This window comes from Ornithorhynchus anatinus, chromosome X1 (genome assembly GCF_004115215.2).
Source record: "Ornithorhynchus anatinus isolate Pmale09 chromosome X1, mOrnAna1.pri.v4, whole genome shotgun sequence".
NCBI classification, from domain to species: Eukaryota; Metazoa; Chordata; class Mammalia; order Monotremata; family Ornithorhynchidae; genus Ornithorhynchus; species Ornithorhynchus anatinus.
In genome coordinates, this window is record NC_041749.1 from 33,771,487 (window position 1) to 33,842,060 (window position 70,574).

At 52.7% G+C, this 70,574-nt stretch overlaps 1 protein-coding gene across 9 annotated transcripts; it reads right to left on the reverse strand.

Annotated features, from left to right (window-relative positions):
• Positions 1-272: 272 nt before the first annotated feature.
• On the reverse strand, positions 273-42,707 carry TCOF1 (treacle ribosome biogenesis factor 1). Of its 9 annotated transcripts, XR_003754441.2 has the most exons (32): positions 42,553-42,704; positions 36,777-36,832; positions 33,141-33,280; positions 32,553-32,629; positions 31,692-31,917; positions 31,191-31,261; positions 30,490-30,729; positions 30,095-30,316; positions 29,679-29,906; positions 28,873-29,052; positions 27,428-27,646; positions 26,985-27,215; positions 26,564-26,773; positions 26,124-26,354; positions 25,695-25,913; positions 25,253-25,483; positions 24,824-25,042; positions 24,381-24,608; positions 23,967-24,185; positions 23,521-23,751; positions 23,116-23,211; positions 18,542-18,737; positions 16,702-16,823; positions 15,820-15,987; positions 14,134-14,350; positions 12,926-13,005; positions 6,770-7,025; positions 3,567-4,205; positions 3,049-3,137; positions 1,486-1,533; positions 1,262-1,369; positions 273-793 (listed from the first exon to the last, which is right to left on the reverse strand). XR_003754441.2 is itself a non-coding variant. In XM_029050342.2 (31 exons), exons 1-30 carry the CDS (start codon positions 42,658-42,660, stop codon positions 1,507-1,509), a joined length of 5,673 nt encoding a protein of 1,890 aa, XP_028906175.1. In that variant the 5' UTR covers positions 42,661-42,704; the 3' UTR covers positions 273-793; positions 1,486-1,506. The 9 variants fall into 9 exon arrangements, 8 of the variants coding, with proteins under 8 accessions (XP_028906175.1, XP_028906177.1, XP_028906174.1 ...); XM_029050342.2 differs by lacking the exon at positions 1,262-1,369 and having other exon boundaries at positions 31,191-31,258; XM_029050344.2 differs by lacking the exon at positions 1,262-1,369 and having other exon boundaries at positions 26,232-26,354.
• Positions 42,708-70,574: the final 27,867 nt, after the last annotated feature.

Consider the following 70,574-nt stretch of genomic DNA (forward strand, 5'->3'; position numbering starts at 1 on the left):
TCTTGACTCCAGCGCTTAGCACACTGCACACAATAGGAACCGAAGAGATACCAGGTACCGCCATTACTGAAATCTCCAACCAGAAACCTATTAGTCTGTTCCGATTGGTACATTCCAAGCGCTTAGTACAGTGCTCTGCACATAGTAAGCGCTCAGTAAATACTATTGAATGTTCCAATCCCAAACCAGGTTTCACCTATGTTCAGAAAAACTCCCGCTTAAAAGGCAGAAAGTAAACCCTATTTTCAGGGTCAATGACATCACAGCCATACTCCATCTTCACTCCAAAATTTATTTTCCGGGCTCCTTAAGAAAAAAAAAAAATATAATATATCTCTCTATATATATCTACATATAAGAATGACCGACGACGACAAAGCCATAAACGTACAGCAACTGCTCAGGTCAGAATGAAGTTCAGAGTGCAAAATCTTTTACAAACACCATGGGAACTCCGGGGAGTGGAGCTGTGATAAAAAGTTAAAACATGGGAAGGACGAAAGGCCTCTGGAGGTATCGGCGTCGTGGGTAGAAGGGGGAAGAGAGTTTCATCTTAAAAAAAAAAAAAATATGCACATATATTATATCCCTATCTCCAAGAAGAGAGCACTGAGCTCTGCCAGGAGAGGCAGTTGGGTACCGGGGGTGTCAGGGGGTGCCGGCAACCAGGCGCAATTCTGCTCCTCAGACAGACCAGGTGTTCACGAGGGGCTCCCGGGGAATGAGGCAGTTAAAACAGTTCCGATCCAGTGGCCACCACGGGCCTGGCGAAGCAGAAGTTCCAGACTCAGTTCTAAAAGCCAGAGAAAAGACAGACACACTTTTAAGATCTCGCATTTTCTTTCTCCACCACCCCGGCTCCCTCCAAGAGAAAGCTTCGGGGAAAAGGAAAACACTAGGGAAACCAAGAATTAAACAGTTCAGAAGATCTACTGAGCAAGGAAGAAGAAGACTCGGCCCCTCGTACAAACAGTCCACAAGACTCCTCCTCCCTTCCGTCGTCTTCCTCCTCCGCCCTCTCCGGGCTCCCCTCCTCCCAAACGGTAATTTCCTCAGCATTTTGCAGTCTGGGCCCTCTTCCCCCTCCAAACTCGGGAAGCATGCAGCGTTCCCGCTGCTGGCCCCGGTCACGCACAGACCCTGCCTCTGCCCCACTCGGCTACGTCTGCGGGCGCTCTAAGGGCCCCCAGCAAGTGACCGGGGTGCTAGCGTTCCAGCCCAGCCTCCGTGACCCCGGCCCTCGGGGGAAGCAACTGCTCACCCCAGAGTCAAATGCACACACTCCGCATGCCCCAGAGTGGGTTTGGTAGCAGGAGGAGAGGGAAGGGGTCAGGTGGTCCTGTGCTCATGTGTGTAGGCGGGAATAATTCTGCATGAACACGCAGAGAGAGACAGAGACAGAGAGAGAAAGAGAAAGAGAGAGCGTGTGCATGCATGCACATCTGAAGCACCGGTATGGCCAGTACAACGAACCGAGAGCTATACCTGTTGCTCGGGGCCCCTTGTTCACTTAGACTGGTCGACTTTCTTTTCCTGCAACCAAGAAAGAAATGTCAAGCTCCTGGAGCACAATGCCAAACACAACCCTTGTGGATTTGTCCGCTGGGGTGCTTACCTTTGGTAGTTTTTTGGGGTTTTTTAGGCATATTTATTTTTTAAATGCTATCTGTTAAGTGGTCATTATGTGCCAGACACTGCATTAACTGCTGGGACATAGATACAAGCTTATCAGGTTGCACACAGTCCGTGTCCCACGTGGGGCTCACACTCAACTCCCATTTTATAGATGAGGCAACTGAGGCAGAGAGTAGTGAAGTGACTTACCCAAGGTCACACAGCAGACAAGTGGCCAAGCATTTAGTACAGTACTCTGCACACAGTAAGGGCTCCATAAATATGATTGAAGTGGTGGCTCCAGGATTAGCACCCAGGTCCTCACTCCCAGGCCCGTGCTCTAACCACTAGGCCACGTTGCTTCTGCCTGTCCTCTATATTTGTGACGCCGTCCTTGGGAAAGCATGAGTTACTAGGGGGCGAGATCTGAGCCCGGGCATATGCCGGGCAGTCGGCGGTTAGGCTTTGATGGCGCTGGCTCGGCAGCTGGAGGCAGAGAGGCTGGTTTGCTCCCTGGCAGAACTCAGTTCCCCTAAAGGGAGGAGACATTCAGCCCCCACCTCAGGGCTTCTCACTTGGCTGCAGGACTGGTGCAGACATTCCATTCTGAGGCTCTCCTCTCTGAGCCAAAAGGATAATAATAATAATGATGGCATTTGTTAAGCGCTTACTATGTGCAAAGCACTGTTCTCAGCGCTGAGGGGGTTACAAGACGATCAGGTTGTCCCTCGTGAGGCTCACAGTCTTAATCCCCATTTCACAGATAAGGGAACTGAGGCTCAGAGAAGTTAAATGACTTGCCCAAAGTCACACAGCTGACAAGTGGTGGAGCTGGGATTAGAACCCACGACCTCTGGCTCCCAAGCCCGGGCTTCTTCCACTGAGCCACGCTGCTTCCCCAACCCCCCAACTAAGGGAGCAGGGTGGCCTACAGGAGAAAAGAGCACAGAACTGGGGTCTATCTCAAGCTCCTGATCCATTGTGTGACCTTGGGCAAGTCCCTTAACCTCTAAATGCCTTAGTTTCCTCCTCTGGAAAATAATAATAATGATTACGATGATATTTGTTAAGTGTTTACTATGTGCCAAGCACTGAAAATAGGAATAAGATCCTGCTCTCCTAACCATTTAGCTTGCGAGCGCCATGTGGGCCAGGGACTGGGACTAATCTAATGATCTTCTATCTAGCCCAGTGCTTAGCACAGTACCTGGAACCTAGTAAATGCTTAACAACTGCGTCACAACAACGTTCACCCCCTCCCACAACAGCTTCTTCTTGGTTTCCGGCCCAGCGGCGCCGTCAGTTGAGGCGGGGTGGGATCCCCTCTCTAACTAAGTTGGACCCCTGCCTGCTCCTTCCCCACTGGGACTCTGAGTATTAACTTTGCAGGTCTCACCCTCCTCTCGATCCTTAGTCCCCAGGACCACGTCCTACCTTTTTCTTTTTTTTCTTCAGCACCGAGGAATCCGAGTCTTTGGACAACGACTTTTTCCGTTTCTTCTTGTCCTTGGGGGTCTTGTCTTCTGGAGGGGGCAGAAATGGGGGGGGGGGGGAGAAATCTCAGCCCTGGAGTTGTCCACTCTGCCCTCGCTGCTTGGAGCTGAAGGGGCCCGGGGCAGGCCTAAATTCCCACCACTGCCGCTCTCCTTCCTCCGCACCCCTGAGCTCCGACAGGATTGGGACGGGAAGCACGGAGAAGGGGTGTAACGCTAGCTGGTGGGTGGCGAGGGACGAGTCATTGAAAACCAGCTAAGTGTTAACCGAATGACCATAACCCAGAGCCAGGAGCTGGAATGGCAGGCAGCGACTTCTTCAGCGAGCCTCGGTTCCACCCGATGGGGGCTAAACTACTGGGCGGGACGGGGGGAGGGGGCTCTGCCCCATCCTCAACACGCTTAGGGTCCAGCACCCCTGTCATATAGCCCGGATCCTGGAAACAGCAGGCAACTTACTCTTATCAGATTTCTTCTTCTCCTTTTTTTCTTTCTTGGTCTTTGTGTCTCCGGCATCCTCGCTCCTCACCTTTGTGGGGTCCAGGTCGTCGCCCGACTTCTCTTTGGATTTCTTGGTGCCCGATGCCCCTCTGACCCTCTTTTCCTGGGCATCCCCCGTCCCCTTTTCTTTTTTCCCTTTCTTAGTCCTGCCGCCTTTGCCTGCCTTGGCCTCTCCCTCCTGAGAGTCCTCCGTTGCCAGCTTCTGTTTCTTGTTCCCGGTTGCCTTGGTGTCCCCGTCCTCCCCTGCCAGTTTCCGTTTCTGGGAGGATTTCTGCTTCTTGCCCTCCTTGACCTTGGGTGACTTGGCAGCCTTGATGATCTTAGTGGCTTTCTTCTTCTCCTGCTGCAGCAGATCCGTCAGCACCTTCACCACCGAGGCCTGGGCCCTGGACGTGGCCAAGGCCTCTTCCTCGCTGTCCAGTTCCCCGTCCCCGGAGCTCTCGGCCCCGGCCCTCGCCAGGGACAGCAGAGCGTAGGCAGCGTTAGTCCCCGGGGTGCTCTTGTGGTTGGAGGTGGGGACGGGTGGGGCCGAGTTGGGGACTGTGACCGGGTGCCTGGGGGCGACGGGCGTCTCCTTTTCACAAGAGGTCTCCCTTCCTGGGAAGAAGGATAACGCTAGGTCACAGGCTGGAGAGACAACACACAACCCCCTCAAAGGGTCTAGTTGAGAGGCAGCCCCCGATGGCCTCTGTGGCCTAGGAATGAGGCGGGGTGATGGAGCACCGTTATCTACTCAACTGCCACTGGGGATGAGCATCCTCCTCTTTAGATTGGGACCCGCTGTGGGACGGGGGTGGTGTCCAACCTGATTACCTGGGATCGGCCCCGGGGTTTGGCACGGCGCAGGGCCCAGAGGTAGCGCTTGATAAATAACTGCAATAAATAATTACCAGTTTAGGTCTGCTTTACTCCCTGGTCTATCTAGTAGCGGAGAAAGGAATTCTTATAGAAACCCAATGGCCGTGTGCCTGCACGCGCGGTCGCACACTTTGAGGGACTGTAACGTGTGGAAGAGTCACTTGGAGGACCGCAGGCCCGTGGCTCGAACCACAGCCCGGAAACTGGCTGGGTGTGATCTGGACCGGGGCAAATTTTCAAAGTCCTCTCCAAATCCATGACATCTCCCCTAGGAGACCTGTCCTGATTTAATTTTGAATCTCTCCACTCTCTCTCCCAACTGCCCATACGGCACTCGTTTAACTCACGGCCTCTTGTAGCCCTCATGCTCATAGCTTACAAAAACCCTATTACGAAGCCCGGACATATACGCACATCCCCTTATCTTCCCTCCCTCTTACCGGTACTTTACTTTAGTGTCAAATTCCCCCACCAGATTGAAAACTTCTTGAGAGCAGGAGCGTGTTCACAAGTACTACTGTACTCTCCCGAGCGGTCAATAGAGTGTTCCACGTCCAGGAAGAGCTCAATAAATACCGTTGCCTGATGTGACGGGTGCCTCCCTCCCCTTTCCCCCCGCCCTTTGGGGGAGGCAGTGGGGAGGGCTGCAGAGGCACAGCTGTGCACAAATGGTGCCCTCCTACAGTCCGCTGGGCCGACCGCACATTCTGGGCCGCTTCATCGCAGCTCCCAGGGTCCCCGTGCCCACGGGGCCGTGAAATCCCAATTTAAGTGGCTGCGGAGCACTCTCCGAGCCACTCGTTCCACCAGATGGCCGAGCGAATCCTCCGGGAACCTGCTGCCTTCCCCTCTCAACTCTCTAGGCCCCTGCTCCAGCACACCCTGAGGATGCCCTGCGGATTTAAGCCGCTGAGAAGTGCTCCCCAGGCCGCTCGTTCCACCGGACGGTGGAGCAAATCCTACGGTAATGTGCTGACCTCTCATCGCACCTTCTAAGATGCCCCGGAGGGACAGAAAGAAAAAGCAACCGCAGCTTGGCACCGTCTCCTCAAAAAGCTGGTAAGATAGTGGCGATGTCTACCTATAGACTCTCTCGTGAGGAGCTGGAAATTCTGCTCCTCTAGCCACTGTGTCCTATAGACCTTAGTTTTTATTTTGGGCATCTATCCGTGTCTTTAGATTGCCTTGGTGTTTCGTTTGAGCTCTTCCTCTCTGCATCTTTCGCCAGTTCCCTCTCTTTCTGTATAATATTGGAAGGACGGGGAGGGGAAGAGGAGCTCAGGGACCCTGAGCGATCTGCCTGTCAAGGGAGTGGCGCGATGCTCCGAGATCCCGGGAGGAAGGCTTGGGTAAAGGTGGGAACCTACCCTCCCTCCGATCCCCTGCCCAGACACCTAAGTATAAAAAGAGCAGGGCTCACTGACATCTTTTCCGGCTCCCCTTGCCCGCTGGGGGCAGGGCGAAGATCAAAAGACCCATCACCTTTTTCTGCTGGGGCGTCCACATACAAATTAAAGACTGTCCCAGCTCCTACCAAACCATCGATCAGGGCAGAAAAATCCAACTCAAACTCTTCCAGCCTCAGACCTCGGAAGCGGGTCCAGAAAGGGAGGAACTTGGGCGGCCCTGGGACGGGCGCAGCTTGGGCGGCATGGTGGGCAGAGCAGTAGCCAGGCTGCTGCAGCACTAGGCCTGCAGGTAACAGCCAGAGCTTCAGCCGGGCTGCCCACCAGCTAACTCCCCTCGTCGCCCTTTAGCTCTGGGCACCGGTCCCATCCTTGGGGGCCTGAGAGAAGCTTCTAACTCTGGACCCCGCAGGGGAAACATTGGCCTGATGCCAGTTCCCCTGAGGCTGCTGCCCACTGGGAGGCCTAGAAAGCGATCCGCAGTAAACTGCGTGGTGTTTGGGCTGACTCGGGGCTCTGAGGGCCACGCCACCCTCCCCCACCACCCGGGTCTCGGCACTGCGGGCACACGCCTGAGTATCCAAGTGTTTTTCTTCTCTTCTGAGGCTCGGCGGCAGAGGGTGCTGCCGTCCTGGACCAAACGGAGAGCCGCCTCCCCGCCTCGGCCCCTGCCCTAGCCCTGGCTCTGGTCCGGTCCATCTTCCCAGAGGAAGTCCTGACGAGGGGAGGTCGGCCACAGTCGGCCTCGCGCAGTGCTGCCAGGACTCCAGTCCCGTTGTTTCCAGGGGGCCACAGTCCCAAGGCCCAGATTCGGTGAAGCCAGGGCAGAAATGCCCGCGGCGATTCCCCCGAGCTCCAAACACAAGTCTCCTCCTCCAGCCCGGGCTCCAAACTCACCTGTTCCTACGGGCGGCTTGACCGCCGTCGGCTTGCCGTCGTCCTCGGAGCTGCCTCCGTCGCTGCTGTCGTCGGTGGCGGAGCTGGCAGGGACTATCACTCCCAGAGGGTCGTTGGCGGCGGTGGTCTTCCCGACTTCGGGCTTGGGAGGGCCCCGGGGAAGCGTCTCTGGGGGCTGGGCCTTGGCAGGCACGGTCGGAGTGGACTTGGGAGTCGACCCTGGGAGTCGGGGAGCCGGAGAGCCTGACAGCAGGGACTGAGAGAGCCAGAGGCATCAGAGAAGAGCCACACACTGCATCACCCCTGCCACCCACCGGCCAAGCTCCCGTTTACGGTCTCGGTTGGGGGGGGACGCTGAGGGAGAAGAGGAAATCAATTCTCACGTGCCGGGTCAAAGGGACAGAGTCTCACCGACTCTAATCTGACCCCAACCTCCTCCCCGCAAATCCGTAATGTTCGACCACGGAGACCTCCGATCATTTGACCCTATCCAACTTTCTCGTTGTACATTTGGCTTCCACACCCAAACTAACTTCCCTTGACCAAAATGACGCCCTCTACACCACACTCCGTACTGAACTCAACTCGCTCGCTCCCCTATCCCTCTGTTGATCTCGTACCACTAACCCACAGCCTTAGATCAGCTCCACGGTCCGCCTCCTTCGTTCTTGTGCACGAGTTGCAGAGCACTACCGGCGGAAATCTAGTTACCAGGCCTACTTTGTCCACCTCAAATTTATCCTTGCGTGCTTTAACTCTGTCCCCCTCGCCCCCGACCGGCAAAAGTACTTCTACATCCTTAGTGGCACCCATGCTCATCGCCAGTTACTCCAGTCATTTAACTCCCTCTTCAAACCCCGTCTCCCCGGTCCCCCATCTCTCGTCCCTAATGACAGGGCCACCTACCTTATTGAGAAAATCAACACTAAACGGTGCCATCTCCCTAAAATCTCCTCTGCCCATCCCATCAACTCTCCCATCTTTCCCAGCAATATGTCTAGAGATTTCCTGTCTTGTCTCAAAACCCACCCCTTCACCTGTGAATCCGGCCCTAATCCCTCTCAATTTATCAAAACATTTGCCCCGTCTTCCCTCCCTAATAGCCATTTTCAACTGTTCACTCTCCACTGGCTTCTTCAGTGCTTTCAAACACATCCATGCCTCCCCTAGCCTAAAAAACCCCTCCCTACACTTATCACCCCGTCTCCCTCCTATCATTCATCTTCAAATTCCTTAAGTGAGCTGCCTCTACCTGCGTTCTCAAGTTCTTCTCCAGTTCTCTCCTTGACCCCCTTCACTCCACAGAAACTGCCCTCTCAAAGGTCACCAATGAGCTCCTTCTTCCCAAATCCAATGGCCTCCGCTCCATCCTAATCCTCCTTGACCACTCGGCTGCCTTTGACGCTATCGACCACCCCCTTCTTCTCCTGGAAACATTATATCCAATCTAGGCTTCAGTGACACTCTCCTCTCCTGGTTCTCCTCCTTTCTCTCGGCTTCTCATTCTTGCAGGTTCCTCCTCTGTCTCCGCTCTGACAACTATGGGCAGCCCTCAAGGTTCAGTTCTGGGTCCCCTTCTATTCTCCATCTCCACCCACTCCCTTGGAGAGCTCATTCGCTCCCATGGCTTCGACTACCACCTTTATGCGGACGATACCCGAATCTATATCTCCAGCCCTGATTTCTCTCCCTCGCTGCAGTCTCGCATTTCCTCCTGCCTTCGGGACACTTCTACTTGGATGTCCTCTTGTCACCTCAAACATGTCCAAAACGGAACTTCTTATCTTTCCACCCAAACTCTGTCCTCCCCTTGACTTTCCCATCCCTGTAGACGACACCATCATCCTTCCTCTCTCAAGTCCATAACCTTGGCATTATCCTTTAACTCCTGTCATCCAAGCCACGTATTCGATCTACCGCTAAACCCCGTTGGTCCCACCTTCACAATACAGCTAAAATCCGCCCTTCCCTCTCTATATAAACGGCTGCCATGTTAACACGATCACTCGTCTTATCTCACCTGGATTACTGCAGCAGCCTCCTTGCTGATCTCCCAGCCTTCTCTCTCTCCCCACTCCGGTCTATACTTTACAGAAACGTTCTACAGAACATTTGGTACAAATGTTCAGGTCACGTCACCCCACTTTTCAAAAAACTCGAGTGGTTACCCATCCACCTCCACGACAAAAACGCCACACCCCTGGCTTTAAAGCACTCCATCACCTTGTCCCCTCCTACTTCACCTTGCTAATCTCCTACTACACCCCAGCCTGCACACTTCACTCCTCTAATGCTAACCTTCTCACTGCTCCTCAGTCACATCTAACTCGCCATCCACCTCTCGCCTACGTCCTGCATCCGGCCTGGACTACCCTCCCTCCGCATATCCAACGGACAATTACTCTCCTCACTTTCAAAGCTTTACTGAAGGCACATCGCCTCCATGAGACCTTCTCTATGCTGTCTTCTTCTCCCACTCCCCTTCTGCATCGCCCTGACTTGCTCCTTTTATTCACCATCCCTCCCTCCCACCCCGATAGCACTTACGTTCGTATCTGTAATTAATTTATGTTAGTGTCTGTCTCCCCTTCTAGTCTGAAAGCTCATTGTGGGCAGGGAATGTGTCTGTTCAGTTGTATTGTATTCTCCCAAGTGCTTAGTATAGTACTCTGCATACAGGAGCACTCAATAAATACAACTGACTGTAAGCTTGTGGTGGGCGGGGAATGTGTCTGCTTATTGTTATACTGTACTCTCCCGAGCACTTAGGACAGTGCTCTGCACATGGAAAGCGTTCAAAAAATACAACTGACTAGGCCTTGAGAGCCCCCATATCCACCCTGGACCCACCCCACGATGCTCTCTGGACTGGGGATGAGCCAGGGCGGGCCTAGAACCTACCCTCCGCCTCCCCACCCACCCGCCAGCTAATGGGCATTACTGGTGAGGGCACAGTTGGCCCGGGGACGTGCAGTTGTTGTGTGCTCACAGGGCCCACCGGCTCAGGGATGGAGCAGGACCTGTGGAAACTGTAAAGGGCTGGGAACTGGACCAATCCTCCCAGGTTCTGCTGCGAGTCCAGGATCCAGCCTGTTTCTACTGGGGATGGATGGAGGGGAGGTCAAAACCAGACTGGTGATGGAAAACTGCTTTGGAAAACACCTGGTTTTATGACTGCAGGGTACCATCACCTCTGCTATAATTGGGAGATTATGTCCTCGGAGAATCTCATGTGACGGACACAAGTCAGGCCACGGTAGGCTACGGTTTGCAAAGGCCGCCGTGACTAATTTTTAGATGCAAACTCCTAGATTATGGCCCCGCACTCTGTGTTTTTATAATGACTTTCAGTAAGTGAATAATAAATAGTTCAAAGGAAAAATTATGATCCAAATAAGGTGTAACTACACCCACAAGAGAACGAAAATGGGTACGATCCAGGTGGGGAGGATGAGAGAAAACGCATTTGATTTACTACACACACAGATCATGACAGAACTATTTTAAATCTTTGGGGAGCTATTTTAAGCTTTTTAAGAACATTTTTAGCCAGAACCAGAAACGACCATTTGATCCTTAACAGAAACTAAAGAAAAACTATGTAAAAATTTTCCCATGGGCTGTTACTTCCCTCTCCAGTTGTAAGTAGGAAACAGGTGATGGTGGGGACGGAGAGGGGAAACACACGAAAGAGGCTAAATCCGCTTTACCCCTTTTTCAGGAAAACGAGTCAAGTCCCGGGATCATGCCAGCTCAGTAGGGCCCGCTCGGGCTTTAGCTTCTTCGCCAGCTCTGGCCTGACCTCAGAGTTCCCCCAAGTTTCTAACGATGGATGGCAGTAGCTGTTGCCCCACGCTGCTCGAGCCGTGTGTCAGTGCCAGGCCTTCCACACAGTAAATCCGATTCCTATTATATCTGACCGGGCCCGTCCGTTGATGTCAACCGCATTCTTTACGATACAGGCTCTCCGCAACTGTTTCACGCTTGGCTTATCCTCACCATCGGTGGCCTCAATCATTTCGGCCAATGTTCACTGTAAATAACGGGCCTTAAAGACAGCAAGAACACCCAGGACCAACGACTGCGATGTCGCGGAGGGATTCGGGGGCCGGAACAGAACGTTAGTATTATTTTCGTATAATCGCTCAATGCCAAGAGGGACGTGTGGGTGCGTGGTTTCACGCCAAGAAAATCTCGAAGGCCTGATTATTTCTGCTGCATCAGGCAGTCGGCTCCTCCTGCAACGGGCCCCGGACAGTATTCCGCAAAGACATGGACAGTCATCCGCCCGTCCGTTGCCGGAGAGAAATTCACAGCAAGTCTCAGCCTTATCGAGGCTTTCAGGGCTCAAGGGTCTGCTAAATAATAGAACAAGGATGAACCAAATCTTCACAGTTGGTATGGGCTTCTTCAATTGCTCAAAATCCGGCAGCTGACGTTTTTCATCTGGCTCCCGAATGACAGATCGGGGAGACTTTCCTTCTCTTCAATTTCCCCGGGCCTGGCCCTTGAGCTCCTGCCCGCCCACCTGCTCTTGTGCTGCAGAAGCCAAACTCCGTTTCGTTTCGTCTGGGTTCATTTATTCGCACGCCTAGTATATGAGCAGAGGGCAACGTGGATTCAGAAACCCAGGGGCACACCACATTTCACGGCTTGTTAAGGGTCATTTTATACCTCTTCAACATAGCCTTAGCTGCAAACTAAGTGGGGACTGCAACCAAAGACTACGTCTACCAACTCTGCTCTGCTGTTCTTTTCCAAATGCTTAGTACTGTGTTCTGCAGATAGTGAGCACTCGATAAATACCATTGACTGTTATCTTGTTATCATTTGCATTCCCACTGCTAAAATAATGATATTTGTTAAGCACTTACTATGTGCCATGCACTGTTCTAAGTGCTGGGATAGATACAAGGTAACCAAGTTGTCCCATGTGGGGCTCACAGTCTTCATCCCCATTTTACAGATGAGGTCACTGAGGCACAGAGAAGATAAGTGACTTGCCCCCAAGTCACACAGCTGACAAGTGGTGGAGCTGGGATTCGAACCCATGACCTCTGACTCCCAAGCCCGGGCTCTTTCCACTAAGCCAGGCTGCTAGCAGGGTGCTTTATAACTATGCCACTCAGGGTCACTTCACCATATTAAATGGTGCCGAATTGAGGCCCACGGGGGCCAGGGACTGCATCTGAACTGTATTGTATTTACCCCAGTGCTCAACTCAGTGCTTGGCTCCTAGTTAGCAGTGCACAAAGACCACAATTATTAAATTGTTAAAGTTGCATCAACACACAGAGACCTCAAGTTTTGAGAAGTAGTGTGGTCTAGTGGAAAGAGCACAGGCCTTGGAGTCAGAGGACCTGGGTTCTAATCTTGGCTCTGCTCCATGACTGTTATGTGACCTTGGACAAGTCACTTAACTTCTCTGCGCCTCACTTATACCATCTGTAAACCGGGGATCAAACCCTACTCCCTCCTATTTAAGACCGGGACCCCACGTTGGGCAGGGACTGTGTCCGACTATCTCAGCCTACGGAACAGTGCTTGGCACGTAGTAAGTGCTTAAAAAGTACCATTATCATCATCATTATTGTCCTCCCACGATACAAGAAAGCCTAAGCAGAGGCCGGGAAGAGAACCGGCAGTCCTCCTCGACCAACGCCACGAGTACCCGCACAATCTCTTTATCCTCTACTCAACTTTTACATCCGTCAAGTGTCAGATCATGTTAGATCTGGCACCGACTGGCACGGTGGGAAGCACATCCCCCACTCTGTCAACAGTGTCCCACCCGAATTGTGTTAAAAGAAACAAAAATAGTTTTAGCCGAACTATGACTTTGGCTTCTTCTAAGTGCTTCAGGCTGGCTCCGCTATCCCCCAGTGGGCCCCGGGAAGTCACACGAGCCTCGGTCCTAGTGACGAGAGGGGCGGAGATGCCAAGGTGTGGCAAGGGGCAACGGGGCAGGGTGAAAGCTGTGGGTGTGGAGGGGGGAGACGCCTCTTCACCCCTCAGGTGCAACACCTGCAGAACTAAGGTCTGTAAAGAGACAATCACGCCATGAGGCAAAGCGGCCTACCCCACTGCCACCCAATCAATCAGGACCATCCTCGACCACCTCTCTCCCCTCCGTCCCCACCCCGGGACCCCTTTTACCTGCGAAGGCTCCACTTCCTCCTCGCTGGACACCTCAGAGCTCTCTGGCACCATCCCGGCCTCCTCCTTTGGCGCTGCACCTGTCAGTGGGGAGTAGAGCAGCGGCCCGTGAAACCACCGGACCCGAGGGACTCTCGACGCAGCACACGAGCTCCGGGGACCCGGGCCCGCGGAACTTAAGCCGTTCCCGCCACGTCGAACCCGCCCACGGCCCCGCTGCCTCCGTCTCCCTCCGGAGCCAAAGCCCAAGGCACCCACCGCTGATTGGCCACTACGCGGCTCTCCTTCCCTCTCTGGGCTGTGTGGACAGAGCGTACGTCTGGGTGTCAGCTCCAGGCCTGCCCCTGGCTTGCCGTTGAGGCCCATCACCACCTTTCTGGGCCCCGGTTTCCCCGTTTGTAAAACGGGGACTGTGATAATCTGCCTCCCCCACCTCAGGGATATTATGAGGACAAAAATGAGGTAATGAACAAGCTCAAAGAGCCATTCAACTCCAGACGTTATCAATATTATTATTATTAGAGCCCCGCATAGGCCAGGATTCCCAAATCCAGCATTAGGTAGGTCAGTCGTAGACAAGTGCAGGAACTCACCCATGGTTCAGAGCGGTACAGAGTCCCACACGGATGGGATTTTCTATGCGGGAAAGTTTCCGTAGGGGTGGGACTGAGCTGGCTACTGGATGAGGTGTTCCACACATGAGCTGGTGGGCCACTCCCAAGCCTAGGCCTGCTCTACTCTGGCCCCTCCAGCCTCAAGACACACGCTTTCCAGCCATCAAGGCGGCTCGACAGGCACCCACAATTTGCTTCTCTTTCCTCTAGATAATTACTGTTCTAAGCGCTGGATTCGAGATACAGGTTAAGCAGGTCGGACAAAGTCCGAGGCCAAATGGGGATCCCACTCTAAGTAGGAAAGAGAACGGGTTTCCATTCTCCATTCTCTGGAGAAAAGTGAGGTGCCTGGTCCAAGGTCACACAGCAGGCAAGTGGCAGAGCTGGGATAAGAAGCCAGGTCCTCTTGCCTCCCAGACCCGTGTCCTCTCCACTTGGCCACACTGCTCCCAGGAATGTGTGCATCACAGAGTGGTTGTTGAGCCAACGGCAAACCCCTTCCTACTCCCCACCAGCTACCCAAGTAGTCGCCGCAAGATCCGCTGCCCCTCAGAAGGACCCGGGCCCCTTGCGATGCCCTTGCCGTGCACTTACCCTTCTTGGGAGCTGACTTGGCCTTGGTCACGCCCTCCCCATTCTCCTTCTGTCTTTTCCCCGGCAAATTATTGCTGTTGATGTGGGCTGCTCTCCGGGTGGCCCCAGCAGCCTTAGTTGGGGAGGCCTGGGGCTGGCCTGCTTTGCCTTTGGCTTTCTTGCCATTGCTTCCTTTGAGGATGCTACTCGGGGTTGAGCCAGGGAATCCCCCAGCATCCTGGGAAAGAGAGAAGGATACAGACAGAGAGAATGAGACCATTAGAAGAAAGTTGGAGAGATGCTAACGGAGCTAACCCCCTGAGCCACGAAGCCACTTCTGTACCCGGGAGCGATCGGGATCGGGGTCCTGTCTTGATTTCTCTGGGAACCAGCCACACAAGACTTCTAGAGCTTCTCCCCAAGCAGAGTGATCCTCAAACACTGTCTCCCGCAAAAGGAAAAGGGACTACTTAGAGAGACGCAGATGGATTGGAAACTAGAATCCTGCTCCCTTGAGGGAGCGGGAGACCTGGCTCATAAATGTGGAAGTGGCCGGCTTTATCCGGAAAGGCTGGCAGCTTGTATCCAGGGAAGTCGAGAGAGGACAGCGGCGCCATGAGGAAAGATCCAACAGCTGTGTGGGTTTGCTCAACAGTGAACCAGGGGAAGTGTAACGAACGGCAGTGTAATGTGGGGGAGGAGGCAGAGGGTGGGCCGAGGGGCCAAACCGCACGACCCGCTGCTGAGAAAGGCGTCTGGAGCCCCGGGACCGAAAACACAAGCCGGATGGCTTGGCAGGAAGCAGAGATGCCCAAGTCTATTTGGAACCGTGAAGATTTGTAAAGAAGATGGCCGGAAGGCTGCACAGAGGACTGGACATCATAGGACACACTGGAAGTGGGGAGGGAAGGAAGGTCTAAGTGGGTGAGGGAGGAGGGGGGCACTGGAGGATGATCTAGGACTTGGAGGTGAGCAGGTGAGTCTCTGAGGAGCAGCGTACAGCTATTTGAGCTGGAGATGCACCTCACTGAAGACGGAAACTGCGGGGGCCGAGGAGTGGGTGTTTGCGGGTGCGCATCGGGGAGACTGTCTCAACGATGGCCACGAAGGAGAATGATTTTAAGCACATCACTGCCCCGAGGAAGCACCTGTGTCCTTGCCACAGGGTTTCAGCATAAGAAGTGAGCGTGGGGCTGGAAGGATCAGAGGCTCCCTGCTGATGCTGGCTAGGTGTGTGTGTGGAGGGGGGAGTGGGGGGGGGGGGGGACATATCCACACGCCCTCCCCGTCCTCTTAAACCGGCAGAGCAGAACAGCTCGGGACCTTTTCGAGGGTCCCGTCCCTCCCTTCCCGACTTCCTCTGCTCTCTTCCAGCTGGGAAGATGGACGCAACGGTCCCGGGGATACAGGCCCGGGGTCAGAACTGCTTTTGGAAAAGGCGGCTACACTTCGCATCCAGTCACCAAGCCCTTGGGAGCTGATTTTGGTGGGGCTGGAGGGGCACAGGATAACCTAGTGGTCTTCTTCCTGCCACCCTGCCGACGAGGGGCCCGCGAATCTCTGCACCTGTAAAAAATAGCTGGGGAACTCACGTGGGCAAGCCCTGTGCTAAGGGCTGGGATAGAGACCAGTGAATAAAATAGGACCCCGTCCCACCGCCAGGGCCGACAAGCTAAGAGGGCCGGAGGACACCGAGACCCCCTGTACCTGCGCTGCCTTCGTCAGAGCGGGAATCTTCAAGGCCGCCGGAAGTTGGGCGAGGGCCGACCCCGAGGTCTTTCTCCCCTTCACGGATGGCTGTGGCGTCCTGGCTTTCTGACCTGAGGTCTTCACGGTTGCCACGGCCAACGGGGCCAGAGCCGGGCTGGGCTTCACCTGAAGAGAGCAGGAGGGGACGAGTGAGCCGGGAGAGGGGGCTGCTTGGGCGGGGCCCGGCGACGGCCCCCCCCGGATCCCAGTCGGAGCCAAACCGAGCTCCGAGCCCCCACGGCCAAGCAGCCATCGGCCCTGAGCTCAGGCTACTGAGCGGTACCACGGCTAACCGGCCCTTCCCACGTTTCCGGCTAAAGAACGCCGACACGGCTCTGGGTCTCCCGAGACCCTGCCTGGATCACGGTCGACAAACCCCCCGAAACCCTCTTCTTCAGCAGGTACGTGCGGAATTATCGGCCACAGGGCCCCGCCGTCCTCTTGGGCTTGGGCAAAGGACGGAGGAGAGGAAGGGGGACAAAGACCCACGGAGACAAGATGCTGAGCGCAAACATGCTCTGTGCTGCGGGGGAGAGAGTGGTCCGTCCCCTTCTCCCCCACCAGCTCCCGGCCTTCCATGGTTACAGGCCCCCGACTCAACCTTCCCCAGGTTAGCGGGAAGATGGGCAGCCTCTGGCTGGGCCGGGAGAGGGCTATGGATAAGGATTCCTTTTTCTCATTTGCTAGTAACTGGAGTGGGTGAGCTACCTGGACCTGAACCCCTTCTGTTTCTCTACCCATGGTTCTCAGCCAACAGCTGGTTCCAAACACTCCAGCCACTCGGGACAACTCTGCGTCCAAGAAGCGGCCCCCCGGCTGGTGCCGGTAGGACTCAGGTACCTGTGTGCTTTTTTCCTCTTCGGAGTCAGACTCCTCGCTGCTGTCCTCAGGCGAGCTGGCCCTGGGAGCGGGGACCGGCCCTCGGCGAGCGATGGGCAGAGCCACCACGGTCGGTTTTGCCGCTGGAACGAGAGAAGGGGCAAGACTGCAAGGTCGGGGCTCCCGTCCGGTCCCATCCCAGCACAGCCGGGTAAGTTGCCCCGGGGAGCCCCACGTGTGTTCACTTTCGCTGCCTGTTGAGCGGCCAGCGGGCCTACCCGGCCCCTTCTCACCCACCACGCACACATTTCGACCGGGTTTCCTGGGCTTAGGGGGAAACGTCTTTGCGTCACCTCCCCGCGCTTCAACCACCTCAGTTGGAATTTGGGGGATCAAGTCTCTTCCTGCCTTTTTTTTTTTTTTTTTTAAAAATGGTATCTGTAAAGTGATTATGTGCCAGGCAGTGCTCTAAGCTCTGGAGTAGACACAGGGTAATCAGGCTGAGCTCCCTTCTCCCTCTACCACCCCCCCCTTCACCTCTCCGCAGCTAAACCCTCTTTTCCCCCCATCTCCCTCTGCTCCTCCCCCTCTCCCTTCCCATCCCCTCGGCACTGTACTCGTCCGCTCAACTGTATATATTTCCATTACCCTATTTATTTTGTTAATGAATTGTACATCGCCTCGATTCTATTTAGTTGCCATTGTTTTTACGAGATGTTCTTCCCCTCGACTCTATTTATCGCCATTGTTCTTGTCCGTCCATCTCCCCCCATTAGACTGTAAGCCCGTCAAACGGCAGGGACTGTCTCTGTTGCCGACCTGTTCATCCCAAGCGCTTAGTACAGTGCTCTGCACATAGTAAGCGCTCAATAAATACTATTGAATGAATGAATGAATATTAATTTTCATTTTACAGACGCGATTACTGGGGCATGGAGAAGTTAAGCGACTTATCCAAGGTCACAAAGAAGACAAGTGGCAGAGCCAAGATTAGAACCCAAGTCCTACTGACTCCCAGGCCCGTGCCTTATCCACTAGACCACGCTGCTTCTCACTCCTGCTACGGCCAGAAAGGTTCTAGATCCACTCGGCAGCACTGGGTTAGAGAGAATGAAGGGCCTGGGAATGTCCCACGTGCCACTGGGAAGCAGCATGGCCTAATGGATAGAGCGTGGGCCTGGGTTCTAATCCTAGCTCTACTACTTGTCTGCTGTGTGACCTTGGAAAAGTCACTTTGCTTCTCTGTGCCTCAGTTACCTCATCTGTAAAATGGAGATTTACACTGTTGAGCCCCATGAGGGACATGGACCGTGTCCAAACTGATTAGCTGTTATCCCAGTGCTTTTAGTTCAGTGTCTGGCATATAGTAAGCGCTTCTCTACCGCAATTATTATTATTATTATTCTTGCCTGCCAGCATAATGCCTAGCCACCCGAGGGATTTCCCGGGAAAGGTCACCTCCCAGCGGTAGTCAGACTGCTGGCCTGGGCCCATTAAAGGGATGACGGACGCATTGGCCCCTGGCCAACACCCTCCATCCAAGTGCTTGGAATTTTCCACTTACTCCAGTTCCTCTTACTGGAGAAAACTCAGTATGTGCAAGTGTGATATACTGGGGAAGAGGGAGAGATTGGAAACTCCAGACGCGTTCTCGAATTGCCCCAGTGAAGAAAGACTGATCTCTCTTTCCCTAAAGCCAACTGCCCTGGCGGCTCTTCCCAAAGCCCACCCACCCAGAGACCCCCAACACGCATCCACAAAGGCATAGAGTATTCCTTAGTACGACTGAACCCCCAAGCGAGCAACTGGGATATGCCAACTGATGCTGCCAGGGAGGGGCATCTCTCTCTCTCTCTCTTACTGGAAGTATCCAGATTCTGCGTGGCGGGAATCAGGTCCTCTTCCTCTTCCTCGCTGCCGGATGAGCTGCTGCCCTCACTTTCGGCGACCCGCCCCTCCTTTGAGGCGCTGACAGGCACGGCGGCTTTGGTGGGGGCAGCTGCTTTGCCGGCCAGACTACGTTTGGGGTCGACAAAAATCAGAGGGGTTTTATTCACCTTTAAAAACAAAAAAACACACGGTTAACAGTCTTTCCAATGGGAAGAACTGGAGGCTAAGGGAGCGTAGGAGAAAATTCCTAGCTCACACCCCAAAGTCCCCCACTCTGAGAGGATCAGAGGGAAAAGCTGAAATGGAATGTGTGGCAGGAAGCACGTTAGGTAGAGGGAGGCAAACCCGCAGGCGTGGTCACAGTCTGCCCCGGTTTTCGGCTACCGCGGGTCAGTTCCGTCCCAGGTCGGTATTTGGGATGATTCCCGTTGGGGCCGGCCCCGGTCCCAACCGGTCTCTAAGTCCGGTGTTCCATCCGGCCCCGCTCGCTGGGACCTTCTGACAGACAACTCACTCAACTGGCAATCTCACTGAGGACGCAGACACGGACAAAGCCAAAATCCAACAAGAGACTGTTTTATGGCCAAAAGGACTCGGGTTAGACATCGGTTCCACCGTCCCTGAAGTCGTGAAAACCGTGAGGCCCCGAAACGAGGCACACGAGAAGGGGGGGGGGCGCCTTCTCCTCTGGCAAAATTTTGACAAGGGGGAGGCAGCCTCAACTTGGGGATAACAGCTCGCCGAGCACATCTAATGAAATCCAGAGGAAAAGGAGTCAAGCTCCCTCTGCACAGGGAGGCCGGGAACCCCCAGCTAGGATGAAACAGGAAAACACAGCAGATCTTCTGTTGCTTTTCATCCAGATGAGTCATTATCTCCAAAAGAGAGGGAGAGCCACCTCGGCCCTCTCCCCACAGCAGTTTATAGACAGGATGTAGGCAATTCCCAGACAGCTAGCTGGTTTCAGCATCTTGAGGAAACACAGGTGCTAGTTCCCCTCCCCGGCGCCTTCGCTATTCCCCTCCTCTCTGCCAGCTCAGACATTTCTAAGGAAGCTCCCAGTCCAGGACCGGGGCCTGGAGTCTTCCAATTCCCCTTACGAGAGCGGGGAGAGGCGGGAGGAAATAAGTGTGGGATTTGTCTGTCTGTCAAAACCGGGACCCCCCAAATCCCAGTTTGTCAGCAGCCCAAAGATTCAGCACGATCAACTAGGGGGATTGAAAGCAGCCGTTCTAACCTTGCCCGTAGCTACCACCGCTTGCCGGGCTACCAAAGCCTCCTCCATGGGGCAAGATGAGACACCCCTTGCCCCCATCAGGGTAGATGCCCGCTGCTAGGCATGGTTGACTCAAAGACACCACAGGAAGCCTGGCAGAAGTGATTCCAGACAATTCTCAGGGATTCACGTTAGCATCCTTTCTGGCGCACTTCCCCAGGCTCCATTACCTTTCAATACTGGCCTTCCTCCTCACGCTCCACGTTATTATTATATTTGTTTAGCGTTTACCATAAGCAAGAGAAGTTAAGTGATACGCCTAGGGTCACAGAGCAGGCAGGTGCGGGAGCTGAAATTAGAGCCCGAGCCCTGACTCCTAAGCCTATGCTCTAATTGGTTAAGGCTGTCAACAAATCCTGTCATTTCTACTGCCACAATATTGCTAGTCTATCCTTTCCTCTCCATCCTAACTGCCACTCTGCTTATCCCCAAACTTATCTTATCCCGCCCTGACTACTGCTGCATCAGCCTCCTTGCTGACCTCCCCGACTCCTGTCTCTCCCCAACTCCCGTCTGAGCAGCTGCTTCACTCTGCTGGCCGGGTCACTTTTCTAAGAACACGTCCAATCCGTGCTTCCCCACTCCTCAAGAATCTCCAATGGTTGCCCATACCCCTCGGCAATAAACAGAAAATCCTTACCCTATGATTTAAAGCACTCATTCACCTTGCCCCCTACCTTACCTCGCTGATTTCCTACTACAACCCAGCATACTCACTTCGTTCCTCTTAATGCCAACCTACTCACTGTAGTTCCACCTCATCTATCTCCTTGTTGATTCCTTGCTCATACCCTGCTTCTGGCCTGGTTCTCCCTTCCCCTTCATCTGTCAAGCCATCACCCCCACCTCCATCAAAGCCTTATTAAAATCACATCTCCTCCAAGACGCCGTCTCCGACTAAGCCCTCATTTCCTCTTCTCCCTCTCCCTTCCGTGTCACCCTTGCACTCGGATTTGTACCCTTTATTCACCCCACCTTCAATCGTACCACACTCGTGTACGTATCTGTAATTTATTTTAATGTCTGCCTCCCTTCCTAGACTGTAAGCTCCTTCGGGTCAGGGAACACTTATACCGTACAGTGCTCAGTACACAATAAGCACTCAATAAATGACTGTATGATTTCCACTAGGCCACGCTTCTCCACATCCCAGGAGAAGGGAGCAGGAACATCAGCCTACAGCAGACGCAGGCAGGGAATGCCAATGCTCAAGAACACCGAGATGGCGTCAACCATGACGGAGAGAGACACTTCCCTCCTACAGCTCTCTGAACGCGACAGGTGCTCAATAAATGCTAGATCCTGTGTTTTAGCAGCGCCTGCTCCTCCAGGAAATCCGGGGCAATGGAGGTGGCTCCTCCGTCTGTGTGGGTCCCTTTCTGCTGGCCACCGAAATGAGCCCCTATACCCTCCAAAATCTCTGCCGGGCAAGGGCCCGGGCCGCTGCTCCGGATGAGAAGCCGAGACCCTCACTCAGGGACCCCTCTCACACACACAAAGTCCCACATATGCAGGGTGGGGGGCAAGGACCGGGCTTGCCGCCGCTGCTGCCGCCAGCCCAGATTGCCGATCTACTTCCCTGCATGCCCCGCTGTGCTAATAGAAAATGAAAGCACTGCACAAATTTTAAACGGAGTATCGAGTACAGCCTAAATACATAATAATAATAATAATGATTATCATGATGATAATCAAGATGGGAATTAGGGAGCTGTAGAAACCTCAAACTGGGGAGCCTGAAGCTTCCTCAGTGCCACACTTGTCTCTCTACCATCATCCCGGAGGGAATGTGCAAACAACCTGTCAATTTCTTTTTCCTGAATAAAGCCTGCAGAATATTCAAGAGTAATGTGCTAATTAAGTGGTTCGATTTAAGCGTGATGTTCATTTTAATTGTGTTCATCCGCCCCCACACACACACAAGAGATGCAGCCTCCTCCTTCTACCCCTGTTATCTGTTCGGATATTTCTCCAAAGAGGTAGGAAATTATTCACACATATATCCGGCAAATGAGGCGAAAAACCACATGCCCCCACTCCTGGTTTCCAAAACAAGCCAAGGAGAGTTCCACCGGGAGAGCGAAAACTCTGGGCAAGGAGACGGGGCGGGAGGCCAAGCTCCAGATCAGGCCCGCCGGGGAAGGAAAGACCCGAGGGACCCTTGGGAGCGGCCGGTGGCCGAGGTCGTTACCCACGGCCGTCAGAAGGCCAGCTGCCCTCCTTCCTGGCCGGTGGATGCCCACGGAGGGCCATCCCAAGATGGCGACCGGGGAGAAATAGAGTAAACCCCTTTAACCCCACCAGAGCAGCCATTCTGGCCAAAGACACCTCGTCAGGTGCCACACGCCACAGCAAGGCCGAACAAGAGGCCTGAAGACTAGAATGCCTAGTCGGGGGAGAGCCTAAGTGGTGCTTCCCCGGGGGAAGGATGGGAACGGGCTGGGTGGTCCCTCTGAGGGTGAGTCAATCAAGCCCAACCGTTCTCCCGAATGCTTCTGAAAGCTGGGGATGGTCTATTACCCCCTGCCAAATATTTTTGGGGTGCAGCCTGGAAGAGACACCAGGGGATATTCCCTCCTCTGAGCTCCGCTCCCCCACTGTGTCAGAGAAGATGCAGTCAGCCAGTGGCTTCCCCAGGGCCGGGGTGGATGTTCTTCCCTGGGCCCCCTTGGTGGTCACTGAGGTAGAACTGACCTGGGCAGCTTTTCCAGAGGACGACATCTACAGCCAGGAGAAGGGAACGTGATAAAGAGAGTAGGAGAAGGAGGAAGAGGAGGAGGAGGAGGTACATTCCTCTACACACAAAATACTCTTAAGCCGCTTCTTAGAAAAATCAAAGGAGCACGTGGAAGGCAACAGGAGATGAGATCTCAGCAGAGCGATGACTTCACTCCTCTGTACCAAGAGGAGGAAGAGGAGGAAAGGAACAGGGAGGCTGTGCGGCCCAGGAGCGGATGAAGCCACTCAGACCGCCATCCCATTTTGAACTTTGACTTTCCCTGCAGGGGGAGACCAACTGCGCAATAAAGAGGTATCTGCACAGAAAACTAAATCTATTCTCTTCTTTTCCCGCCCAGATCCAGACCGGTAGAGAGGTCCCCGCAGAGCCACAAACCACCAAGAGCAGGCCCAGTCCCACTCTTCGTGTTCAGCCACACCAGGACAAGCTCACTCGCCCACTCTTGGTCCTACCCCCTGTAAGCCACTGCCTCCTCGTCGCTGCTCTCCCCGAGCCTCCCACCCCCAGTGACTTTGATGGGAATGCCAACCTTGATCTGGGGGAGTGTGGTAACCACTGCCCTCCCGGCAGCTGGAGTGGACGCTCTGCCCTGGGTCTTTTTGGTAGATCCCGGGGTAACGCCGACCTGGGTGCAGAGACCAGAGAAGGGACCAGGATAAGAGAACTGACCCTCTGTCTGAGCCTGAGATGGGGGTGACCGGAATGGAAATGACCAGGAGAGTTCTCCCAGCTGCCTTCACCTGAAGCCCGAAAGGAGACAATGAGCTAATGGAAGGGTAGGGTCTGAAGGGCCAACTTAGAAGCAGAGGGCGGACAGCTGAAAAATCTCAAACCACCAGCTCCATCTTGCAATCAACCCCACCCCTCGCCAATGATGAAAAACTCTTTTCCCGCGTTTCACCAGGGCACCAGCTTCAGTCTCCTCCAGTCTCACCTGCCCCTGGGACGCCGGAGTCTCCTCTTCACTCTCCGATTCCTCGCTGCTCTCGGAACTCTCCCCTGGCTTCCCGCCCCCAGCCGCCTTGGCGGTGGGAGTCACTACCTTAGCCTGGAGGGGTGTGGCAGCCATCGCCTTCCCGGCAGCTGGAGTGGACCCTCTGCCCTGAGGCTTTTTGGCAGATCCCAGAGGGACGCCGACCTGGGATGTGGTGACCGCTGGCTTCACCTGGAGGTCAGAGAACACCACAGAGAGAGAGTGAAGAAGGACTCCAAGAATGGCAAAAAGACAACCAGATCCAATTCCCTTTTTTGAAGTGAGTGAACCCAGAAGCAAACTCCTGTCTAACCCCTTCCCGGCCCCGCTCTGCCCTGCAGGTGGGCCAGAAGCCTCAGGCTCTGAGGTCTGCAGCGGGGGGGGGGGGGGGCATATGGAGAGCATACCGGTCCCTGGACTGCCAGTGCCTCCTCTTCGCTCTCCGACTCGTCGCTGCTCTCTGAACTCTTCTCTGCTCTTCCAGCCCCGGAGGCCTTGATGGGAGTCCCCGCCTTGGCCTGCGGTTGTGTGGTCACCGAAGCGGACACTCTCTCATAGGTCCCCGTGACTGAGATGGGGGTGACCGGAACGGAGACGGCCCGGGGCGTTCTCCCCGCTGCCTTCACCTGAAACCCGAAGGGAAACAATGAGCTACTGGAAGGGCAGGGACTGATGGCCAGACAGAAGAAGCCGGGAGGAAAGGACGGCTGAAAATCTCAAACCACCAGCTCCGACCTGCGATAAATCCCACCCCTCGCCAATGATGAAAGACTCCTTCCAGGTTTCACTAGGGGAGCAACTTCAGTCTCCACCAGTCTCACCTGCCCCTGGGATGCCGGAGTCTCCTCTTCGCTCTCTGACTCCTCGCTGCTCTCAGAACTCTCCCCTGGCTTCCCGCCCCCCGAGGCATCGGTAGAAGTCACGACCTTGGCCCGGGTGGACTTGGTAGCCACCCCCTTCCCAGCAGCTGGAGTGGATGCTTTGCCTTGGAACTTCTTGATGGACCCCGGAGTGACACTGACCTGAGATGCGGTGACCGTTGGCTTCACCTGGAGGCCAGAGAACACCACAGATACAGAATAAAGGAAGGAAGGAAAGGACTCCAAGAATAGGAAATACACAAGCTGACCCAAGTCCCCCTTATGAAGCGACTGAACCCAGAAAAATACTCCTGACTAATCCCTTCTTCACCCCACTCTGTCCCAAGCAGATCAGGAGACTTAAGCATCGGGGCCTGTGGCTGGTGGCCGGATGGGGAGCGTACCTGTCCTCTGACTGTCGGTGCCTCCTCTTCACTCTCCGACTCCTCGCTGCTCTCTGAACTCTTCTCTGCTCTCCCAGCCCCGGAGGCCTTGATGGGAGTCCCCGCCTTGGCCTGCGGCTGCGTGGCCACCGACGTGGACACTCTCTCATGGGTCCCCGTGACTGAGATGGGGGTGACCGGAACGGAGACGGCTCGGGGAGTTCTCCCCGCTGCCTCCACCTGAAGTCCGAAGGGAGACAGTGAGCTACTGGAAGGGCAGGGACTGGTGGCCAGATAGAAGAAGGAAGCCGGGAGGAACGACGGGGAAAGGACAGCCGAAAATCTCAAAGCACCAGCTCCGACTTGAGATCGACCCCACGCCTGGCCAATGATGAAAGACTCCTTCCCAGGTTTCACTAGGGAAGCAGCTTCAGTCTCCACCAGTCTCACCTGCCCCTGGGACGCCGGAGCCTCCTCTTCACTCTCCGACTCCTCGCTGCTCTCAGAACTCTCTCCTGGCTTCCCGGCCCCAACCGCCTTGGCGGTGGGGGTCACTACCTTAGCCTGGAGGGATGTGGCAGCCATCGCCTTCCCGGCAGCTGGAGTGGACGCTCTGCCCTGGGGCTTTTTGGCAGATCCCCGAGTGACGCTGACCTGGGATGTGGTGACCGCTGGCTTCACCTGGAGGCCAGAGAACAACACAGAGAGAGTGAAGGAAAGAAGGATTCCAAGAATGGGAAAAAGACAACCTGATCCAATTCCCTTTTATTGAAGTGAGTGAACCCAGAAGAACACTCCTGTTTAATCCCTTCCTCACCCGGCTCTGACGCTCAAGTGGGCCAGAAGCCTCAGGCTTTGGGGCCTGCGGCTGGGGGGCATATGGGGAGCATACCGGTCCCTGGACTGCCGGTGCCTCCTCTTCGCTCTCCGACTCCTCGCTGCTCTCTGAACTGTTCTCTGCTCTCCCAGCCCCGGAGGCCTTGATGGGAGTCCCCGCCTTGGCCTGCGGTCGTGTGGCCACCGAAGCGGACGCTCTCTCATGGGTCCCGCTGATTGAGATGGGGGTGACCGGAACGGAGACGGCCCGGGGAGTTCTCCCCGCTGCCTTCACCTGAAGCCCGAAGGGAGACAATGAGCTACTGGAAGGGCAGGGACTGATGGCCAGACAGAGGAAGGAAACCGGAAGGAACGACGGGGAAAGGACGGCTGGAAATCTCAAACCACCAGGTCCGGTTTGCGATCAATCCCACCCCTCGCCAATGACGAAAAACTCTCTCCCGGGTTTCCCTAGGGGAGCAGCCTCAGGCTCCGTCAGTCTCACCTGCCCCTGGGACGCCGGCGCCTCTTCTTCGCTCTCCGACTCCTCGCTGCTCTCAGAACTCTCCCCTGGTTTCCCGCCCCCAGAGGCCTTGGTGGTAGGAGTCGCTACCTTAGCCATGGGGGCTGTGGCAGCCACCCGGTTCCCGGCAGCTGGAGTGGACACTCTGCCCTGGGGCTTTCTGGCAGATCCCGGAGTGATGCCGACCTGGGATGCGATGACCACTGGCTTCCCCTGGAGGCCACAGAATAATAGAGATGTAGAGCAAAGAAAGGAAGGATCCAAGAATGGGAAACTGACAATCTGATCTAATACCCCTTTATGAAGTGAGTGAACCCCGAGGAAAACTCCCGACTAATGGCTCCCTCACCCCGCTCCGTCCCAAGTAGGCCAGGAGACTCAGACTTCGAGGCCTACGGCTAGGAGCCAGATGAGGGGCGTACCTTTCCTCTGACTGCCGGTGCTTCCTCTTCACTCTCCGACTCCTCGCTGCTCTCTGAACTCTTCTCCGCCTTCTCAGCCTGGACGGGAGTCCCCGCCTTGGTCCGCAGCTGCGTGGCCACCGAAGTGGAAACTCTCTCATGGGTCCCCGTGACTGAGATGGGGGTGACCGGAACGGAGACGGCCCGGGGAGTTCTCCCCGCTGCCTTCACCTGAAGCCCGAAGGGAGACAGTGAGCTAAGGGAAGGGCAGGGACTGATGGCCAGATAGAAGAAGGGACCCGGGAGGAACGACGGGGAAAGGACAGCTGAAAATCTCAAACCACCAGCTCCGACTTGCGATCAACACCACCCCTCGCCAATGATGAAAAACTCTTTTTCCGGGCTTCACCAGGACAGCGGCTTCAGTCTCCACGAGTCTCACCTGCCCCTGGGACGCCGGAGTCTCCTCTTCACTCTCCGATTCCTCGCTGCTCTCGGAACTCTCCCCTGGCTTCCCGGCCCCAACCGCCTTGGCGGTGGGAGTCACTATTTTAGCCTGGAGGGATGTGGCAGCCATCGCCTTCCCGGCAGCTGGAGTGGACGCTCTGCCCTGAGGCTTTTTGGCAGATCCCAGAGGGACGCTGACCTGGGATGCGGTGACCGCTGGCTTCACCTGGAGGCCAGAGAACAACACAGAGAGAGAGTGAAGGAAAGAAGGACTCCAAGAATGGGAAAAAGACAACCTGTTCCAATTCCCTTTTATGAAGTGAGTGAACCCAGAAGGAAACTCCTGTCTATCCCCTTCCCGGCCCCGCTCTGTCCCACAGGTGGGCCAGAAGCCTCAGGCTCTGAGGTCTGCAGCCGGGGGGCATATGGGGAGCATACCGGTCCCTGGACTGCCGGTGCCTCCTCTTCGCTCTCCGACTCCTCGCTGCTCTCTGAACTCTCCTCTGCTCTCCCAGCCCCGGAGGCCTGGATGGGAGTCCCCGCCTTGGCCTGCGGTCGTGTGGCCACCGAAGCGGACACTCTCTCATGGGTCCCCGTGAATGAGATGGGGGTGACCGGCACGGATAGGGCTCGGGGAGTTCTCCCCGCTGCCTTGACCTGAAGCCCGAAGGGAGACAATGAGCTAAGGGAAGGGCAAGGTAAGGCATGGCAGGACATGATGTTCCCACTAGGAGGCGGGACAGCGAGAGGCTGGGAGGAAAAGGAACATGGTGGCGGGAGGTGTGAAAGGACAGCTGGAGATCCCAAACCATCAGTTCCAACTTGGTACCACCTCCCTTTTGCCACCAATGAAAAGCTTCTTCCCACTGCTTTATTGCTTGAGCTCACCTTTGAACTGGTGGCAAAGCAGCAAGGCTAGTAGAAAGAGACCGGGCCTGGGTGTTAAGAGATCTGGGTTCTAATCTCTCAGCCCTGCCACTTGCCTACTCTGTGACTTTGGGCAAATCACTTAACTTTTCCTCACTTGGAATACGGTAATGAAATACTTGTTCTCTCTCCCTCACAGACTGAGCCCCATGTGGGCTCGAGACTGTGGAGGACCTGATTATTTTGTATCTTCCCCAGCTCTTAATATTGGCACTTGGTGAGCACTTCACAAATACTGTATTATTACAATGATGATGACGTGGTCAATCTTCCCTCCTAAACCCATTCCTCTTCTTAACTTTCCCAACTCCGTTAATAACTCTTCCACCCTCACCGTCCCGGAAGCTAAATCCTTAGGTACCAACTTTGAATTTCGATCACGGGGATGAAAAGGGAGCAGGGATTTTAGCTGGGGGCAAGGGTTAGGCTGGTCAGACTTCCAAGAGCTCATAGGCCAGAGAAAAAATCACCATTTGGGATCTCTCCAGTCCTGACTGGAAACTCGCAGTTCTTGGCACGCAACTGGGATGAACAAGTCTGAGAGCCCAGCTCGACATCTGGCTGGGTGAGAGCGGCCCGCCACCCCCCACCCCCGTGGGGTGGGCACATTCGGCCACAATCCTGACTCCTTATCTTTTAGTTCTCACTCACTCTGGTGCTGAATCCTGCTGCTTGTTTCTTCATAACATACCTGAGATCTACCCCTTCCTTCCCACCTGCAACGGGCACCATCCTTGTTCAAGCTTCCCTGCTCTTTCAGGACTACAGTGTCGGTCGCTCCCCGGCTGCGACGGCATGCCCCCCCCCCCCCCCGTGGCAATTAATCGATCGTATTTATTAAGCGCTCATTATGTGCACGGCACTGTACTGAACGCTTGGGAAAGTATAATATAACAAAGTGGTAGACCCATACTCCGCCCACAACGAGCTTCAATCTAGAGACTGTGTTCACTCACCGATCCCTTGGATGCCGATGCCTCCTCGCTCTCCGATGACTCGCTGCTCTCCGAGCTCTCCTCTGGCTTCCTGCTGCCCACTTTCTTAGCCTGGGCCTGGGGGTGTGTGGCCGCCGCCCCCTTGGTGGACGCTGGGGCCGTGACCGCACCTCTCCCGGCGGGGGCCCTGGCCTGGGAAACCTGAATTCACGAGAAGGAAACAGCGTAAGGGAAGGAGTGGGCTGAGATCTAGGAACTGACAAGACGGGATGAGCCTCGGCCCCTGGAGAGTAGAAATAGCACGCCTCACTGCGCAAATGATGCTTTTCAACAGTGAGGAGGAGGAGACCCAGGGGAGAAAAGGGACTTAATCGGAACACAGACCGATCCTACTCTAAATCTGGCCCGGGAGCTTCCCGGGGGCCCTCGGGACAGGGGGAGCCTGCTCTGCCCAACTGGACGTCTCCCAAGCTCCACAAAACCACCCGCCAGCAAGTTGCCCCTCGGCCCGTGGAAAGGATGACGTGTCGTGCCGGGGCAGAGACGAGAGAACCTCCTGGCATCCGTGGGACCACAGGAACGGAGGGACAAATGGGAAAGGCAGCTCTCGGCAGACCGCAAGTTCCACGGGGCCATCAGCCTCAGGTGACCGTTGGCTGAGGACTACCGCTCCTCCCGTCACCCGGTGGTTTGGGAATCCACCATCCCGCGTTTCACCCCACGGTGTGGCACGGTTCTCCTCGACCAAGTGGAGAATGGCCGGTTGCTGCTTCGTTCACAGCTCCCGAGGATAACTGTGCAGTCCGAACGCCCACCCCGGGTCTCACCTTTCCCTCGGGGGCCGGTGCCTCCTCTTCACTCTCCGACTCCTCGCTGCTCTCAGAACTCTCCACCCCTGCCTTGGTGGCCACGTTGGGCGTCCCCACCTTGGCCTGGGAGGGCTGGGTCACTGGCTTCCGGAGAGCTGGAGCGGTCGCTTTCTCCTGGGACCCCTTGACCGAGACGGGGCTGACCGGAACAGAACTGACCAGAGGAGTCCTCCCCGCTGCCTTCACCTGAAGCCCACAGGGAGAGAATGAGCTAAGGGTATGGCAGGGCAGGGATCGATGGCCAGTCTTGGAGGTAGAACACGGGGAAAAGGACAGTGGAAGATCCCAAACTCCCAGCTCCTTCAGCCCGTGATGAAAAACTCTTTCCCTGGAGGGGTTCTGGTTCTGATCCTCAGTGTCCACCAAAGTCTCACCTGTCCCTGGGATGCCGGCACCTCATCTTCACCCTCGGACTCCTCGCTGCTCTCGGAACTCTCCTCTGCCCTCCTCATCTCGACGGCCTTGCCGGGAGCCCCGATCTGGGCCCTGGGAGTCGTGGCGGCCACTGCCTTCCTGGCAGCTGGGGTGGACGCTCTGCCCTGGGGCTTTTTGGTGGACCCCGGGGTGACGTGGGGTGCTGTGACCGCTGGCTTCACCTGGAGGCCAGAGAGGGGATCAGGATAAGGCAATCGACCTTCTGCTACGGATTCCCCTCAGAGCTGGGGCTTCCCTCGGCCCGGGCCGGCCCGTGAACCCTACTGCTCCCGATCCCTGCCTTTCAGCGTGGGGGAGGACTTGAGGAAGGTGGCGGTCCCCTCACAGGTCTCACCTGTCCCTGGGAGGCTGGCATCTCTTCCTCGCTCTCTGACTCCTCGCTGCTCTCGGAGCTCTCCTCCGGCCTCCCGTCCCCAGCGATCCTGACTGGGGTCCCCGCCTTTGCCTGGGGGGATGCGGTCACCGGCTTCCCAGTGCCTGGAGCAGATGTTCCTCCCTTTGGTCCTGTGGATGCTGGCACCATTCTCCCTGGGGTGTTGGTGAGCTGAGCTTTTACTCCTGGTTTCACCTGGGTCTAGAAGGAAAGGGAAAGAAGCGGTCAGTCACGTACAGGCTCCCGAAGTCCGAATGGGGAATCAGAGCAGGTGAGGATACTCGGCAAAGAGGAAGACTGACTTAAGGGAACCTGATCCAGCTTCCCCCACAGCATCTACCATGGACAATTTCTGCCCCGAGGCAGTAACAGTGAGATAGTTGGCCCTACTCGAGTTTCTCTGGGTGTTTGTTTTTAAGCGCTCATTACGTGTCAAATACTGTTCTAAGCAGCGCTAGGGTAGATACAAGTTCATTAGGTTAAAAAGAGTCCTTGTCCCTTATGGGGTGGGCTCACAGTCTCAGTAGGAGGGAGAACAGGAGAACTAAGACACAGAGAATTGAAGTGAGTGGGCAAAGGTCACAAAGCAAGAACGACCGCCTCCAACACCACGGGGGAGAGGCACTGGGCAAGACAGAACAAGAGGAGAAGGCGGAAATCACCTCAATATCAGTTTCGTCACCGGAGGCCCCGCTGCTGCTGCTCTCTGGTTTCCGAGCCACCGGCCCCGCTACTGGATCAAAGGCGACAAGTCAGTTTGGGGCAGTGGGCAACCACATGCGTGTGACTATGCACACACACAACACCACTCCCACTATATCATCCCCCAACAAACACTTCCCGCAGAGAAAACGGCCACACGGATGCTCCTATATACACAGAGAGTTCCACTCTGGGGACGCTCTTCCCACTCCGTAGGGGTCTGAACCCTGCGGGAATCCAATAAATACTTACTGCTGGTCAGAGCGCCGGAAAAGGTTTGATTTCCCCTGAAAAAAAGCCCGAAAACCACCACCCAGCCCCAGAGAAGGATCTGCCAGAGAGGACCCGGGCCTGATCATCTACCCAGAGTGGTCTCAGGGTCTCTCCAGCAGCACAGGGCAGGGAGCACAACGCCCGTACCCCCAGCAGCTAGCCCGAGAGAGGATGAGGGTCATTATTACCGGGTCTGGGATGCAGCCTGTCTACGGAGGCGGCCCCTTCGGCCTCGCTGTCCGATGAGCTGCTGCTGGAGTCGGCGGCCTGGTTCTTGGAGACCGGGTTGGATCTGGGGGAGAGAGCCTGGGCCAGAGTAGCGAGGCCCGGTTTCCCCAGGGGAGCTGGCCCCTTGTTGGGTGTGGGAGGAGATATGGAGTTCACTGCCTTGCCGGTCACTTTCTTGTTCTTCCCCTGCAGACAAATGAGGAGAAATCTGGCTGACTCCAGTCAGTCCCCAGTGGCCCTCTCTAGCAGGATTCTCCCCGATGCCTCTGAACCCACCATAACGGCTCCCAACCGGTCCCAGTACGCAAAATCCCGAGGCTGGAGGTTTTAGTGATGGAGGCTCACAGGATGAAGGTTTGGGCTGGTTGAGCCCAAATGCTCAACTATTTACCCTAACCCAATCTGTCTCCCCCGTAAGTCACTCGTGGGCAAGGATCACATCTACCAACTCTGTTAGTTTTCGAGGCATTTAATACGACGCTCTGCACGCTGCTCTGTAAGTGCTCAATAAATACCAATGATAGTTTGACTGAAATACCTCCTCTCCCTGCCCGTGGGGGACAGCCAGAGAGGGGACCCGAGAATCTCCCCTTCAATCAGAGGATGAGGGAAGAAGGAGGTCCACAGGAAAACCATCTGTTGGCGAGAGGGTCCTTCCCACCAACCCCCTTGGTGATCGGAAGACTTAAAGACTACTACGACTTCGCCATCAACGCTACGCTGTTTGTGGACGGGAAGTCTTGTACCACCCACCCTGATGGGCCAACCCTGCCACGTCAACAAACCGGCTAATCCCAGAGAAGTTGCCCTCCTCTCCTCACCTTGGCTCTGTCCTTGGTCACGGCGAGATTCTTCTCGGGCATCAAGGTCACTGATTTGGCCAACAGAGGCCTGGTGGCTGCAACATGAAAAGGGACCTTGGGGTCAGCTGGAGCCGCCCTGAGACAGGCCACGGGCCCTGGCAATTAGGTGGCTATGAACCCACCCGGGGTGGCCCTGAATTTACAGAGGCATCGTCCCACATGCTGGGACTAAGGCATCCACACCCATTTTAGCCTGCCAGCCTTTCTGAGATAGAAAAATAAATTCTAAGGTGTTGCCATGTCACTGACCCCGAGATCTGGCTGCCTCCATAAAAACCCTCGCTGCCTTTGAGAGACAACAGCCCTCCTGTGGGAGCTCCCACTGGCCGGGCTCATCCGTCAAGCCTGATCTGCACCTCCGGTCCCACCCCTCCCGAGCCCCCCAGCTCCTTACCCAGGGCAACACCCACCTCAAACTCCAAGCTCCTCCAAGACGTTCCAGCTGCCCAGGCTAAGACGCTCTCCCACCAGCTCCGAGGAGGAGTTTGGAGGACGGGTCAAGTCCAATAACCCACCCTCTGCCACCCTGGCCCACGAGGCTCTTACTTTTCATGCCTTTGGCTGTGTACTCTTCCTCCACTTCAGAGCTCTCCGAGCTGCTCACGGGATCAGAGACCCTGACCTTCTTGGCCTGCAGGTTTTCATCCAGTTCGTCGGCCTTGCGTTTCTTAGCCTCTTCGGAGGTTCTGCGGGACAGATTGTGCACGAAGGGGTGAGGGGAAAGTTTTTTCGGACAAATCAGCCACACCAGGTCGACACTTCACTCCCTTCGATTCAATCATCATCATCTTCGCTATTATTACGAGGGTATTTATTGAGCCCTTACTATCTGCCCAGCGCTGTACTAAGCAACTGGGTGGACACCAGATTGTCGGGTTGGACAGGGTCCCCGCCCCAGATGGGGACCACAGTCTAAATAGTCAATGGCTTAACTACCCAGAGGCTTGGACAGGCATCAGACACTTCAGAGGAGATGTCTTCCACATGAAGGTGAGACAGGCCAAAAGACATAACACACTCACAGACACCCCTTCATATTGACACAGCGGTAACAGTAATAGTAACAACGGCATTTATTAAGCGCCCGTTGTGTGCAGAGCACTGTAGTACGTGCTGAGAAAGAAGTAGAGATGAGAAAGACTTGCTCTCCAATCCTCAAGGGGCTCACATAAGGCAGGGAAGGGGAAAGTAATGATTATTTTTATTATTATGGTATTTGTTAAGGGCTTACGATGTGGCAAGTACTGTCCTAAATCCTGGGGTGCACACAAGTTAATCAGGTTGGACACAGCCTCACGTCCCACATAGGGTTCACAGTCCCCAAGTGGGACTGAGGGGATTATTATAATAGTACATAATAGTACATCATAATATAATACTTATGATAAATACGTATTTATTGAGCACCTGAGAGCAATCCACCGTCCCAAACCCTTGTGCTCCTGCTCTTGGCTGGCAGGACACAGTCTCCGCGGGGCCCGGGGACCGGCTTCTTTCCACTGCCTCGCTTCCTGCTTTGACCCTTTCTGCGCTTACTCCTGGCTCAGGCCCTTCCCATCTCGCTTGCCGGGTAACCCAGCCGGGAGGCCATTTTAAGGAGCAACCTCTAATGCCGTGCTTGGCAATCTCTAGCCAGATTTAGTCCATTTCCCCATTGTTAGGGCCAGGGGAGAAATGGAGCCACCGGTGGCGGCGAGAGAATGTCGATCACCCCCGCTGGCGCCGGCCCGCCCCTTCTGCAACCGCCGGAAGCCCGACGTCAACCTCATCCTCTCCATTTGCCATCGCGGAGACAGGCCGCTGGACCACTGGGAAAGTGCTGGCGACTCGCACCAGACAGCCAGGTTGCGGTGGTGAGGAGCCCACCAAGCTTTTGAGGAATAAACCTGTGATTTCTCTTTTTTTAACCGCTGGGGTTACTGAATTGTTGAATTTAGTTGGCCATTTCCACTCCCCCCCACTTTTTCCTTTGTGGTCTAGAGCTGGGGATGGAGTCAGCGCGTAGCACGGTGCTCCGCTCGTTGTATAGGGCTCATTTTCTTCCCTGGACCTACCACACAGAGCTTTTAAGGAGTCCGCAAGCTCTGTACGCTTACTTTCATTTAGCTCCTCCTTTCAGTTTTGTGGAAATTGGAACGAGTGTCAAAGGTGTCGCCTGCCTCGCTCCCAGCACCCAACTGAGCAGTGTGAACTCAGTTCTCCCGTCAGATTGGTCACTTCGGGAGAAATGGACCGAAAAGGAGCCTGCCACCCAGAAGTCCCTCCTGGGGAAAGCTGAGTGGATTTCAAGGGATCTCGAGGGAAGTCTGGGGGTGAAACTGAAACTGGCCACAGGGCCAGTGGCTCCCTTTTGAGCCAGTGGCTGTGCCTGGGCCCCCAGCCTTCTGCCAAAAGCTTCGGAGGGCATTGGCCCCGGAAGATCCGGATGTGCCTGGATCCCCAACTCATGCCCGGGAATGTCTGGGACAACCCGGAAGAGAGTCTGGAACTGCGGACTCCTGAGCAGCCGACGCCAATCCAGCCAGCCAAGCTGGACCTTCCATTCTATTTCCCATTTGCTCGCATCGGGTACCAACGCCCGCCGGGCCCCGCTGGGGACTTTGGGCTGGCATCTCCCTGGGGACAGGCTGGGCTGGAGGGATGAAGGGGCAAACCCCACCCGCACCACACACACCCCATCATCTCTGTCCCGGGGAAGCCTCTCCACTTCTCAGCTAGGAGGGAGGACCAACCAGGTCAGAGCAGCTCCGGTGACAGGGGAGGGAAGCTCATCACAGTTGATCCCCAAGAAAGACGACCCCCCAACCCCACATTCGAGAAGAGAGGCCGATCCTCATCTAACATACTGAAGTGATTGCAGAAAGAACTGAATCAGCTCACTAGGGAAGGGAATTATTTATGTTAGCATTAGCAGAAACCTATGGAATTCAGACAGGCAGCCAAGAGGGAAAGAGAGCTGTGCCTAAACCCTAGAGTTCCTGCTCGCTGTCCCCTCCTCCAAGACGGCCCGGTCCCTCCCCGCTCCTTCACCCCTAGAGAAGCTGGGGCACAGAGGTGAGCTTGGTTTTTTTTCCCTCTCCTTTAGCGTGGGTCAACACATGTAGAGGGAGATCCCCATTAGCCACACTAGTCGGGGGAGAGGCTCAGCCAATCCACACACCCACCAAGAGAAGCGGAGGAGCCTGGTGAAGAGAGCTCGGGCCTGAGAGTCAGAGGACCTGGGTTCGAAATCTGGCTCTGCCCCCTGCCTGCTGTGTGGCCCAGGACAAGATACTTAACTTCTCTGGGCCTCGGTTTTCTCATCTGTACGTACCTGTTCTTCCTCCTACTTAGGCTGCGAGTCCCATGTAGGACAGAGTCTGTGTCCAACCTCATTATCTTGTATCCATCCCAGCCCTCAGTACCGTGCTTGCCACCTAGTAAGCACTTAAATACCAAAACAACAATAATTATTATTCTAACACGGGGCAGCCTGGCCTTTGGCACCGGGGTGGCCGGCACCGTGGGTGTCTGAGGAAAGAATGGGATCCTGCTTCTCCAGGGAATGCCTCAGCTGTGATCCCTTCCGGTGGAACAGAGCCGGCCACGGTGCCGGGAGAGGGTCAAGGAGCCGTGCCATTTCAACCTCTCAAGTCATCGTTTGCACTTCTCTGGGTAAAATCCCAGAAAAATTTGAAAGTACTCCTTCCAATCAAATGCCACCAGGCCCACCCAAGACCCTTATTTCTCACTAAGGGCAAGGGGGAATCAACAAGCTGAAGGGAAGGGGGAAAGGCAAGGGCAAGGTCACCACCCCCAAGCTTTCAGGTCTCCCCGCAACCCCACCTGACCCAGCGAGAAACCAACAGTTCCCGGGTTTGGTCCGGGATGGGGGCAGGGAGTGGGGGAACAGGAGGCGGGGCGGTTTAATGAGGGGAACTGTTGCTTCATTAGGCTAAGTCCATTAGGCCAAGGAGACGTCTTTGCTCACTGAGAGCTGGTCTTTGGAAGCAGGAGGAAGAGCAGGCCCGCCCAGCCCCAACCGAAACCCGACCAGACCGGGACGGTTCTGGGAACGGACCCGGGGCCGTGAGGCTCCCGAGGAGGGGTCGATGACCCCCACGGACAAGTGGTCGCCGAGCACTGGTGGGAGCGCCCGCCTCTGGCCTCGCCATCTCCGGGAAGAACGCCCTGCCGACTCACCGTTCCCAATGCGTGTAAATGTCCAGAAGGGTGACCGGCTGTGTCGGGAAGGTTTTCTGCAGGGGTAGAGAAAAGAAAAGCGTTATTCTTCCAACTCGTGCCTGGCAGAGAAAATAAAGCTCCAGAAGCTTCTAAAGGGGACCCTCCTGGCCCAGAGCCAGCAAGGAGGAACCAGGTGGAGAGGGACAGGGCAAACCCAGCAGCGCTGGAACTGGGGGGATTTGGGCTCGGATATGGCATCGACACCGCAGGCGGTGTTAAAGGAAGATGGCCTGCTCCTGAGCGATCACCACCCGCAGCCACCAAAATGATCACCCCTGTCAACTTGAGCACGACCAGAAGGACTGACACGGGGCCGGTCGGAGGGAGGGAGGGATTCACACTGGAGAGAGCATGGAGTCGGATGCCTGCCGAGCTTTCAAGGGGCCAGGAGGCGGCCCAGGTTAATAGAGGGCAGCCGCTGTCTCGGGTAGCACCGGAGATGCTTGCCTTGGAATTCTCCATTCATCACCTTTGTAGCCTCTTCCACCCCGGCACCTCCCCCGACCAAAAAAAAAAAAAAGAAAATGGGGGGAAAAAAGAGGACCAAAAAACGTTTTTGGAGAACATGCCAGTAAGACAGGCCTTTCAGGGAACGAGACCCCGGAATGTTTCAGAACAGCACGCCCAGGAGGTCTTCTGGGGTCAAGTCCACCCGAGGGTCATGGCAGAAGGCTAACGGCCAGGGGCCTGAGCCCAGCCACGGGCCCACTGGCCCTGTAGCCAATTTCAGTTTCACCCCCAAACTTTCCTCCGGGCCCCTTGAAATCCTCTCAAGTTCCCCCAGGTGGGACTTCTGGGCAGCAGGCTCCTTCTCAGTCCATTTCTCCCCAAGAGACCAAACTGATGGGAGAACCGAGTTTATACCGCTCAGTTGGGTGCTGGGAGCGAGGCAGGCAACCCCTCTGACGCTTGTTCTGATTTCCACAAAACGGAAAGGAGGAGCTAAATGAAAGAGTAAGCACGCAGAGCTTGCGGACTCCTTAAACGCTCTGTATGATAGGCCTAGGGGAAAAAGTGAGGGCCACATGGGGAACCAACCACAATGATCAAATGGAAACTCCGGCAGTTACAAGAGAGGTCGGAGTCATCCTTAAAGAACTGACGAGTTCACCTGAGACCCGAAAAGCAAACCGAGGGACCAAAATAGGAATTCCAACAGGAGGCTCTTCCAATGGACGCAAAGCAGGAAACTGGGCTAGGGAAATTAGCGGGGTAACTTGACTTTGACAACCAAACCATGATGCAAAAGATGTACTCGGTGATGAAAAGAAAGAGCTGAGAGGCTCGATGATTTAATCAACTCACTCTTTCCAGAGGAAGCGCGCTGCTCTGCGGAGGAAACGGTTCAGAACACGCGCCACGAGAGCCCCTGAAACCAGACCGATGAACCCGATCGAAAGGAATCACCAGGACCAGGTGGCAAACACTCTCGAGTCAATCAATCAGTGGTATTTATGGAGAGTTTCCATGGGCAGAACACTGAACTAAGTGCTCGGGACAGTCCTCTGAAGGAGTTTGGAGGGGAGGGCAGGGAGCAGAACCTGCTCATACTAATAGCCACTGCTTTGGAGAACCGATAGGTATAACTCTCAACTACGGAGGGCTCCGGCTGTGGCCCCGGGGATTGTGTACCATGAATCTTACTTCTATGCCTGACAAAGATGACAATCTAAAATTTTGTTTAGGGTCCCCGAGGGCTTAGAAGAGCCCAACCTGTTGAAAGAGAGACAACGGGGATTTTTTTTTACTTAATTTAAAGGATATCTCTGAATCGGTTGCATTTACGAAGAGCGTTCAATAAACCCCCGACTGATCGGTCCTTTTTTAAAGTTCGGTCCGACGTACGGTGGCACTCACGACTCAATTAACCAATGGCATGTACTGAGCGCTTACTGAACGCAGAGCACTGTATTAAACACTTTGGGAGAGCACGCGACGAAAGAGTGGGTGTATTCACTGCCCACCGAGAATTTACAGGTTAGCGGGGGAGGCGGACGGTAATATAAATGATGGATTATGTACATAACTGCTGTGTGGCTGAGGGTGGGGCAAATATCAAAGAAGCAGTGTGGCTCAGTGGAAAGTCCGCAAGCTCTGACTCAGGGGCTTGGGAGTAAGAGGTCATGGGTTCTAATCCCAGCTCCGCCACTTGCCCGCCGTGTGACCTTGGGCAAGTCACTTAACTTCTCTGTACCTCAGTTACCTCATCTGTAAAAATGGGGATTAAAAAACGTGAGCCCCACGCGGGACAATCTTATTACTCTGTGTCTACCCCAGTGCTTAGAACGGTGCTCTGCATGTAGTAAGCGCTTTACAAATACCATAATTATTACTATTATTACTGTGCAGCCCCATGTGCGCCCAGGACTGTGTCCGACCTGATTAGCCTGGACCTACCCCAGCGCTTAGAATAGTGCCGGACACATTATAAGCGCTTAACAAGTGAGAAGCAGCGGGGCTTAGGGGAAAGAGCACGGGGTTGGGAGTTGGAGGATGTGGGTTCTAATTTCGCCTGCGCCACTTGTCTACTGTGTGACCTTTGGCAAATCACTTCACTTCTCTATGCCTCAGTCCCCTCACCTGTAAAATGGGGATGAAGACTTGTAAGCCCCGCGTGGGACAGCCTGATTACCTATATCTATCCAAGCGCTCAGAACAGTGGTTGGCCCCTAGTAAGCGCTTAACCAATTCCATCATCAGTCATTCGATCGCATTTGAGCGATTACTGTGTGCAGAGCACTGTACTAAGCGCTTGGGAGAGTACAACAGGACAATCCACGGACACGTTCCCTGCCCACGCCGAGCTTCCAGTCTTTCTATTACTATTTCGTGGGTCAGATGTGGGGCTCGCTCTGGTCCTTCTAGACTGTGAACTCGTTGCGGGCAGGGGCTGTCACTTGTTCACTGATGTACTGGGCTTTCCCGATCGCTTAGGACAGTGCTCTGCACACAAAAAGCGCTGTGGCTTGGGGGAAAGAGCACGAGGCTCGGGAGCCCGAGGTCACGGGTTCTAATCCCTGCTCTGCCAATTCAATCCTATTTATTGAGCACTTACTGTGAGCAGAGCACTGTCTTAAGCGCTTGGAATGTACAATTTGCCAACAGATAGAGACCATCCCTGCCCAACAACGGGCTCACAGTCTAAACGGGGGAGACGGCAAAACAAGTCAGGCATCAATATCATCAAAATAGATAGATAGATCTATACACATTAATTAAATCAATAGAGTAATAATATATACAAAGCCTTGTGACGCTGGGCAAGTCACTTCACTTCTCTGTGCCTCAGTTCCCTCAACTGTAAATAATAACAGTGGTATCTGTTAAGTGCTTAACTATGTGTCAGGTACTATACTAAGCGGTGGGGTGGATACAAGCAGATTAGGTTGGACACGGTCCCTGTCCCACGTGGGGCTCACAGTCTCAATCCCCATTTTACAGATGAGGGAACTGAGGCCCAGTGAAATGACTTATAATGTTGGTATTTGTTAAGCGCTTCCTATGTGCAGAGCACCGTTCTAAGCGCTGGGGTAGATACAGGGTCATCGGGTTGTCCCACGTGAGGCTCACAGTTAATCCCCATTTTACAGATGAGGTAACTGAGGCACAGAGAAGTTAAGTGACTTGCTCAAAGTCACACAGCTGACAAGTGGCAGGGCCGGGATTCGAACTCGTGACCTCTGCCTCCCAAGCCCGGGCTCTTTCCGCTGAGCCACGCTGCTTATCCAAAGTCACCCAGCTGACCAGTGGCAGAGTCGGGATTGGAACCCTTGACCTCTGACTCCCAAGCCCGGGCTCCTTCCCCTGAGCCACGCTGTGAGCCCCACGTGGGATAACCTGATGAACTTATATCTACTCCAGCGCTTGGAACGGCGCTTGGCGCATAGCAAGTGCTTAACAAATACCTTCATTATTAATTCATTCACTCACTCAATCTTATTTACTGAGCGCTTACTGTGTGCAGAACACTGTTCCAAGCGCTTGGAATGTACAAGTCAGCAACAGATAAAGACAATCCCTGCCCAACAACGGCCTCACAGTCTAAAACGGGGAGGCAGACAACAAAACAAGCAGACAGGCATCAATACCATCAAAATAGATAAATACAATCATAGATATGGACACATCATTAATAAAACAGAGCAATAAATAACATATACAATGCGTGTGACTTTGGGTGAGTCACTTCACTTCTCCGTGCCTCAGTTCCCTCCTCTGTAAAATGGGGATGAAGACTGTGAGCCTCACGTGGGACAACCTCATTCCCCTGTATCTCCCCCAGCGCTCAGAACAGTGCTCTGCCCGTAGTAAGCGCTTAACAAATACCAACATTCATCCTCATTTTGCAGATGAGGTCACTAAGGCTCAGAGAATAATAATGTTGGTATTTGTTAAGCGCTTACTATGTGCGCTGGGGGAGATACAGGGTCATCAGGTTGTCCCACGTGGGGCTCCCGGTCTTCACCCGTGGCTCAGTGGAAAGAGCGCGGGCTTGGGAGCCAAGAGGTCATGGGTTCGAATCCCGACCCTGCCCCTTGTCAGCTGTGTGTCTGTGGGCAAGTCACTTCACTGTGCCTCAGTTCCCTCCTCTGCAAAATGGGGATGAAGACCGTGAGCCCCACGTGGGACCACCTCGTTCCCGTCTCTCCCCCAGCGCTCAGCACAGTGCTCTGCCCGTAGTAAGCGCTTAACAAATACCAACATTCACCCCCATTCTGCAGATGAGATGAGAGCAGCAGCGTGGCTCAGCGGCAAGAGCCCGGGCTTGGGGCTCAGAGGTCGTGGGTTCTAATCCCAGCTCTGCCGTTTGCCAGCTGCGTGACTTCGGGCCAGTCACTTCACTGTGCCTCAGTTCCCTCATCTGTAAAATGGGGATTAAGACTGTGAGCCCCACGTGGGACAACCTGATTCCCCTGGGTCTACCCCAGCGCTTAGAACGGTGCTCGGCACATAGTAAGCGCTTAACAAATACCAACCTTATTATTCTCCCTGCCTCAGTTCCCTCATCTGGAAAACGGGGATGAAAACTGGGAGCCCCACGTGGGACGACGACCTGATCACCTTGTATCCCCCCCCCCCACCCCAGCGCTCAGAACAGTGCTTTGCACATAGCAAGCGCTTAACCAATACCACCATTATTATTACCTTATACCTATCTCGGTGTTTAATAATAATAATAATAATGTTGGTATTGGTTAAGCGCTTACTCTGTGCCGAGCACTGTTCTACGCGCTGGGGTAGACACAGGGGAATCAGACTGTCCCACGTGGGGCTCACAGTCTTCATCCCCATTTTACAGAGGAGGGAACCGAGGCACCGAGAAGTGAAGTGACTTGCCCACAGTCACACAGCCGACAAGTGGCCGGGCCGGGATTCGAACCCATGACCTCTGACTCCAAAGCCCGGGCTCTGGCCGCTGAGCCACGCTGCCAAGCACTTTGGAACAGTGCTTGGCACATGGTAAGGGGCAGACCTTTGGAGAGGGAGCTGAGAGGAGGGCATGGGGCCGACTGGCCCCCTCCAAGCGCTCAGCACAGTGCTGGGCACCGAGCAGGTCCTGCTGAATGACTGGGGTCCGCCGCAGAGGCCTATGGGAAGCGGGGAGTTTGGACTTCCTGCCCCGGCTGTTGCTAGGAGGCCCGGCCGGCCTGAAGTAGGTCAAAGGTCAGGGATGGCGGTTGGCCGGTGGGGGGAGGGCGCTCCCGCTCCTCCAGCCACGTGCGCGGCCCCTCACCTGGCCGCTCTGCAGCTTCACCTCCCGCGCCGCCCTCACGTAGCCCGCCTGCAGCAGGTGCTGGTGGATGAGGGGCAGCAGCTCCCGCCTCTTCTTGGCCTCCGCCATGCCGCCGTCGGCACGCTACGCGCAGCACCCGCCGCCGCCGCCGCCTCCTCCTCCTCGCCTCCCCCCCCTCACACCAGGCGCGTGCCCTTACACCCCGCTTCCGGTTCCCCCCGGCCATGCTCCTCGGCCGCGGGGGGCGCCGGGAGTTGTAGTTCTTTCCCCCCCGACACCGGCTCTTCGGCCGCGGGGGACGCCGGGAGTTGTAGTACTTCCCGCCCGAAATGGGCTCTTCGGCCACGGGGGGCGCCGGGAGTTGTAGTACTTCCCGCTCGAAACGGGCTCTTCGGCCGCGGGGGGCGCCGGGAGTTGTAGTACTTCCCGCCCAAAAAGGCTCCTCGGCCGCGGGGGGCGCCGGGAGTTGTAGTCTTTCCCCCCCCCCCCCCACCGGCCCTGCTCCCTCGTGGGCCTGCGGGAGGTCCCTTCCCATCTGCCTCTTCGCTTCCGGAAGTAGGGCCGCGTGGCCACTGTCACTCAGCCCCTCCCCCCCCCCAGGAAAGGCGGGAACCTCGTGGCCTGTGGGGAGATGATAATAATAAAACAATAATAATAATAATAAAGATGCTATTTGTTAGGCCCTCACTAGGTACACTACAATTCTGTTGCTGAATTGTCCATTCCAAGCGCTTAGTACAGTGCTCTGCACATAGTAGGCGCTCAATAAATATGACAATGAATGAATCAATAGGTATCAAGCACTGTTCTAAGCGCTGGGACAGATAGAAGGTCATCAGGGGGGTCCCACGGGGGGCTCACAGGCTGTAATTCCCATTTGACAGATGAGGGAACTGAGGCACAGAGAAGTGAAGTGACTTGCCCAAAGACACACAGCTGACAAGGGGCAGAGCCAGGATAATAGTGATAATGCTGATATTTGTTAAGCGCTTAGTAGGTGCCAAGCACTGTTCTAAGCGCTGGGGGAGATACAAGGCCTGCAGGTTGTCCCACGTGGGGCTCACGGGCTGTTCTTGTCTGTCCGTCTCCCCCGATTACACCTTAAGCCTGTCAAAGGGCAGGGACTGTCTCTATCTGTTACCGATTTGTCCGTTCCAAGCGCTTAGTACAGTGCTCTGCACATAGTAAGCGCTCGAAGCGTGGCTCAATGGAAAGAGGCCGCGCTTTGGAGTCAGGGCTCATGAGTTCGAATCCCAGCTCTGCCGCTTGTCAGCTGTGTGACTGTGGGCAAGTCACTTCTCTTCTCTGTACCTCAGTTCCCTCATCTGTAAAATGAGGATCAAGACTGCGAGCCCCACGGGGGATAACCTGCTTACCTTGTATCTACCCCAGCGATTAGAACAGTGCTTGGCACATAGTAAGCTCTTAACAGATACGCTAATTATTCGTTATTATTATTAGAGCCGGAGTTAGAACCCATGACCTGACTCCCAGGCCTGCGTTCTACCCACTGTGCCATGCCGCTTCTTCAGAATTAATCCCCGCTTTCCAATTGAGGAAACTGAGACACGGAGAAGTTAAGTGACTTAGCCAAGGTCATACAGCAGTAGAACCCAGGTCCTCTTACTCCCAGGCCCATGCCGTTCCCACCAGGTCCCACTGCTTCTATTGTCCTAATAACTATGATTGTATTTATCTATTTTGATGGTATTGATGCCCGACTCCTTATTTTGCTGTCTGTCTCCCCCTTTTAGACTGTGAGCCCGTCGTTGGGCAGGGATCGTCTCTATCCGTCGTCGAACTGTCCATTCCAAGCGCTCAGTACGGTGCTTCGCACACAGTAAGCGCTCAATAAATACGATCTAATAAATGAATGAACGTCTTTTCCTGTTTACATTTAGGTCGTGTGTGATAGATAGAAGCGTCAGCCCCTTGGGAACCTGTGACTCTTGTTTGGCTTCTTTCCATGTTATGACTTTACCGATTATCTCACCTTATTCATATTTACTGAGTGTCTGTTATGTGCAGAGCGCTCAACTGGGCTCTTGGGAGAGTACAGAACAATAAAGATCGAAAATATGGTCCCTGCTGCAATAATGATGCACCTGTAATTATCAGAGATACCTCGGCCTTTTCACGCTCATCTTTAAAATGGGAATTCAATGATACTCCCTCCTACTTAGATTGTGAGCCCCATGTGGGGCAGGGATTGTGGCCAAGTTGATTGAACAGTGCTTGGCACATAGTAAGCACAATCAGTGGCTCAATGGCAACCCGGGCTTGGGAGTCAGAAGCAGCGTGGCTCAGTGGAAAGAGCACGGGCTTTGGAGTCAGAGATCATGGGTTCGAATCCAGGCTCTGCCACTTGTCAGCTGTGTGACTTTGGGCAAGTCTCTTAACTTCTCTGTGCCTCAGTTACCTCATCTGTAAAACAGGGATTAAGACTGTGAGCCCCACATGGGACAACCTGATTCCCTTGTGTCTACGCCAGCGCTTAGAACAGTGCTCTGCACATAGTAAGCGCTTAACAAATACCAACGTTATTATTATCTCTGACACTTGTCAGCTGTGTGACTTTGGGCAAGTCACCTAACTTCTCTGTGCCTCAGTTACCTCATCTGGAAAATGGGGATCAAGACTGTGAGCCCCTCGGGGGAAGCAGCGTGGCTCAGTGGAAAGAGCCTGGGCTGCGGAGTCAGAGATCATGGGTTCGACTCCCGGCTCTGCCACTTGTCAGCTGTGTGACTGTGGGCAAGTCACTTAACTTCTCTGTGCCTCAGTTACCTCATCTGTAAAATGGGGATTAACTGTGCGCCTCACGTGGGACGACCTGATTACCCTGTATCTACCCCAGCGCTTAGAACAGTGCTCTGCACACAGTAAGTGCTTAACAAATACCAACATTATAACCTGATTACCTTGTATCTACCCCAGCGCTTAGAACAGTGCTGTGCACATAGTAAGTGCTTAACAAATACCAACATTATTATAACCTGATTACCTTGTATCAATCCCAGCGCTTAGAACAGTGCTTTGCATAAAGTAAGCGCTTAACAAATACCATAATTATTATTATTATCACCTTGCCCCTTCCTACCTTACATCCCTGATTTCCTACTACATCCCAGCCCGCCAACACGTACCTCCCCCGTGTCCCGCCTCTGGCCTGGAACGCCCTCCCTCTTCATATCTAACGGACCATCGTTCTTACCATCTTCAGGGTTTTATTAAAAGCACATCTCCTCCCAGAGGCCTTCCCTGACTAAACCCTCATTTCCTCTTCCCCCAATCTCTTTAAGTGTTGTCCTTGCACTTCGATTTTCCTCCCTTTATTTTCTTTCAGCCCCGCCGCACTTATCTGTAATTTATTTACTTTATTTTATTATGGGGCGCGGGGAGCATGTCTACCAACTCTATTTTATTGCCCTCTCCCAATAGCCTAGTACAGAGCTCTGCCCGCAGTAAATGCTCAATAAAAAACAATTAAGTGATTGATTGATGTATTTCGGTGGGACTTCACCGAACCAGAATTGAAAGGGAAGTCATAATTAGTGCCTTCCTGCAGAGAAGCATCCTTTAAGGTCATGACACACAAAATGGGGATTAAAGCTGCGAGCTCCATGTGGCACATGGGCTGTGTCCAACTGGATGATTTTCTATCTGCCCCAGTGTTTACTACAGTGCTTAGCGCATAGTAAGCACTTACAAAGTACCAAAAAAAACCCCTTCTCCCCACCCAATTTCCCCATTTAATGCTATTTTGTCATCTCCACCCTCACCTAAGCATCTGGGCTCTCATAGTCCTTGTCTCACCCATGGGACTTTTGTATATATAATAATAATGTTGGTATTTGTTAAGCACTTACTCTGTGCAGAGCACTGTTCTAAGCGCTGGGGTAGATACAGGGTAATCAGGTTGTCCCACGTGGGGCTCACAGTCTTAATCCCCATTTTACAGATGAGGTAACTGAGGCACCGAGAAAATCAAGTGACTTGCCCACAGTCACACAGCTGACAAGCGGCGGAGCGGGGATTCGAACCCATGACCTCTGCCTCCCAAGCCCGTGCTCGTTCCACTGAGCCACGCTGCTTCTCTCTTCACACTGTATCACTCCTTTCTATCCGTAAATTTCTTTTAGTGTCTCTCTCCTCTGCTAGATTCTAACTTCCTGAGGGTAGAGATCACATCTACTTACTCTATTGTACTCTTCCAAGAGCTTAGTACAATATCCTAAACATAATAAACACTCAGGAAGTACAATTGATATTGATTAATCAACCGATTGATTGGTAAGGTGCCGGTACCCGATCCAGGCTCTTTGAAGGTTTAGATCTGGACTTGCAGGGAACTTGGTCATGAATCTTTATTGCAAAGGCTAGGATTCCGATACATTCATCCTGATTAAAAAATTTCTTTGGGCAGGGTGGAAAGCCCTCTGTGGATTTTCTCCCAAGCTAATTTGATTTTCCTTCAATTTCTACCACTGCCAAAAGCGACCAACTTCTAGTCGATAGCGCCCAAGGCACACCTATGCCGCGGTCACACTGTGCTGTACCTCAGCCTCACTATTGTATTGGCAGCTTGGTGTCCGTGCCCCAGTGGGACCGTGGCTGTCAGGGAAGAGAGAGGCTGAGTCCTGAGGCTGTGCGAAGCATCGTCACTCTGTCATCATTATCATTAATATTCTCAATCATCATTCATTCATTAGTATTTATTGAGCACTTGCTATGTGCGGAGCACTGGACTAAGCGCTTGGAATGGACAATTTGGCAACAGATAGAGACCATCCCTGCCCATTGAGGGGCTCACAGTCTAATCGGGGGAGAAGGATAAAAACAAGACAACTTAATCGCGATAAATAGGATGAAGGGGATGGACACCTCGTTAACAAAATAAATAGGGTCATAAAAATAGATACAAATGAACACAGTGCTGAGGGGAGGGGAAGGCGGGGTGGGGGGGGAGCAAAGGGAAAGGGGGAAAAGGGGCTTAGCTGAGGGGAGGTGACGGAGGGGCAGAGAGGGAGCAGAGGGAAAAGGGGAAGCTCATTCTGGGAAGGCCTCTTGGAGGAGGTGAGCTCTCAGTAGGGCTTTATCATCATTATTATAATGGTATTTGCTAAGCGCTTACTATGTGCCAAGCACTGACTCCACACTACAGAATCATCAAACATCTTCCAAGGAGATCAATCAGTTAATGGTAAATAGATATGAGATCAAAAACCTTCCGCTATTATATCTTGTTAATCTCCTCTAGACTGTAAGGTGGTGAGTCTACCAACTCTGTTGTACTTAGTACAGCGCTCTGCACACAGTGAGCACTCGATTGATCGACTGATTCACGGCGCCCCTGGGAGCCAGGGGGATGGCAAGGATTAGCGTACTCATTTTACCGAGAGGGAAAATATTTTTCCCTGTCTGTGGCAAAGACCGGATTAGAACTCAGCTTTTCCGACTCCCAGTTCAGTCATCTCTCCACTGCAGAGAGTGGACAGAGAGTCTGTCGTTTTGACTGTATTTGTTTTTAAAAGTTCACCAGCCAGGCTCTTCTTCCTCTATCCAAAAGGAGCTACAGCTCTATCATTCATTCCTTCATTCAACAGTATTTATTGAGCGCTTACTATGTGCGCAGCACCGTACTAAACGCTTGGAATGTACAATTCGGCAACAGATAGAGACAATCCCTGCCCAATGACGGGCTTACGTCTAATCAGTAAAAGGGATTTAATTTGAGATCTATCCAAGTTTAACCCCGGTGGAGGATTTTATTAATCCTTTCTAAGAAGATGATGCTGAGGGACACCTGGACTGTTCCTGGCTTCCAAGGATAGAATCAGTCAATCGTATTTATTGGGCGCTTACTGTGTGCAGAACACTGTACTGAGTGCTTGGGAGAGTACTATAGAGCAATAAGCAGACGGATTCCCTGCCACAATGAGCTTACGGTCTAGAGGACAATATAGAGCCAACCAGGAAAAAGGTTAAGTGGCCTCCATTTCATCTCAAACTTCATCCTATCCTGGGTTCCAGAGGGCTTCCGTGAGGCCTCCCGGGAGCGTAGACTGTAAACTCCTGTGGACGGGGAACGTGTCCACCAACTCTCTTATATTGTACTCTCCCAAACTCTTAATAAATATGATTGATCGATTAAGACTGTAAATTTGTTGTGGGCGGGAAACACGTCTGCTAACTCTGTTTTATTGGAATAATAATGGTACTTGTTAAGCCCTTACTATGTGCCAAGCACTGTTATAGGCACTGGACTAGATACAAGCTAATCAGGTTGGACACTCTCCCAGGTACTTAATAATAATAATAATAATAATGGCATTTGTTAAGTCCTTACTATGTGCCAAGCACTGTTCTAGGCACTGGACTAGTTACGAGCTAATCAGGTTGGACACTGTCCCAGGTACTTAATAATAACAATAATGATGGCATTTGTTAAGCCCTTACTATGTGCCAATCACTGTTCTAAGCCCTGGGGGAGATGCCAGGTAATCAGGTTATCCCACGTGGGGCTCATGGCCTTTAATCCCCGTTTTACAGATGAGGCAACTGAGGCCCAGAGAAGTTAAGTGACTTGCCCAAAGTCACACACTTGAAAAGTAGTAGAGCCGGGATTTGAACCCATGACCTCTGACTTCCCAGCCTGTGCTCTTTCCAGTGGGCCACGTTGCTTCTGCTCTGCACACCGAAAGCTCTAAATAATAATAATGATAAAGATGGTACTTGTTAAGCGCTTACTACGTGCCCAGCCCTGTTCTAAGCGCTGGGGGAGATACAAGGTAATTAGGTAGTCCTACATGGGGCTCACAGTCTTAATCCCCATTTTACAGATGAGATAACTGAGGCACAGAATAGTTACATAGCAGACGAGTAGTGGAGACAGGAGTAGAACCCACAACTTCTGACTGCCAAGCCCGTGCTCTTTCCACTAAGTCACGCGGCTTCAATAAATACCACCGATTGATTATTTAATGTCTCCCAGGAATAAAGCCAGCATCGTGCTTGCAAACCCAGCAGAAAGTCTCCCCCGACCCTGAGAGATGCAGCTGACTGACGCTGCTCCAGAAAGGTAGAGAAGCAGTGTGGATCAGTGGAAAGAGCCCGGGTTTGGGAGTCAGAGGTCGTGCATTCTAATCCTGGCTCCGCCAGTTGTCAACTGTGTGACCTTGGGCAAGTCACTTCACTTCTCTGTGCCTCAGTTACCTCAGTGAGTAGAGAAGCAGCGTGGCTCAGAGGAAAGAGCACGGGCTTGGGAGTCAGAGGTCGTGGGTTCAAATCCCGGCTCGGCCACTTGTCAGCTGTGTGACTCTGGGCAAGTCACTTCACTTCTCGGTGCCTCAGTTACCTCATCTGTAAAATGGGGATTAAGCCTGTGACCCCCACGTGGGACAACCTGATTCCCTTGTGTCTACCCCAGCGCTTAGAACGGTGCTCGGCACATAGTAAGCGTTTAACAAATACCTACATTATTATTATTATTACATGGGACCACCTGATTACCTGGTATCCACCCAGTGCTTAGAACAGAAGCGCTTAACAAAAACAAACATAGTTATTATTATTATTTTGTCGACCCCCTAATATCTAGAAGATCGGTGAGGGGTGGCCATACAGTTTACGGAACGTAAAATGATGGGCCCCGTAGACACGGTTGGAAAAATGATAGGATTAGGAGGGAGAGAGGGATCGGGGCTTCGATGAGAATTTGAGAGAGGTTGCCAGCGGCCTTGCATTTGATCTGCTTTGAAACTTACTTTCTCTTTTCTTTTTTTTCCACCACGAAGGTTTCAATTACGTGAGACTGAATCTCCGCTTCCCCCTTGGAAAGCTGGCGACGAAGCGAACATTTGACGGAGGGAAGAGGGGTGGGCGGTGTGAAACGGGGCTGTGCCAGTGGTAAGGTGGGTTTGGACCCAAGGGAGAGGAGGGGGGCACGGGCTGCCCCCGGCCCTCGGCTAACGCCCCCAGTCGCCCCCTGGCCAGCTTGTGGGGGACAGAGGAGTGTCCCCAAGGCCCCGAGCCCACGTGGGGACGGAGACGGAGACCAGCCCGTCCGGTGGCAGAGAGGCGTCTGGTGAAATAGGGCAGCCCCCCTCATCCATCCCTCCACCCTCCCGCCCCCACTTGGAAGGCAAACTTCCCAACTTTGGGCTTGCTTGCCTCCCTGCTCCTTCCGCCTGTTTCCCCTGTAGTTAGCAGGGAGTGGGAGGGTGAGGGGGCTAGAGGCTCATCTGCTTCTCCATTCCAAGCCCAGCACCCTGGGATTCAGATTAACTGCTAACGATTATGATTAATAAAGTGTGAATGGAGCTCCTGGAGGGGGGAGGCCCACCGAGCCCACTGGGAGCGGATGCGGAGAAGAGATGGAACAGATGATCGCTGTTGAGGACAACCGACCGGAAAACCCTAACCTTCAGATCACCAAAACCTGGAGGAGGGTGGCCTTAGAGGGGATAGGACACCGCCCTGCATCCCCCGATTGCAGTCTGGCAATAATAACGGTAATAATAATTACGGGATTGTGAAAAGACCTGCCCGAGGTCATACAGCAGACGCTTGGCGGAGCCGGGATTCGAACTCGGGTCCTCCTGACTCCCGGGCCCGTGTTCTATCCGCTAGACCAGGCCGCTTCCACTGGCTGAGCGGGCCTGGCCAGAAGCCCAGCCTGCAACATTGTCTACGCAAAGGCAGCTGCCTGTGGTGGTGGATGGGACATTTCGAAAGCGTCCGACTGGGTCCTTCCCGGCCTCCGAATGGCTTAACCAACCTCGACCTCATCTGCAGCTCCAGTGGGGCGGGCCAGGGCCCCACCCTCAGCCCCCCACCGCTTATGTCATCATCACCAAATGCCGGCGAGTCTCCCCTACGTGCCCCTTATCTGCAAATTATTTCTCTACGGTAATGTCTGGCTGGAGCGTAAGGACGTTATGAGCAGAGAACGTGTCTCCCACCTTAGTTGTACTGTACTCTCCGAAGCGCTCAATACAGTACCCAGCATACGGTAAGCGCTGAATAAATATCGTCAAGTGATAGTCAGTGGCCATCGCAGTGTGACGTGGTTCTCGGCAATGCCGCTCTTCTGGTCTGTGGAGACCAGGAAGCCAGCCTAGGGCACTGCTTTCTTGTCCCTCTTACATAATAACATTAGATGTAGTATCCGTTAAGCTCGTGCTAAGCTTAAGTATGCCTTAAGGAATACCGTATTAAGTGACCTAGTGGATAGAGCGTGGGCCTGGGAGTCAGAGGGAGCTGGGTTCCGATCCTGACTCCGTCACCTGTCTGCTGCGTGACCTCGGACAAGTCACTTAACTTCTCTTTGCCTCAGCTACCTCATCTGAAAAATGGGGATTAAGACTGTGAGCCCAGTGTGGGACAGGGACTGTGTCCAACCAGATTCTCTTTGTATCTACCCCGGCAATTAGTACGGTGCCTGGCACGTAGTAAGCGATTAGCAACAACGGCAACAAAAAGGGCTTGGGAGGTGCAGTAAAGTTAGTAGACACCATCCCTGCCCTCAAGGAGTTTGCGGCCTAGCTTATATCTAACTTCCCTGCTCCCATCCCCATCAGAGGCTTTCTGAACTGGGCCTCCCACCATCTTCCAGGGGCTTCGGCTCAGCGGGGGGCAGGTGGTGGGTTGGGGGGGAAGAGAGAAGAGAGGGAAAGAGCTACTAACGTTAGTGTAGTACGTGCCTCGGAGGATGGCGGGGAAATTGGAGACGGCCAGCCCACCCACCGTGCTTGGGGTCTCCCCCTCGCAGTGTGGCTCGTTCCCTACGGAGGCTGGCAAAAAGCCAGGTTGGCTGGATTGCTAAATTGGCCGAAAATATCTTACCCTGAACGTGCTCGCCTGGAGTAGACTCGGAGGGAGAGAGACGTTTCCAACTCGGAGGTCCTACCCTGGGCTCCGGTAGGCCCCCGAAGAGGCCGGAGAGAAAATCCATCCAGTGAGGTTCGTCGTCGGTTCGTTCTGCTGGCTAGGAAAGCGGTGCCGTGGGGCGCCCGCAACCCCCAGACCTGCCTTCTAGGCACAGCTGCTGTTCTCGCTATGAAAGAATGCATTCAGCAGCAGAAGCTCACCGGGAGGATTCTCAGACAAGAGGCTGATGGAATATTTAGGGAGGAAATCCACATGTTCTTACACACATGCACCACTGGGTAGACGGTAAGTAGAATCAGAGTCATTCCAGTTTGACTGCATGAGCCAAAAATAAATGTTCAGTGGAAGAAAGCACCTCCGAGCCCAATTTTGAATTTATTTTTTGAACCAGGAGGAATCCTTCTGGCTCGCTTTCAATGCAACAGAGGGGAAAACATTTCTAGGAGATTCTGTCCCCGGCTAGCTAGGATCGTGTGGACGGCTTGCTTTTGACAATGGCCCACTTTCTTCTGTGTATCTCCTGTCTCTCCCCGACATATTTGTTTTCTTCTTGCTGCGTTCAGAGTCCAACTATTTTGGTGCCCTGAAACTCTCTTCAAAGGTCAGAATTTCTCCAAATGTAATCTACAATCAACCAATTAATTAATACCATTGGAAGATTGGGAGAGTCCAATACAGTTAGAACACTTCTCCCTTTTCTTCAAGGACTTTACGATCTAGCTGGGTAGACAGGCAATAAAATCAACTGCAGGTCAGAGGGAAAAGAAAATAGTAAGATGGTTATGTGGATGAGCTAAGTCCTTAATTCATCCAATCACTCATTCATCGTATTTATTGAGCACTTGTTATGTGCAGAGCACTGTACTAAGCGCTTGGAATGTACAATTCGGCAACAGATAGAGAAAATCCCTGCCCAACAACGGGCTCACGGTCTAAACGGTGGAAATAGACAACGAAACAAAAAAAGTAGTCGGGAGTCAATACCATCAAGATAAATAGAATCATAGATATATACACACCATTCACAAAATAAATAGAGTAATAAATAATATATAGAAATAGGCACAAGTGTTGTGGGGAGAGGAAGGGGGAAGAGCAGAGGGAGGGAGTAGGGAGAATGGGGAGGGGTGAAGGAGCGGAGGGATGGAGAGGGCTCAGTCTGGGAAGGCCTCCTGGAGGAGGCGAGTAATTCCTCTTGTAAGTGTAGAGGTGGCACAAAACTGCTGAGATGGAAATGGGACCCAGAGAGAGAAGGAAAATTTTATCAGGGAAAGATAACTGGAAGAGGTGGTGGGATTTCAGAAGGGCTTTGAAAATGGAGAGAGCTGGATTTGAAGGGGGTGGGAGCTGTAGGTAGAAGGGAGGGTGTGAACCAGGGGGCAGAAGTGGGAGAGACAAGAACCAGGCACGGTGAATTAGCCTGTGAAAGGCAGGGTCCGAGATGGGCGATAGTGGGAGAAGAGAGTGGATAAGCAAGACGGGGGAGCTGACTAAGCTCCTGAAACCCAGTGGTCAGGAGTTTCTGCTTGAGGAGTGGAATGGGTAATCACTTAAGGCATTCGAGGAGTAGGGAAACATGTGCAGAATGAGTTCTAGATCAATATGTGGGCAGCGGAGTGAAGTGCAGTCTAGAGAGAAGGAGAAACTGAAGGTGGGGAGGCCAGTGAGGAGACATAAGGTAATCTAGTTGCGTTATGGTGAGAATCTGGACTAAGAAAGTAGCCAGAAAGCAAACTGAATTAGCCTAGGACCCAAAACATCAGACTGAAGGTATGAATAATAATGTTGGTATTTGTTAAGCACTTACTACATGCAGAGCACTGTTCTAAGCGCTGGGGTAGATACAGGGTCATCAGGTTGTCCCCCGTGAGGCTCACAGTTAATCCCCATTTTACAGATGAGGTCACTGAGGCACAGAGAAGTGAAGTGACTTGCCCACAGTCACACAGCTGACAAGTGGCAGAGCTGGGATTCGAACCCTTGACCTCTGACTCCCAAGCCCAGGCCCCTAATGATCTGGCCACCTATTTCCTCACGAAAAACACGATCAGGTCTGAGCTCCCCAAAGTCACCCCTCCGCCTCTCCCCTCCCCCCCAACAACCCCCTCCCCTACTTTCCCATCCTTCCCTGCAGTATCCTCAGAGGAGATCTCCTCCCTCCTCGCAAGTGCCACCCCCTCCACCTGCGCCTCGGACCCCATTCCCTCTCACCTTCTTAAAACCATCGCCCCTGCCCTCCTCCCTTCCTTAACTTCTATTTTTAACCACTCAATCTCCTTCCCCTCTGCCTTCAAACACGCCCACGTCTCCCCCATCCTAAAAAAACCCGCTCTTGACCCCACTTCCCCCTCCAGTTATCGTCCTATCTCCCTACTACCCTTCCTTTCCAAAATCTTAGAACGAGTCGTCTACAATCGATGCCTAGAATTCCTTAACTCCCATTCTCTCCTAGACCCCCTCCGATCTGGCTTCCGTCCCCTCCACTCTACCGAGACTGCTCTCTCTAAGGTCACCCGTGACCTCCTTCTTGCCAAATCCAATGGCTCCTACTCCATTCTGATCCTCCTTGACCTCTCTGCTGCCTTTGACACTGTCGACCATCCCCTCCTCCTCCGTACCTTATCTCACCTTGGCTTCACGGACTCTGTCCTCTCCCGGTTCTCCTCTTACCTCTCTGGCCGATCATTCTCGGTCTCCTACGCTGGAGCCTCCTCCCCCTCCCATCCTTTAACTGTTGGAGTTCCTCAAGGGTCAGTTCTCGGCCCTCTTCTGTTCTCCATTTACACTCACTCCCTCGGTGAACTCATCCGCTCTCACGGCTTTGACTACCATCTCTACGCAGATGACACGCAGATCTACATCTCCGCCCCTGTCCTCTCCCCCTCCCTTCGGGCTCGCATCTCCTCCCGCCTCCGGGACGTCTCCACCTGGATGTCGGCCCGCCACCTAAAACTCAACATGAGCAAGACTGAGCTCCTCATCTTCCCTCCCGAACCCGGTCCGCTCCCAGACTTCTCTATCACCGTGGATGGCACGACCATCCTTCCCGTCCCGCAGGCCCGCAATCTCGGTGTCATCCTTGACTCGTCCCTCTCGTTCACCCCACACATCCTATCCGTTACCGAGACCTGCCGGTTTCACCTCTACGATATCGCCAAGATCCGCCCTTTCCTCTCCACCCAGACGGCTACCTTACTATTACGGGCTCTCGTTATATCCCGGCTAGACTACCGTGTCAGCCTTCTCTCTGACCTCCCTTCCTCCTCTCTCGCCCCGCTCCGGTCTATTCTTCACTCCGCTGCCCGGCTCATCTTCCCGCAGAAACGATCTGGGCATGTCACTCCCCTTCTTAAACAACTCCAGTGGTTGCCTATCGACCTCCGCTCCAAACAAAAACTCCTCACTCTAGGCTTCGAGGCTCTCCATCACCTTGCCCCTTCCTACCTCTCCTCCCTTCTCTCTTTCTACCGCCCACCCCGCACGCTCCGCTCCTCCGCCGCCCACCTCCTCGCCGTCCCTCGGTCTCGCCCATCCCGCCGTCGACCCCCGGGTCACGTCCTCCCGCGGTCCCGGAACGCCCTCCCTCCTCACCTCCGCCAAACCGATTCTCTTTCCCTCTTCAAAACCTTACTTAAAAATCACCTCCTCCAAGAGGCCTTCCCAGACTGAGCTCCTCTTCCCCCTCTACTCCCTCTGCCATCCCCCCTTTACCTCTCCGCAGCTAAAGCCTCATTTTCCCCTTTTCCCTCTGCTCCTCCACCTCTCCCTTCCCATCCCCACGGCACTGTACTCGTCCGCTCGACTGTATATATTTTCGTTACCCTATTTATTTTGTTAATGAATTGTACATCGCCTCGATTCTATTTAGTTGCCATCGGTTTTTACGGGATGTTCTTCCCCTTGACGCTGTTTAGTGCCATTGTTCTCGTCTGTCCGTCTCCCCCGATTAGACCGTAAGCCCGTCAAACGGCAGGGACTGTCTCTATCTGTTGCCGACTTGTTCATCCCAAGCGCTTAGTACAGTGCTCTGCACATAGTAAGCGCTCAATAAATACTATTGAATGAACTTCCAATCCTCTTAAGGAACCATTCATTTTAAAGATGAAATGTGCTCCAAGAAAGGTCTGTTCCCCTAATCGTTCACTACCCTGTCAGCCAATAATGTGAGGAGAAAAGTGTGGCTTAGTGGATAGAGCACGGGCCAGGGAGTCAGAAGGTCTTTGGTTCTAATCCCGCACCACCACTTGCCTGCTGCGAGACCTTAGGCAAGTCACTTAACTTCTCTGTGCCTCTGATCCCTCGTCTGTAAAATGGGGATTGAGACTGTGAGGCCAAAGTGGGACAGGGACTGTGTCCAACCCAATTTGCTTGTATTCACCCGAGCACTTGCCTGGTACAGAGTAAGCGCTTAACAAATACCACGATTATTATTATTATTTACAACACGGGCCTGGGAGTCAGAAGGGCCTGAGTTGAATCCCAGCTCTAACACGTGTCTGCTGTGCGACCTTGGGAAAGTCACTTAACCTCTCTGCCTCTGAGTTACCTCATCTGAAAAATGGGTATTAAGAGTGTGAGCCCACGTGGGACATGGACTTCGTCCAACCTGATTAGGTTAGTACAGTTTCTGGCATATAGTAAGTGCTTAACAACTACCATTAGAAACAAAAATGCAAGCCCGTCATGGCAGAGCAAATTTCTCTCTACAAGCCTTCCTGCAAACCTGTTCTCAGTTTCAAGAGATCCAACAGGGTCAAGGCCTTCCAGGAGAACATTCCATTTTTTCTTTCTCTCCTGTCTTTGAGCTTCATAGAAAGCTCACCTGATATTGCCCAGGTCCTTGAGCTGCTTTAACACAATATCCTTCAGGGATCCCCAGAGTCTGCAGGCCTAAATTTGAGCAACTTTATCCTTGACTTCTAAATATCATATTAAACAGTCCTTTGGGATGAGAAGAATATTTTGATAAAGTCCATGCTCTTTTTGCCTCGCTTTGTGTGTGTGTGTATTTGTCTCAGGGTACCATTCTTTTCCGTCCTGTTTCCTATCTCTGCCACCTCAGAGGACCTGTTATCGTTTACAATTTCATCCTCTCCTGTTCCTCCCCCATCCCCACTCCTTTTCCCACTCCCACCCACCAAAGCTTTGGACGATTGCTGGGAGTATCTGCAGAGAAAGAGGAAGAAGTATGGCTAGCAGGAGAGTGCTGGGTCAGACGGCGAAGACGCCAGTGGAGTAGGACTCCAGGAACATCTTTTTCCTCTACGCCCATTCCCTTCTGCATCGCCTTTGAACTCGGTTTTGTACCCTGATTCACCTTCCCCCCAGCCCCACTGCACTTTTGTATAGATCCGTAATTTATTTTAACGTCTGTCTCCATCCCTGACTGTAAGCTCCTGGTGGGCAAGGAACATGTCTACCAACTCTGTGATATCATAATCTCCCAAGCACTTAATACAGTGTTCTATCCGCCGTAAATGCTCAATAAATGCCATTGATTGATTGATTGAGTGGTTGCTGGATTTCTTCTGACAAGAGTCCTGCCCTGGAAAGATTCCCTGGAGCCAAAGATTGTGCCTTCCTGCTCACAGTCAGGCTGAAGATAAAGATTTACCCTCCACCCCCGAAGCATCACCCCAGGAAGAAAAAGCCGCCCTATCCCTTGAGACACAAGCATTTGGAATTCCCACGAACCAGCGGCCGGTCCTGGGTGAGGAGAGGGTCTCTAGTTAACTTTTTAAGGGCTCTTCTCGATGGACTGCCATAGAGAGTTGAGAAGCAGCATGGCCCAGTGGATAGAGCCCAGGCCTGGGAGTCAGAAGATCTGGGTTCTAATCCCGGCTCTGCCATGTCGTCTGCTGTGTGGTCTTGGGAAAGTCACTTCGCTTCTCTGGGCCTCAGTTCCCTCATCTGTCAAATGGAGATTGAGCCCTCCTCCCTCCTCCTTAGAACGTGAGGCCCGTGTGGGACAGGGATTGTGTCCAAACTGATCAACTTGTATCTTCCCCAGCACTTAGAACAGTGCTTGGCACATAGTAAGCTCTTAACAAAAGCAACAACAGCAGCATGGCCTAGTGAAAAGTGCAAGGGTCAGGAGATCTGGGTTCCAGTTCCAGCTGTGCCACTGCTCTGCTGGGTGACCATAGGCAAATCACTTAACCTCTCAGGGCCTCAGTTTCCCCATCTGTAAAATGGGGAAAAGGAAGAGCCCTGTGTGGGACAGGGACTGCGTCTAATCTCATATCTTGTATCTCTTCAGTGCTCAGTATGTAATATGTACTTCGTAAATGCTATAATAAAACTAATACTATACTGTGTGCAAAGCATTTTACTAAGTGCTGGGGAAAGAAGTCCAAAGGAGCGACGTAGACACGGTCCCTGGGAGCCAATAGATCGCAGGCCTTGCTGCTAAGCCTTTTGTGGGATGAGGAGAGGTGCAGTGGATGAGAGGAAGGTCACTAGAGAGACAACAGACTCCTACTGGGCAGGAACACTGCCCTTATCGGGGCACACTGTCAGCCTCGCAACATTGAGGCACTGCCAATTTTGCTTCACTAAAAGAGGTCTGAGTCACCCTCTTGTCATTTTCCGGGAAGTTGGCTAGGGATGAAAGAACTCCAAGAAGGTAGCTGTGACTTCAGTGGCTGGCCTCAGTTTCACCATCATATGGGCCGCACTGCCCCTGTGGAAAAGGGTCGGTCAGTCTGTAAGTGGGAACGGAGGAGTTGAGGGGCAATCAGCCTTTCACTTCCCTGAAGGAAGGTTACTTGCGATTAGAGCCTAACCCCACGCCATCGTCTCCCATCCCGTATCAGCCTTCTCCCCGGTCTCCTTACCGGTGACCAGCTTCGGCCCCTTTCGGTCCACACTCCGCACCACCGCCTGGATCATCTTCCAGAAATGTCCACCGCCTGGATCATCTTCCAGAAATGTCACTGGGCATTCGTCTCTTCACTTCCACAAAAGCCTCCAGTGAGGACTCATGTTCCTCCATAACAAACCAAAGCTCCTTTCCATTGGCCTCCAGGCTCTCAGTTATTATTATTATTATCACTATTCCCAAGCCCATTGCCCACCCCTTCCCCAGGCTCAACTTACCCTCCTCTGACCCCTTCCTCACTCTACTTCCTCAGGCCGGAACTTTCTCACTCAAATCTACCAGATCTCAGCCCTTCCCACCTTCAAAGCCCTTCTAAAATCTCACCACTTCCAATGTGCCTCCCTCAATTAATTCCTGACATCCTGAGTTGTATAACCCCAGCGGTCTCCTCTAGCATTTATGTATTTATTCCCATCCTCAGCACTTGTGTAGTGATTTTTACTTGATTGTACATTTATTCTGATTCCACTATTTGTAGATATTTTTATGTCCGTCTCCCCAGTCAGAATGTAAGCTCCTCGTGGGCAGGGAACGTGTTTGCTTCTGTTGTTCTTTCCCACTGCTTAGTAGAGCGGATTGCATTCAGTGGACACTCAGTAAACACAATGACTACTAATATTACTGCTGCTATAACTAAAATTACTATTACTACTATGCCCCATTCCACAGATCCATCAACCCAAATGAGGATAAAAAGAGAAACCTGCTTCCCTATTAGTCACCCATCCAGAGTTCTGACATCTCTGCTTGAAAGGTGTTAACGCACGGCAGAGAATAATTATGGTTCACTGTGATTGCCCCCCCTTCCCCGCCTCCATAGACACATACCAACATTCCTAATTGTCATTCTGAAATTTTTACCGGTATTCGTTAATCTGCTTAAAACATGGTTCTAAGCACTGGGTTAAATATAAGTTATTCAGGTTAAGCACAGTCCCTGTCCCACATTGAAGATCACAGGCCAAGCAGGAGGGAGATAAATTTTGAATTGGCTCTCTATTATACAGATGAGAAAACCGAGGCACAGAGAATTTAAGTAGCTCTCTCGAAGTCACACAGCTGACAAATGGTGGAGCCGGGATTAAAACTCAGATCTCCAGACTTCCAGGCTGTGTTCTCTCCTCAAGGGAACGCTGCTCCTCTTTCTGGCAGGAGTCTTGGTGCATACAGGGTCAGGGTTGGGAGAGGGGTTACTGAAAGACTGTGAAAAAAGTGTCAATATATTCTTTGGGATGTAACCAGGCTTTACCTCTTTCTGGACCTCTTGTTCCAAGTGGGAATGGGATCCAGGCAGTGGAGGGTCTCTAGAGTCCTTTCTCTCCCAGGCCCAGGGAAGATACTTTCCAAGGAAATCTTGGACCACTGAGTGAGGTGAAGACCCTATACTATTTCTGGAAAGTGTATTCATCGTCATAATGTTCGGGAAGGGGCGGCTCACCCTTCTGCAAACACCGTGTCTTTATTTGTGTTTGCTGAAGGGCTTAAGTAAAAAACAAGTAAATACATTGGATTCTCTTCCTCTCTGCCTGGTTTCCATGTGCAAATAAACACATTTGAGTGGAATTCGGAAAACACACCAGCCAGGTGACAGCAGCCCTGAAAGGATTTATTATTGTTGTTTTAAAAATTCTCTTTTTCTTCTCACACTGTGAAAAGTCCCTCAGAGTTGACTGGGGCTTCGTTTAAACAACCCGGCTTCCCGGGCTACTAACAACGCGGCTTCCTGGGCTACCTAAAAATGATGGTATTTAAGTGCGTAATATGTGCTAGGTACTGTTCTAAGCACTGGGTAGATACAAGCAAATCGATTTGGACACAGTCCCTGTCCCACGTGGGCCTCAGTCTCAATCCTCGTTTAACTGAGGCCCAGAGACGTGAAGTGACTTGCCCAAGATCACATAGCAAACAAGTGGTGAAGCCGCAATTAGCACTCATGATCATCTGGTTCCCAGACCCATGCTCTATCCACTACACCATGTTGTTTCTCACCAATGTCTAAGACAGGTTTGTAAACAAGCCCCTGATTCTACCAGCTCGTACAAATTCTTAGCATCCTTAGTCTCCTCCATGGAGACAGACGTACAGTCAAATGAATGAAATCGGCCTTCTTTTCTACTCCAGAACATAAACTTTTCCTCACCCAAGGAGGGCAGGAGAGGAACTATCCCTGCAGCTGATTTAAGGTCTCCCAAGCCATCCCGATTAGACTGTAAGCCCGTCAAACGGCAGGGACTGTCTCTATCTGTTGCCGACTTGTTCATCCCAAGCGCTTAGTACAGTGCTCTGCACATAGTAAGCGCTCAATAAATACTATTGAATGAATCCTGGCTGTAACTGGAGCAGCAGCAGACTGAGGCTAATTTGCCCTCCTCGTGATGAGTTTTAGCTTGTGGTTTTTTAAAAAATATTTGTTAAGTGCTTACCATGTGCCAGGCACTGTACTAAGTGCTGGTGAAGGTACAAGCTAATCAAGGGGACATAGCCCATGTTTCACATTACTCCCCATTTTACCGATGAGGTAATTAAGGGACAGAGAATTAGCATGACTTGCCCAAAGTCACACAGCAGGCAAGTGGTGGAGCCGGGATTAGAACCCAAGTCCTTCTATCTCCCAGGTCCAGGCTCTATCCGCTAGGCCACACTGCTTCTGACGCTGCTTGTTAGGAGTTAACCATCCCAGCAGCTTCAAGATGGAGCTGTCCAAGGAAACAACAACAGCAACGACATTGGCGTCCCTCCGTAGAGACGGGTGTCTGCCCCATGTCCACAGTGAGACGCTGGGTTCTCATGCTGTCTTCTACCCACATTTCCCGGATCCTCTCCTCTGGGCCGAGCCCGGTCCAGTGACGGGAACTTGGTGCTGGCAGGTCAGCCTCATCGGCGGGGCCCAAAGCCCGTAGGGCAGTTCAGATGGAAGGGGGAAAAGTTCGCCTATGCTCTCAGCCCCTCCCAGAGCTATTTTTAGAGGGTCAGGTAGAGCCCAGTTGGGCAGCAGGCTAAGATGGCACAAGCAAGGACACGTGATCGTCTGCTTCAGAGCCTCCATCCTCCCTGCTAACGACGTGGAGGGTGAGGGGAGAGGTGTCGCAGTCCGTCATCGGAGGGCGACCTATGGCAGGACCCCAGGACCCCTGGCTGTGCAAAGATTTCTTGTCCTTGACTGGTCCCTGCAGCTATTTAACAATCTGATCAGCTTCGCAGCATTTATGTCTACCCCAGCGCTTAGAACAGTGCTCGGCACATAGTAAGCGCTTAACAAATACCAACATTATTATTATTATTATTATTATGTACAGATCTGTAAATTATTTAGTTATATCAAAGTCTGCCTCCCCGACTGGACCGTGAGCTCAACGTGAGGGGAGGAACATGTCTACCAAGTCTATTGTATTGTACTTTCCCAAGCGCTTAGTGCAGTTGATTGAACGATTGATCTCATTCCCAAAATGTACTGGGTAGAATCACATATGGGCAGGAAAGTGTTGTTTTTCACTCTCCCAAGCACTTAGTACAGTGCTTTGCACAAAGTAAGCCCACAATAAATACTGATCAGTTGATTGATTGATCCGTTGGCAGGTCATAATCTAAACTCAACCGTGACACACCCCTGAGGAAGAATGGAAAAGATCATAGTACTGGCGACGGAACTGTCCCGGTCACCTCTGTAGGGGACAAACCACTGATCATCTCCATTGTCAGCCGGAGCAAGGAGGATTTGGTATTCCTATTTTTGCTGCAGGTCAGCAAAGGGGGACTCAAAAATTCCTGGGAGACTGCATAGCTTCAATCAACAGCTGCCCTCCAAGGGCTGGGTGGTTCCAGGCAAATGTCCAGCCACATGCCTGTGTGGCCTGGGTTGTATTTGGTGCAGGGTCTGGGGCAAGAGTCCCGCCACCTCAATCTTCCTCCTCTGGGATGGACAATGGGTTCTCTCTACCCCATTTCCCTACTGAGCTCAGTCTCCATCTGACCCAACTGCAGATTAGTGAGAAGAAACCACTTCCGTATTTTTACCATAAAACTCTATGGATACATTACCAGAACGATTGCAGATGGAGGTGGGAGGTTTTGGGAGAGACGTGTCCATGGTGTCGCTATGGGTCAGAGACGACTTGACAGGCATAAGACAAGACAAGGCGAGGGATTAGTAACCTCTCTTTACAGAGTAAGAAAATGATTTCTTTCTGGGTTGAAACTTGGAGTATTCTAATGGCTGAAGTCTCTGAGCAGCAACCCCAGAACAAAGCAGGAGGGGATTCAGAGAAGGCATCTGGGAGAGGATATCCAAAAGGGGTCTTGAACAGACTTTTCTTCCTCACTGTATCTTCAGATAGAAGTGATTCCAGTAGCTTCAGATTAGGGAAGAATCTGGGTTTGGTCCCAGTCTGAGGCTGCTGAAATTTTGGGTTTCTAAATTAACCTGAACTCAGAAAGCAGATTAACTCTCTTCTTTTCCTTGAGGTTTCCAGGTTTAAGGAGGGTTGTGGAATATTGGCCTACTTGACTTTACAAGAGGGAGCAAGGTCTGCAGGGAGTTGGATGATTTCACACCCTGCTGGAGAAGGAATTGGTCAATGAAGGAGAAGGGCAAAGAGGATTGGGTGAAAAGTTCCCCAGGGGACCTTCTATAATGGAAGCTCTTGGGACACTGATAAGACTAGCCTTGAGGAGTTTAATTTTTCCACCTAGAAGTCCCTGAGGAAAATGATTTCAGGCCTCAAAATCCTGGCCTGGGCTCTTTGAACATCACCCCAAAGATAATGCTCCTCTTAAGCTCCTTTTCCCCAGACTCAGAGACACTTTGGGATGGAGGTGGGTGCGGGGGTGTCAAAGGAAGTCTGCTCAGAGTTTGGGTCAGATAAGTCCAGGGTCCTTCTCTCCCTCGTCCATCTAGCACGCCCAGCCCTCAGCAAACCACCATCCAGAGGAACAAGCCGCCGGAGAGCCCACTCACACAAATGTATGCTAGGAATTTTTTTGTCGCACCACAATTACGCGCAGAAAGGCACAGAAGCCGATTAGTAAACACAACCGGTAATAAAGAAAGCCATTCACTGGAGCAAACAGCTGCCCAACTATAAATAGGACAAGCCTGCCCCAATCCAAACCAGCTGAGAAATAGCAACAGTGGGGCAGCTATGTAAAGGGGAGGGTTTTTTTTTCCCTTTCGGATTCTGTGGAATGGTTTGGTCAGGTGTTTATTTTTAGGAAGGTAAAGCATCCCTGATGCCTTTGCCGGACGACCTTTGAGGTGTACACTTCCCCCTCTACCCCGCCCAGGCCGCGGTCTCACCCAGAGTTTGCCAGAAGAGGGGTGAGCCCTGCCAGGAAGTGGGGCCAGCTGCACCCCCCTAGAGGGACATGGCGGAGGGTCCCAGTCCCAACACCTGGGCCAGAGATGTTAGGAAGCCCGGAATACAGCTGACTGGGGATGTTGGCCTCTTGACAGGAGCAGGCTGCCGTTCTGTCCCCTCTGGGCCTGCGCTTTTATTACAAATGATCTCACCTGTCTCCAATCCAGAGCGACACTCACCTGAACAAGCACGCTGCAGGAGCCCATTAGTCCACTGAAACCTGATGTAATGCTTCTCACAGGCCACACTGGAGCCAGCACCTGCCACGGCCACCATGACCGAGGCTGTAGGTCTTCCCCAAAGGGGGGCGGGGCTGACAGACCCTCTTTGTTACAAAACTTTCGAGCCGTGGTTCCAGGTTGGTCAGGCCCAGACGATGGCCGGCTCCATGAAGTCACCCGCTCCGAAGATGCTCTAATTAAAGCAGAGGATTCATCTAGGATTTTCCTGAGGACCATATCATGTCATCTGGCCTGGACAATATAGGCTATCCAGTCTGTTCTCAGTCAATTTCCAGATTACATTCCTTGGTTTTCTCATTTGTAAAACAGGGATTCAATACCTGTTCTCCCTCCTACTTTGTTTATGGGCCCCATATGGGACCAGGGATTGTGTCCTACCTGCAGAGGTATACCTACCTCAGTGCTTAGTACAGTGCCTGGCACATAAACTCTTAACAAATACCATTATTATTAGTAGCAGTACTAGTAGTAATAATAATAAGACGTGATAAATGGCTTCTTTCCCATAACCCCACTGAGGATCGCTGTCTTCACCCCATCGCACCCCAAATCACACAATAAAGGCAGAGGTGGCAGAATGTGTCTCTTCCTGAAGGTAGTTGATATGATACTCATCAAAGGGGTTTATCACTACCCAGGTTCCCAGAATCTTAACCCAGAATCCAGGGCCAAGTAAGAGACTGACAGTGAAAGAATGGAAATGAGAGACAGGAAGTGAGTTGGAGAGATGTAACAATCGACCAATCAATCAATTGCATTTATTGAGAGCTTACTGCTTGCAGAACACTGTACTGAGCGATTGGGAGAGTACAATATGACAGAGTTGGTAGACACATTCCCTGCCCACAAGGAGCCTACAGTCTGGAGAGGGAGACAGGCATTAATATAAATAAGTAAATTTTAGATATGCACATAAGTACGGTGGGCCTGAAAGAGGAGTGAATAAAGAATGCATCTTTCTAAGCTGCGTTGGATCTTTGGGAAGTGTGGGGTCCAAATCTGACCAAGTCGTAGAAAGATGAGAGGGGACCTTACAGAGCACAGTCCCATCGCAGCTACACCGGCCTTATTTTCTACCACTTAAGGAATTGGCTCTGGTGGGAACTTCGTCTAGGAAGAACCTGGCCAGGCTAGAGTAGCCACCCTGTCTGGTGTCATATCAACCTCATTTATAGCTCAATACAATTTTTAAATAGCTTAATACCATTTTTTTAAATGGTATCTAATAATAATAATACTGGTATTTGTTAAGCACTTACTATGTGCAGAGCACTGTTCTAAGCACTGGGGTAGACACAGGGTCATCAGGTTGTTCCCACGTGAGGCTCACAGTCTTAATCCCCATTTTATAGATGAGGTAACTGAGGCACAGAAAAGTTAAGTGACTTGCCCACAGTCACACAGTTGACAAGTTACAGAGCCGTGATTCAAACCCATGACCTCTGACTCCCAAGCCCGGGCTCTTTCCACTGAGCCACTATGTGCCAGGCACTGTACCCCAGGCACTGGGGTAGATACAAGATAATAAGGCTAAACTCGGTCTCTGTCCCACTTGGGGCTCACAGTCTTAATCCCCATTTTATAGATGGGGTAACTGAGGCAAAGAAAGGTCAAGTGACTTGTCCAAGATCACTAAGCAGACATGTGACAGAGGAAGGATTAGAACCCAGGTCTTTCTGACTCCCAGGCTTAAGCTCTATCCATTGGACAACACTGCTTCTCTATACCATGCATACATCTCTCTCTCTCCAGTGACAGGAGGATGGTGGATCTAATTTTAGCTGCTATGGCTCCAGCTATGACCTTTAAAATTATTACTACTTGAGGATCAAAAGCCTATTTTCATCTTTTTCGTCTTGCAAACCTACCAAGCTGTCCTTACCGCCCCAAAGACTATTTTCCAGATAATGGAGACAGAACAGAACGAATGTGTTGCCTGGTGCAGATTTAAAAAGACTGTCACTTATCAGCCTTTGCCTCTCTACAACGTGTGCAACCCAATTTCGTCAAATGATTATATTCATGAAAATGTCCCAGAGATAACCAAGGTCTTACTTGTTTATATTTTCGTATCTAGCCATTTGGCTTTTAAAAGTGGATTTCTTGAACCTCCAGTAGCTTTCTAATGAATCCCACATAAAGCCTGTGAATAGACCCTTAGCTCACTGCCTATGAACCCCGAGGCGCCTCCATTGGTCAGGTTAATATGGTATATTTGGCAATTTATGCTGCTTGTTTCTCCCATTAAGCCCAGAGTTCCTGAAAGACTGCATCTTTTACTTGTATTTACTCGTCCAAGGACTTAGAACAGTAAGGAGGCTTAGAGAGGGAGAAGAAGAAAGGTGGAAGGGAGAGGAGGTGGAGGCTGTTGCAAAGCGTCCCCGCTCTGCCGCTTCACTTCCCTGTGCCTCCGTTACTTATCTCTAAAATGGGGAGAAGATCCCTGCCCTCCGTCTTAGAGGGACCTCCATTTGGGACAGGGACTATGTCCAAGGTGATGCTTGGTCTGCTTGTATTCACCCCAATGCTTAGTATAGTGTTCTGCACATAGTAAGCACTGAACAGATACAATTATTATCATTATTTTTACAGTTTCAGTAAACGGGAGGCACTCAGTAAATAGAACTGATTGACAGGAAGCTTGTGTTTCACATGTCTCTCTCCTCCTCACCCCCTAACCCCAAGCAAGGAAGCAATCGGTTAATTCTCACTAGGACTGTGGGAAAACCTAAAGCTGCAGTTCTGGGCAGGAGAAAGCTCTCGGGGACTCTGTCTTCTCTGACAGGGGAGAGAGAGAAACATTAGTGAGCACTTCTCTGGCAGCAGACTCTGGGAAAGTTCCAGAACTTGGCTGCCTTTGACTTTTGAGTATGTTTTTGTTCATCGGGAGAGAACGGCTCTTTGCCGGAAGATGAAGTGAAGACTGAACTCAGCTGAGCTAGCTGGCGGCATTGGTGACAACATCGATCGTCTTCCGACGGGATGAAAAAAGTCCAAACTGGGGTGTGGGTTGTGAGGGAGTAAGACAGGGAAACCTGCAGGGAGACTTCAGCACTTCTGCATTAGGGATCTCCCGAAATCTGGATGATATCCAAATGGCCACCTAGCAGTGTGGCTTAATGGATAGAGCACAGGCCTGGAAGCCAGAACAACTTGGATTCTAATCCCGGCTCTGCCACGTGTCTGCTGTGTGACCTTGGGAAAGTCATTTATTTGCTCTGGCCCTCAGTTACCTCATCTGTAAAATGGGGATTAAGCGTGTGAACCCGATGTGGGATGGGGACTGTGCCCAAACCAATTGACTCGTATCTACCCCAGTGCTTAAAACAGGGCTTGGTACATAGTAAGCGCTTAAAAAGTATCATTATTATTATTAATAACTATCTGCTACAGTCTCTCTGAACGTCTGGGTTACATTTCATTGTGCCCTAAGCTGAAATCCCTCCCCTTTAATTTTTTTTTTCAGCCTCCTGTGGGCCTGTTCCCAGTTCCCTTGCAGAACTAAGTGATTGTGTGTGGCTGTACCCCCGTGAATGGCAGAAGACTTGGGGAAGGAAGAGCTGGCCTGGGAGCCTGCTGACTCTAAGCCTTGTTCCCACCAGGCCTGCCAATGCTCCATCCCGTATTTATCTGTGTTTTACGCTCACATCTTCCTCTCAAGCCACTCAAATCTCTCTCCAGATAAACGTTTTCATGGCCGTGAACACCCTCAGAGCCAAGAATGACTTTCATAAGAATTACGGTACTTGTTTAAGCACTTACTATGTACCAAGCACTGTTCTAAACCCTGGGGTAGATGAAAGATTATGGCTGGCTCTCCATCCTTTTGGGGCCAGGGTCGGGGTGGGTTTGGGGAGTTGGATCCTGGAGTCTTGGCTCCCAGCCCAAGATGCCTCAACAGGACCCGGTTGCTGACTTGAGCGTTGTATGTGGTGACACCCTGGACACACCCAGCCTGAGGGGAGCTCTGTGCTAGGGTTGGAGCTCTAAGGCCTAGCGAAAACCCGAAAACCGTGATTGAAGCTTTAAGACTTTGGGAAGGTCCCTGATTGGGACGTTAACACTTGTGTTTGGAGCTTTAAGGCCTTGTGAAGCCTCTGACCCAGCACATTTCAAAGCAGTATTCTTAGAACTAAGTGTTAATACTAGCTCTGGTGGGGTGGGGAGTTCAAATTGGCTGGGGTTGGATGGATGGATAAAGTAGTGAGAAGCAGCAGGGTGCAGTGGATAGAGAATGGGCCTGGGAGTCAGAAGGTCATGGTTCCTAATCTCAGCTCTACCATTTGTCTGCTGGGTGACCTTGAGCAGATCGCTTCATTTCTCTGGGCCTCAGTTACCTCATCTGTAAAATAGGGATTGAGACTGTGAGCCCCACATGGGACAGGGCCTGTGTCTGACCTGATTTGCTTGTATCCACCCCAGAGCCTAGTACAGTGCCTGGCACATAGTAGGGGCTTAACAAATACCACAATTATTATTATTGTTATTTGGGGTGGGATTCCATGAGTGAAAGAGCCACCACACCACTGGGATCCCAGGGGCTTATCTGAGGTCTCTTTTCCCCCTTCCTCCCTACCATCCCTACCTGGACCACAGGAGTCCAGGATGGATAGAGGAATAGCCATAAGAATTTTGTGGCAGATTCTCACCAAAGACCCGATGCCTGAAGCTATGACAGATAAATTTATTTTATGCACCCACATGATTCACTTAACACTGTTCAGTTGTTACATTTTTCCTGTCCACTTCTTGCAGCCACTAATTAATTCCTATTAATTACTGACGTTTCCCGGTCACGGTTGTGTTCCCCCCTCCCCAGAGTGGGCTGGGATAGTGTCTATCAGCTGTCATGTTGTACTTTCCCAGCGCTTAGTACAATAATCTGTGCACGGTAAGTAGCGATCGATTGATTAATTGATGGATCGAGAATCCAGTTCTCCTGATTCCCAGGGCTGGATGCTTTCCACTGGACAAACAGCAGGACTATTTGGGAGCTAGTGAGCCGGTAAAAACATTTTTATTGGCAGATAAGTTTTTGGAACTTACTTGAAAGGCTGATATAAGGTCACAGTAAATTGCCTCTGGGATGGTGGTGAAGGGCAGAGATTTGATCTCTAAGCAATTAGAGGAACAGTTGAAAGCCAAAGAAAGAATCGGGGTTTTTCAGCTGCAGTCCGATGGTTGCCTACAGCAAGGAGGCAGTGTGAAAATCTTTCAACCATTAATGTGTGGAAGAGGGAGTTTGGAGCTCCAGGGAACCCATCTCTCTGTCCAAATGAAAGGAGTATTAACAAACTCCTAATGAATGAGAGGCTGTCAGCCATATGAGATGTGGCTCTTCAGGCCCCGAGGTGCTTCCAGCTGAGAATTCCTTCTCAGATAGTTAGGACTTTCCAAGCAGTCAATCCAACTGATCAGCCTGAATTTCATATTCTCAAGGGTTCCCAATCCTGGAGGTTTGTACTTAGGGCCACTGAAATTTCCTGGACCGCAGGACTCAGGACCCCCTTCCCCTTCCTCCTCCATCTGTAATCTATCTTGAGTCCCCCTTTGGGTAGGGATCACATCCACCAACTCCGTTGTATTGTACTTTCCCAAACATTAGTACGGGGCCCTGCTCACAGAAAGCACTCAATAAATACCACTGATTGATTGATT

What these genes read in the sequence shown, in the direction of transcription:
- TCOF1 (XM_029050341.2), bottom strand. Translation starts at nt 42,660, where the DNA reads ATGGCGGAGGCCAAGAAGAGGCGGGAGCTGCTGCCCCTCATCCACCAG. An exon ending in CACCGACAGTCAGAGGACAG is followed by an intron (nt 24,609 to 24,823) that starts GTACGCTCCCCA and finishes TCTGGCCTCCAG; the next exon opens with GTGAAGCCAACGGTCACCGC. An exon ending in TGAAGAAAAAAAAGAAAAAG is followed by an intron (nt 1,534 to 3,048) that starts GTAGGACGTGGT and finishes TCTTGGTTGCAG; the next exon opens with GAAAAGAAAGTCGACCAGTC.